The sequence below is a fragment of the Coenobita brevimanus genome, chromosome 73 (genome assembly GCF_032717465.1).
Source record: "Coenobita brevimanus isolate Jiangsu-jjx chromosome 73, ASM3271746v2, whole genome shotgun sequence".
In the NCBI taxonomy this organism is placed as follows: domain Eukaryota; kingdom Metazoa; phylum Arthropoda; class Malacostraca; order Decapoda; family Coenobitidae; genus Coenobita; species Coenobita brevimanus.
Window position 1 is genome coordinate 31,611,667 of NC_137026.1, and position 72,089 is coordinate 31,683,755.

The 72,089-nt window shown below is 42.2% G+C and overlaps 1 protein-coding gene across 1 annotated transcript; it reads right to left on the minus strand.

Annotated features, from left to right (window-relative positions):
* Nucleotides 1–19,907: 19,907 nt before the first annotated feature.
* On the minus strand, nt 19,908–44,710 carry LOC145407435 (alpha-2-macroglobulin receptor-associated protein). The gene is made up of 7 exons (XM_080278361.1): nt 44,523–44,710; nt 42,954–43,095; nt 40,332–40,496; nt 37,236–37,343; nt 26,837–26,930; nt 22,345–22,501; nt 19,908–20,210 (listed from the first exon to the last, which is right to left on the minus strand). The coding sequence occupies exons 1-7, from the start codon at nt 44,691–44,693 to the stop codon at nt 19,992–19,994; spliced, it is 1,056 nt and encodes a 351-aa protein (XP_080134487.1). The 5' UTR covers nt 44,694–44,710; the 3' UTR covers nt 19,908–19,991.
* Between the last annotated feature and the right edge of the window lie 27,379 nt (nt 44,711–72,089).

Below are 72,089 nucleotides of genomic sequence, written 5' to 3' on the forward strand. Positions count from 1 at the left end.
CTGGGTCTTGTAATTAACGAATGTAAGACAAACGTCCAGTGCCGTGCGTTAAGGTAAAAACATTTAGTAATTAATGGCTAAAACATCGAGAGGGTGAGAATTTACAAGTATGAATGTATGTATGTCGGCTACACAGCAGACTGTAAAGATGCCGAGATGACCCACATAATAACGCAATGCAAGGCACGATTGCAGCCCTTGAGATCAATGGCCTATAGTGGTGCAGGGGTGGGTGTACCAGTACTAAAAATGATGTACCTCACTACTGTCAGATCGGTATCAGAGTACGCAAGCCTTGGTGAAGGAAGGCTGGAAAAACTTGAAAAAATCCAGAATGCCGCAATGAGAATCATACTTAGCTGACATGATAGATGTCATGAGACTTGAGCTAAATTTGCAGAGTGTAAAAAATAGAATTCAGGAAGACAATGTGGCGGCTGCAATAAGACACATGCGGTCAGAAAGCGGACTGGGACTCCGTAACAGCATCAAAGATGTTGTTAACGGAACCAGAACCTTCTGGAGGCAAGGAAAGAATGGCTATGTGAAAGAGCTTGCGAGGAACATACTCAAATACGAGGTACAAAACTTCTGTGAGGAGATACCGCAGGCACCTAGGCCTCCACCCTGGGAAGAGGAAGAGGTAAAGGTGAGCATATCTCCACTACAGAAAAAGAAAGAATGTTATGCTGTAGGTGTGTTAAGGACACATGCACAAAACCAAATAAATAAACTCTACAATGAAAACACTGCTCACGTCTACTGCGATGGTTCGGTCAGAGAGGATGGCAGAGCAGGGTGTGGGATCGTAATATTAGATAAAGCAGACAGCGCATGTGTACAGAGCGAAATAAATTTTAGAATAAGCAACAACGTGTCTTCCACTCAGGCAGAGCTATATGCAATATTATACGGCCTCAGGGAGATCACAGGAGGTGAAGGAGACGTGTGCTTCTTCGTAGACAGCCGAGGAGCACTGGAGTCCCTTAAGAGCACAGCACCTGCACTGGCAGACGTAGTCTTCCAGTGTAGAGCTGTCCTGCTTCAGCTCAAGCAATCGGGTAGATTCATATCATTCACATGGATACCATCCCATGTTGGAATACCACGTAACGAAAGAGCTGATGAACTAGCCAAGAGTGCAGCAGAAAAAGAAGACATAGATGTAGTACGCCAACTAACCTTGAAACAGATTAAAACTATAATAAGAACAAAACAAGGTCAAGAGGAAAATCAGAGAATGGAGCAGCAACATTCTAGTAGTGAAACTATGTATCACTATACTAACGTTGCTCTGAGAACCCACTTCACATATGGAAAATATAGAAATAAGTGGAAAGATTCTGTATGCACTAGACTGAGGTTAGGCTATAAATATCTGTGGCAGCTTGGAGTGGATACGCCAGATCATAAAACGTGCTGCAGACTGTGTAATGAACCCAGAGCCCACACCCTGCAACACTATGTACTCCACTGCTCAAAATTAGCGCAGTTTAGAAATCCTGCTGTAGGCTCAGTGACCGAACAAGTCGTTTGGATGTTTAATAACGATAAAATAGGAAGTATACTGAATTGTAAAAACATCAAACACATACTTAAGTAGACATTGCTATATTGTGATGTAAGACTAACTGAACAAAATATCTGAGTAGGGTGAAGAGTACATTATGCTCTTATCTAATATCTCAGAGCAGGGTGAAAATTACATTATGTTCTTATGTTAGTATGTAATATCTCGGAGTAGGGTGAAGAGTAGCTCAGCGTCCTCATCCTTTTGAGGTGATAATGTAATATATAGATATACCTGTATACGTATATGTATGTATAACTGTTTGTCTCAATAAACTGTCTAAATTCTAAATTCCAGCTCCCACCCCCTCCACTTTCCACGCCATTACGAAGTTCTTTTGTGTGTGTGTGTGTGTGTGTGTGTGTGCGTGTGTGTGTGTGTGTGTGTGTGTGTGTGTGTGTGTGTGTGTGTGTGTGTGTGTGTGTGTGTGTGTGTGTGTGTGTGTGAGTATAATTATTTATTTATTTATATGGATGTATGTGCGGTGTTCATGTATGTTTATGTATGTATTTCCATTGCTCATATAGCGTTGAGTAGTAATGATTGCCTGTACCTTCTCCCTTTAGGGATATATGAACCTATACATATTTATGAATAACACGTGTGTGTGCATATGCATGTAAAATATTATTTTAATTTGAATCTCAGTCTAATGGAAGTTGGTAGTTTCCTCCAAACCCCCTCCTTCTCTGTCCCTCACTTTCTTCCCTCCTTTCCATCCCCCACTTCCTTCCCTCTTCCTACTCTCCGCCCCCCACCTTTCCTCCATCCCCCTCCTCCTCCTCCACCCCCACCTCTTTCCTTCCATTCTCCTCCTCCGTCCCTCATTCCCTCCATCCCCCCCCACCGCTTTATTCCACTTCCTCTCCTCCCTCCTACTTCTTTCCCTCCACAAAAAGCCGGCAGAAATTCCTTTACCCCCCTTTCCTCCCTCCTTCCTCCTCCATCCCCCCAACGATCCCCTCCACTTCCATCCACAGGGCTCTACATTTTGAAAACATTTTTTTTTTTTTTTTACCTCCCCCCCCCCCGGCCCACTGCCGATGGACTGTACATTTGGCTGATTCTTGCTAATACTAAACGATCATATTCAAGTCTGGAAGGATTTCTTTATGTGATTTATTAAGGCCATATCCTCCCACGTCCGAAAATTGAATGACTGAACAAAATCATACGGAGTTTGGTAAAATGAAACGGAAATTACGTAATAGGTTTTACTAAAGCTATTACTGTTACTGCTGCTGCTGTGTTTACTGTTGTTGCTGCTGCTGTTTCTACTACTACTACTATTGCTGCTGCTGTTTCTACTACTACTACTGCTGCTGCACTGTTGCTGCTTCTGTTGCTACTGTTGCTGCTACTTTTACTTCTCCTCCTACTACTGCTATTACTACAACTGCTGCCACCATTACTTCTCCTGCTGCTATTATTACTTTTGCTGCACTACTACTACTACTGCTGCTGCTGCTGCTGCTGCTGCTGCTGCTACTTCTATTACTGTTGATGCTGCTCTTACTCCTCATTCTCATGTTTCTACTGCTGCTGCTTCTACTACTCCTGTTGTTGCTTCTGCTACTGCACTACTACTACTGCTGCTGCTTCTACTACTACTACTGTCGCCGCTCCTGCTCCTTCTCTTGCTTCTACTACTATTACTACGACAACCGCTGCTGCAGTTGTACATTATGCATATGATCTAATGCATATCAGATGTTAATTTAAGGTTGTTAGGTAATAATGTAAACAATAATGTCTTGTACGTAACGAGAAAATCACTTCTTTCAACACATGGCTCAAACCATGAAGCGTCATTTATTGAAATATTTATCAATTAATCAAACAACCTCTTTATTGCACGACAGCTACAGAGTGAGTTCGCAACCTCGCTACAATGGCTCTACTGGGCAGACAACGTCTGTGGAAACAAATACCTAACATGGTGCCTGGTTTGAGGCATATTACAAGGAAACGCATTTTCAATGTATTTGAAATATGCAGGCTGCACAAACATTTTCAGTCTCAACACTTTTCAATCCACTAGGGCTATACCTCTCCACTACTGGACAGTGTTCAACATAATGTTGAAGTGTGTGGCAGTGCATCACATCACATAACCTACAATTGGTATTTATCACTCCCAGTTCTGGTCATTATCACACCTCTCAATTCTTCGTCCTACCCTACCTCCCACAACACACCATCCCATTTCCCATATCTCTCTACCCTACCTACACCACACTATCCTGCCTCTCACACCACACCATCCTACCTCCCACATCACATTTACTACCTCCTACTCCACACCGTCAAAATCCCACTCCACCTCCTACACCATCCTCTCTCTCCTCCCAGCATATTCTATGCCACCTTTACTGCGTGTGTGCATGTTTGTTTGTACACGCATGCAAGCACGCTCACTTGGCTCCTAATGACCTAAACCAGACACGTCCTGTACTGTACGTAAGATTATCACTTTTTTGATACACCGCTCCTTACCTCGCCTTCAAACACCCCACCACCATCTCCCATTACCGTATCTCCTACAACAGTCATACCTCCCATACAACACAGTCCTAGTTCCCACAGCACACCACACTATCCTACCTCCCACAGCACACGATACTACCCTACCTCCCACAGACAGTCACCACACTATCCTACCTCCCACGCCACACCACATTATCCTACCTCCCACACCACCACACTATTCTACCTCCCACAGTGCACCACACTATCCTACCTCCCACAGTGCACCACACCATCCTACCTCCCACAGTGCACCACACTATCCTACCTCCCAGTGTACCACACTATCCTACCTCCCACAGTGCACCACTATCCTTCCTCCCACACCATACTATCCTACCTTCAACACCACACCACCCTACCTCCCACACCACACTATCCCACCCTCCACATCACACTATCCTATCTCCCACACTACACCACACATCACACTATCCTACCTCCCACACCAATGACAAGGCCTGGCTGACCTTCGCATTAAGCCAGTCCTACGTTACCGCATACTTGTCCCCCACCCACCGCACCTATGCTTAGGACTGCATCACCAACTGTTTTCTTATCATTGATAGAGCACCAAGCCACCCTGCCTCCATGTGTGACTGAATAGAGTACCTCAAAGTTGCCTTCTGTCCTCCACTATTACTGCCCTACTACAGCCGATGGACCAAGGAGTCATCACTACTGTATATTTAAAGCTCTATACCTGCGGACCTGCGGTGCATCATGCAGAAGATGCTGGATGCGAGCAACTCTCACAAGCCTAACAGCATATAGCAGTTTTGGCCGGGCTACGATATCTGCCATGCCATTAACAACATAACTGCTGCATGGAATGAGGTGTCAACTGCAACGACGAATGGCATGTGGCACAGGTTGTGGCCAGAATGTGTCTACTCCTTCACCGGGTGCCCAGTGAGGTAGGAGGAGGAAAAGCACGTCACTGAGGGGGTGCAGCAGAACATCGTGGACATGTTGCACGAGACTTGACTCCAGAATGTGGATGATAAACCTCATTCAGGAGATTAGTGAATTCAGCTCACAGTGACTTGTCTGCATCCTTCGTGGACAAGGCTGTCACCTGCTACAGGGAGCTCCTGGTAGCGAGGAGGTTGCCAAGCAGCCCAGCATTACCACCTTCTTCAAACCAAGGCCCTCACAACAAGCAGTGAGGACAAACTACGGCCCTCTACCACTCGATCACCTGCGCATTCAGCTCCTATCAGATTTATCTAAATCAACTCCCTCCTCTACTTCTCTATATCACTCTCCCTCACCTGATGTGAATGTTCTCGTGGATAATAAATGAGTGTCCAGCGACACCCCCAGCCAAAAGGTGAAAGGAGAGGCATGATGATGACTCGGCACCACATAAGGTTAGTTACACTTGTTTGGGGGCTTTATCAATTGCCTTACTTCTACTCCACCTCTCACTACTATCATCGCCACAAGCGATGTAGTGAAGGAATGTGGTCAGATAAGGCATCACAGGAGGCTTATGAACCTTTTTTTTTTTCTTTTTTTTTCTTTTTTTTTTGGGGGGGGAGGTGCCCCTTGACCACAAACATAATCACTGCAGCATCAGACAAACCGTTATCCGATCCACTTTCCATAATAGTTACCCTATCTGATACTCAGGTTGAGGTGTACACACTAATGAACAGGCTCAGTCTTACTACACTTAATAAATACAAAAACATGATGTGGAAGCTTCCGGGACATTCAGTTAATACCCTTGCGTGCTTTGTTATGGGAGGGTTGTATAGTGTGTTGTGGCTTAGTCTACAGTATGTTAGCGAAGTACCTTGTGTCTAAAAATCATTAGTAAGAGACAGACAGAGCCACTCGAAGATAAAATCTTGTCTCTAAAATTAGGTGTTTTATCTATCTATCTATCTATTGCCAGACGCCTTAATCCCATACGGGGTGGCCACAAACAAATCGCCTCCACGTCACTCTGTCCCCTCCCATTTCACTGCCCTGCTCCCAGCTCACACCCCCTTCTCTCATATACCTCTCCACTCCATCCCTCCATCTCATCCTTGGCCTTCCCGTCCCTCTCTCCCCCTCCACCTCACTCACATACACTATCCTCGTCCGTCTCTCACTCTCAATCCTCTCCACATGGCCAAACCACCTCAATGTGTTTCTACTAACGCTTCCTATCACATCCACATCCACACCACAACGCTCCTTCACTTCCTCATTTGTCAGTCTGTCTCTCCATGTGACTCATCTCAAATAACTCATTTTCACTGCACTCAGTCTTGACTTGTGTCCCTCCAACAACGTCCAAGCTTCACTTCCATGCTCACTTCCCTGTTTCTTATCACCGCCTTCGAGGAACCCGCAACCTTTCTTCCTTGTTGTACCCTTTTAAGCACTTCACCCTCCAAACTTCCATCCTTACTCATCACACTACCCAAGTACTTAAACGTACTCACATTTCCATTTCCTCATCATCCAACCTCACTGTACATTCACTGACTTCAGCTCTCGAAGACCATAACTTTACTCTTCCCTACATTCACCTTTAGATTCCGCTTCTTATATACTTCCCCAGACTCATCCACCAAGCCTTGAGGTTCCCCTTCGTCTTCACTTAACAACACAGTATCATCTGCAAACAACAACAGTACAGGGAGTTTCCAAACACTGCCCTCTGTCATTAAGGCCACTCCAACATCCACTGCCCTACCTTGTATTTCTTTTATAACCCCATCCATATACAGATTGAACAACCATGGACACATGGTATATCTCTGTTTCAACTCAACCTTCAAATAGAAAAACTCACTCAGTTCACTATCCACACGCACTGCAGCCTTAGCACCCTCATACATACTCTTCACAGCATTCAACTACTTCCCATCTACTCCATCTGTTCTTAATACTTTCCACAATCCTTGTCTATCCACCCTCTCATATGCTTTCCCCAAATCCATGAAGGCCGCATACAATTTCTTTCCCTTCTCTAGAAACTTTTCCACTAAAGATCTAAGAATGAATATCTGATCTATACAACCTTTTCCTTTCCTAAAGCCTCCCTGTTCTTCTCCAACTAATTCCTCTGTTATTTCCCTAACTCTGTCAGTAGGTAACCTACGTATACTTTTCCTGTTACACTAAGAAGACAAATATCCCTTTAATTACCACACACTTCTTTTTCCCCTTTCCCTTTGTACAAGGGAATAATTATACATGACTCTACCTTCCTCCCAGGCCAGTCTACACATATTCCCCAGATATTCTACTACTATCTCTCCCCCATGCTTCAGCATTTCACCACACACTCCATCAATTCCTGGGGCCTTCCCCATTTTGACTTCTTCATTACTTGCACAACTTCCATCCTACTGTTTTCTTCCTGTCTTCTCACCTCCCTTCTTCTCCCAGCCATTCCCCAGCCACTTATACTCGCATTACTTTCATTCTCTACATTCAACAATTCATTAAAGTGTTCTCTCCATCTGCTCACTTTTCTCCCTTCTCAACTAGTAATCTACCATTTTTATCTTTCACTCCCCTACTGACTTCATTGCCACCCTGTCTGACTCTCTTTACCTCTTTCCAGAACATTTTCCTAAATTCCCTCCACTTGACACTGAAATTCCTTCCAAATTCCTCGTCCACTCTCTTCTTTCTCTTACTAATCTTTTCACCTCTCTCTTCCTTTCTACATATAACTCTCTCTTCCGTCTCTCAACATCTTCCATGTCCCTATTTCGCATCATTCATTATATGTTTTTTTCTTTCATGCCACAGCCTGTTTCACCTCTTCATTCCACCATGCTGTTCCTTGCACCCTCTTTCGTCTTCTCTTCACCCCACATACCACCTCACATGCTGCACATATTTATTCTGTGAATATCTTGTACACACCTTCCACATCCCCCATCTGCTCCGATTCATATTTACCCAATCGTTCCTCCACTTCTCTCTTATATTCTGCCTTTTTCTCATCCTCATGTAACCTTTCCACTCTCCTTGCATCTACTCCTTCCTCCCGTTCTTCCCTTCTTCCATTTCTTCATATTACTTGGACCTTGATTCTGACCACCACCAAGTGGTGTTTTATGTTGCTATGAAAATAGCATATACATAAAATGTTTTATTTTCAGAATTTACATATTGGTAGAAAACACTATCAAAATAGGCTAAAATTTTTCATTACATATTACTCAGTTCAATTTAAAGCTATGCATAATAGCACTATCACTGTTTTTCAGAAGCATATTCCTTCATATCTTAGCTTCAGTTCTAGTTAATATATATATATATATATATATATATATATATATATATATATATTTATCGTTTCTATACATATACTGTATAATAACTATGATACTGAGGAAAAAACAGTTCAAGATCACCCAGCAGAGGATGGCTAACTGCCTTCCAGCCTACTTTGTTGTACAGTGGCAGTATTGTAATGAATCCCATGCAAGTTCGGCAGAATATTTTCCACTTTAATGCACATCCCCTAAATTATGTACATCCCCTTTAATGCACATCCCTAAAATTATTATTATTATTAATTTTTTTTCTCTATTATTCTTGCTACCTCCATATAACTGTTTGTTTTAGGAGAGACTTTGAATTGCAGGTTTTTCATTATCATCATGGCTTTTTTTTCCATCTACAATTGGGCTAAGATCTAGGAGGGAAAGACTTCCTGTTTTTGTTTGACAACACCATCTGGAAATAGCTAAAACTTTAAAGCGAAGTTAATATGGAAATTGTACCTGGGCTTGTACTAAACAGCACACATCTAAAGAATACTTTATGATTTTTTTTGTTATTTCAAAATTTGTACAGTAAGTCTGTTATCACATAATTATATGGGCTGTACAGTACAAATCATGGATTAAAAAGCTGTAAAACCCACTACATGTAGTATACTGGGTAAAATATTGATGCAGCAGAGCTGATGATGCAGTCACCTGAAAATGGACTTATGAAAAAATATGAACAGTTTCTCATTCTGTACGGAGGCATTAATTATGAGTTTAGTGAGATAGCATTCTACTGTACAAGTGACTCTATCTTCCTGGATATACTTTGTGCACGTTCACAGGACATACAAGGTATATGAAGTATTGCTCTACTTCAAATGAAGTAAAATACTAAGTGTTATAATTCACGAAAGTGGTGTAGTTCATCCATGGGACGAACCACCACCAACAAACATCTAGCTTCCCCCTCATCCTCCAGCCCTCACTAACCAAAATCCATGCTTAAACTGTTACCAAACAAATGCTTTTGTCTCTGCTGTTTCAAAGAAACACTCTTACTCTGACAGGACTCATAAAAGCCAGGATCAACAACACAGCTTATGTGAATGACTGTCCCTCATTCACCTATATTGATCCACTTCTGTATAGAATTAGGTGCTTGAAAGGGATGCCTTCATGTGAATGCACCAATATTGCTGGGCAGATCTAATGCCCAATTATACAATCATCCTTCTCTATCCACCAAAAGGTGGAGGGTGTATTGCTAGAGAAGGTCAACTTCAACCTTCAGTCCACCAGGTTCAAGTTTCAAATGAACATACTGTACAGAGTTCAAATTGCCACTTTGTCCTTAAACTTTCACCTACATTCACAAAAATTTCATCATCAATCTCATTATTTTTATGAAACCTGGCAACATGACATACAGGTAAAGCCCTCACGAAACCTCGTACAAACTAAAGTTTATTAATCATTATGGACATCACATTACCTTCACTGCTGCAGCAATCAAGTCTCACATCACCTCTTATGACGTGCAGGGACCTGATGCTAGGGTACCACAGATAGAACTTTTAAAGGTAGGAAGATATCATTACCTGTAATACTGTTCGACTATAATTCTGTATAATCAGAAAAATCATGTGACACTGTGACAGGTTGGTGAATAAACTGAGAATGTTAAACAATGTGACTGATGATAATCAGTTCAAAGTAGAAAGGAGACAAAAAATTCTCATTCTTAGATACTGTAATATGGAGAAAAGACAAGGAAGCTAAATACTCTGTGCACCGTACACCAACCAACAAAGATGACTTTATCCACTGCCTTTCTGCACCACCTTTCTCCAAGTCTGGAGAGGTTAGAGGATTTCTCCTAAGGGTATACAGAATTTGCAGTAATGAGTTCACTGGCAATGAGATTAGATACAAAACAGAAGCCTTTTAAGAAGCCATGCTATCCAGCAGGCATGTTATTAAAACTACAGAGAAAAGCAACTGATATCAATAAAACAAAAAGAGATAATGACAATGTTCGACCAAATGATGGAGCGAATGATGAGGTGAAAGAGAGAGAGATTGTCCAGGAGCTTGAGGGTGCGAAAGTGGATGTATGTGGAATAACTGAAACAAAATGGAGAGGAGAAAGTGTGAGAGAATGGGAGTATGGATGGGGTATATGTGCAGGAGTAGGTGAGAATGAGAGGGAAAAGGAAGGAGTATGTATAGTTGTGAGTAAAAGATGGAAGAGGAGCATAAGACAGTATGGATCAGTTGGGTCAAGGACTGTGTGGGTAAAGTTGAAAGTTGGAATACAAATGTGGGCGATTGTGTGTAGGTATGCGCCAACGCAAGATTGTGCTAGAAGAGTGAGAGAAGAGTTCTGGACAAATGTAGAAGTGTGCATGGAAAAGTTTGGAAGGAATGAGAGAGTGTTTTTGATTGGTGATATGAATGGTAAAGTTGGGAATGTGAAGGTGGATGGAATAGTTGGTGAGTGGGGTGTGCCTGCTGAGATAGATGAGAATGGGAGTGCATTAGTGGACATTTGTGCTGGGAGGGGGTTGGTGATAGCCAATACCCTCTTCAGGCATAAAATGATCCACAGGTATACATGGCGAGTGATGAGAAGGGTGCGTGGTGAACTGAATGAAAGGAAGGCAATGACTGATTATGTGTGTGTGGATGAAAGGATGCGAAGATGTGTAATGGATGCAAGAGTTTATAGAGATTGGGGGAGTGGACTTTCTGACTACTACTTGGTGGTGGCCAGAATTAGAATTCATGTAAGATGGAGGAAGAGAAGAAGGGAAAGACGAGAGGAAGGAGTAGTTGCAAGGAGAGTGGAAAGGTTACAAGAGGATGAGAAAAAGGCAGAGTATAAGAGAGAAGTGGAGGAACGATTGGGCAAATATGAATTGGAGCAGATGGGAGACGTGGAAGGTGTGTAGGATATTTACAGAATAAATATGTGCAGCATGTGATGTGGTGTGTGGAAGGAAGAGAAGACGGAGGGGGGTGCAAGGAACAGCGTGGTGGACTGAAGAGGTGAAACAGGCTGTGGCACAAAAGAAGAAAGCATACAATGAATGGATGAGAAATAGGGGCGTGGAAGAAGTTGAGAGGCGGAAGAGAGAGATATGTAGCAAGAAAGAGAGAGGTGAATAGATTAGTAAGAGAGAGTAAGAAGAGAGTGGATGAGGAATTTGGAAGGAATTTGAGTGTAAAGTGGAGGGACTGTAAGAAAATGTTCTGGAAAGAGGTGAAAAGAGTAAGACAGGGTGGAAGTGAAGTTAGCAGGGGAGTGAAAGATAAAAATGGTAGATTACTAGTGGAGAAGGGAGAAAAAGTGAGCAGATGGAGAGAACAATTTAAGGAATTGTTGAACATAGAGGATGGAAGTAATGCGAGTATAAGTGGCTGGGGAATGGCTGGGAGAAGGAGGGAGGTGAGAAGACAGGAAGAAATCAGTAGGATAGAAGTTGTGGAAGCAATGAAGAAAGTTAAATCGGGGAAAGCCCCAGGAATTGATGGAGTGTGTGGTGAAATGCTGAAGCATGGGGGAGAGATAGTAGTAGAATGGATGTGGAAGATGTGCAGATTGGCCTGGGAGGAAGGTAGAGTCCCGGAGGATTGGAAGTCAGGTATAATTATTCCCTTGTACAAAGGAAAAGGGGAAAAAGAAGTGTGTGGTAATCATAGGGGCATTTGTCTTCTTAGTATAATAGGAAAAGTGTATGGTAGGATACATATTGACAGAGTTAAAGAAAGAACAAAGAAATTAGTTGGAGAAGAACAGGGAGGCTTTAGGAAGGGAAGAGGTTGTGTAGATCAGATATTCATTCTTAGATCTTTAGTGGAAAAGTTTCTAGAGAAGGGAAAGAAGTTGTATGCGGCTTTCATGGTTTTGGAGAAAGCATATGACAGGGTGGATAGACAAGGATTGTGGAACGTGTTAAGAATATATGGAGTAGATGGGAAGTTGTTGAATGCTGTGAAGAGTATGTACAATGGTGCGAAGGCTGCAGTGCGTGTGGATGGTGAACTAAGTGAATTTTTCTCCTTGAAAGTTGGGATGAAACAGGGATATGTCATGTCTCCATGGTTGTTCAATCTGTACATAAATGGGGTAATAAAAGAGGTACAAGGTAGGGTAGTGGATGTTGGAGTGGCCCTGGTGAGAAAGGATAGTGTTTGGAAACTCCCTGTACTGTTGTTTGCAGATGATACTGGTTTGTTAAGTGAAGACGAAGGGGAGCTGCAAGGCTTGGTGGATGAGTTTGGGAGAATGTGTAAGAAACGGAATCTAAAGGTGAATGTAGGGAAGAGTAAAGTGATGGTCTTTGAGAGAGGTGAAGTCAGTGAATGTACAGCGAGGTTGGATGGTGAGGAATTGGAAAATGTGAGTACATTTAAGTACTTGGGTAGTGTGATGAGTAAGGATGGAGGTTTGGAGGGTGAAGTGCTTGAAAGGGTACAACAGGGAGGAAAGGTTGCTGGTTCTTTGAAAGCAGTGATAACAAACAGGGAAGTGAGCATGCAAGTGAAAAAGTTACTACATGACAGTATTGTGATACCAACTCTAACGTACGGAAGTGAAGCTTGGACGTTGTTGGGAGGACACAAGTCAAGAGTGAGAGCAGTGGAAATGAGTTATTTAAGAGGAGCCTGTGGAGTCACATGGAGAGACAGGCTGACGAATGAGGATATAATGGAGCGTTGTGGTGTGGATGTGGATGTGATACGAAGCGTTATGAGGAACACACTGAGGTGGTTTGGCCATGTGGAGAGGATGGAGGGTGAAAGACTGAAGAAGAGAGTGTATGTGAGTGAGGTGGAGGGGGGGAGAGGGAGGGGGAGGCCGAGGATGAGATGGAGGGATGGGGTGGAGAGGTATATGAGAGAGGGGAGTGTGAGTTGGGAGCAGGACAGTGAAATGGCGGGGGACAGGGCGTCTTGGAGGCGATTTGTTTGTGGCCACCCCAAACGGGATTGAGGCGTCTGGCAATAGATAGATAGATAGACAAAATATGTACATCCCCAACTCATCAAAAGCTTTGGCTATCAACAAGTACTTATAGAAAGCAGGATCACAGCATCCTCAGGATGCAAAGTAGGAGAAATAGTACAAACAAAAGTGAAAGGAAGTAAAAATGAGAGCAGTGAAGTTATATGAAGAGGATGCTCGAAAATATACAGAGGAGAAACAGGACAAGGAATGGATACAAGAATAGCTGAACACAAAGCAGATGTATGATGTCACAGATTTTCTAATTCCCTTGTGTTGCATACAGATTAGCACAATCATTTACCCTAATGGGATGAAGCTACAGTCATTGAGAAAATCTGAAGAAAAAAATGAGAAAAATGACAGAAGCAGCTCATATCTGTGTAATAAATGTATCTAATTTCATAGGGAGGGATTTTTCAGCCTAAGTAGGTATACAGCAAGGATAGCACTAATGTCACAATCAGGGGTGAAGTAGGAGAGCGGAAGTTTTCTAGGGGTAGCATATCAGGCTCGACAAGAGAAGAGGGAGGGAATTTCTAGGGGTGGTAGTAGTAGTAGTACTAGTTGTTCCCTAGGCAGTCTGACCGAACAGCCCCAAATCCCTAAGGAAGGCCATGGCTGAGACTGGGCTTTCCCACAGAGCTCTCAAGGAGTGTATGTTGTGTTCTTGGCGTAGGTGTTGTGTGCAATGCAGTCTTCCATAATGTGCTTAATAGTACAGGGTGCTGTGTCACATTTTGGACAGGCATCAGCAACTGAGTCATCCAGCCTCTTCTGGTAACTTAAGAGGGCTGGATGATGCCCATATCTCAGCCTGGCCAGGTGGACCCTGTCCTGGACCTGGAGTGGTGGCGGCTTCGTCGTGGGTCTACCCCCCAGAGGCTGTCGAAGCAGAAGAGGAGGACAGCATGGGGGCCAAACCACCACAACCCCCCTCCAGCCCCTCACGGGGCCCGAGAATCTGGGAGTGGCTTCAGTCGCCCGGGCAAGTACCACACTTCCAGGGGTATAAATGTATTGCCTCTGTCACATATTCAGACTCTCTGAAAATGGGTTCTGTGTAGCCCAAAAATTTAGAGAAAATAAAAGAATTCAAACTCTAACCTGTCTCTCTCTCCCAGCCAAGATTTCTGCTTGTCACAATGGATCATCTACAAATTTGCATACACAAACAGGCAGAAAGACTGCATGGGCTATATTTGCACAAGGCTGTGGTTGGCACATGACCAACAATTATGAACTTTCAGCATATTCAGGCAGTCATACAATGCTCGAAAATAGTATGCAATGCTGATAAGCCAATCATAAACTAAACCTCCACGCAAAATTAAAACAAATTAGGAGGTAAGCTGGCACATCAACTGACGCATTTCCTTCCAATATCAGATCACCTTGTAAAAAAAAAAGATGGGGGGAGGGTAACCAAGCCTAAGTTTATTAAAGGAAAATTACAAACCCTCTGTATCCCAGGGAATAACAAGATTCTCTAACAAAGGCACCTGGTTGGAAGAATGATATTCGCTCCTTCTGAATAAGTCTAATATATACTAACTGATTTATAAACCACCCCTTCTGAATGTGTTCAACACTGTATTACCAACTGAAAATTGTGATCTAACTATAAAATTACTGTGTAAACATTGGTGTATTATGTAACACTTGAAATGATGAAATGGAATAAGTATGAATGCAAATCCAGGAGTCTAATGCAACCGATGGATTATGTCACTTATATTCCAAGTTTTCTTCATACTGGTACTTCATATTAATCACAATATGCCTTTGGAAGACAATGCACCACTTGATTTGTGCTCATATTCAAAAGAACCACATCTGTATCGTATTGTCCGTATCGATCAACATGTCTGCATGTGTTGGCCTTAGACACCCAATGGTGGCTCTCCACACTGTCCAAACTCTGACAACCTCCCTATTCAGCTCCTTATCCATGAGGTCACGCTCCATGACTTCGTCCCAGATCTTTTTTGGGGGGGTCCGCTTCTCGCAACCCTACCCCCAACGTTCACACTTCTCACTTTCGCACCCAATTGTCATCCTCCACATTAGTGAAAATAAGTCAATGATATCAGTATCAGGTTAACCTCTTTATCCAGTTAAATCTTAATTTATTCTTACTACCTCCTAAAAATTGTATTCATTAGGACAAGCATTGTACTGAACACAATAGTAGAGGCTACATCTATCTTTCCAATTTAAAAATCTAACCTCTGCAACAAACAATTTGTCTGGCGTTAGCACGACTAATATATAAAGTATATCACTGGCGTCAAGGGGTTAGTAGGATCCTTGGAAAAATACAGTCATCTTTATTAAATGGTAACCTATATCAAATGACTTGTGTAAAATGGGTCTGTATGTGCTTAATTTATATACAGTAGTATAAGTACCAATACTGACGGTTGGCATTTATTTTAACCTGATAAACCTAAAGGTATTTATTTTTCTTGCTATGTCCTGATCTTAATTTACATTAGAAGGACCTTTAACTTAAGGGTTATAGAGTATGTTAACCATTCTAAACCTTTACTGAGAATGCAGTCTCCCTTAACCCTTTAACCGCGGGTGTCATCCCAGAATGACATTGCAAAAACTGGACCAAACCGCAGGTGTCATTCTCGAATGTTTGTGAATATTTTGAATACCGCGCGTTTTTTCCATGCGCCAATTGTTTCAAGGGAGAGTAGCTATTAAGTTCTTTCACTCCAGCCAACCCCCACCTCCCTCCTCCCACCCCCCGGGCCCCCCGACCCCACCCCTAACCAAACACGCATCAGTATCTGTCCAGTCGTGTGAGTGACAACACCGCTGATGTGGCAGTGAAGTGCGGGCAATTACAGTACCTTTTACCTGCCTCAGTGAACACAGAGTGGGTGTTTATCGTATGTGCAGTGTTCATATATGTTTATAGTATTATTATCAGAATGAGGTTGACATTTGGTAATGGTGTGTGAGCGAAAAATAGTGATTACAACACCGCTGATGTGGCAGTGCAGTGAGGGCAATTACAGTGCCTTTTACCTGCCTCAGTGAACACAGAGTGGGTGTTTATCGTATGTGCAGTGTTCATATATGTTTATAGTATTATTATCAGAATGAGGTTGGCATTTGGTAATGGTGTGTGAGCGAAAAATAGTGATTTTAGGTCGCTCACTTCTAATGGCACTGCTCATCCAGTGATAGTCAACGAAATCATGAAACCCATATCATTGCAAAGCCGAAGGTCAGTACTTTCTAATGGTACCTTATTTTTCGCTCTAGATTTATTCTGTGCAGAGTTATAAAGGTTTAAAGTTTGTTTACATTTTGGCTGGAACCCCCGCGGGAGAGGCCAGTTGGGGCAAAACAATGCCCGCGGTTAAAGGGTTAAGCTGATTACAACTTTCTCGAGATAGCTTGACAGCACTAAAATGGATGTCACTATTGAATGGGATTATGTATAAGGTTTTAAATGTCTGGATGTTGCTACTCCTCACCCAGCCCAAGGGTGGGAAAGGAGGTCCGGATGATGATGAAGATTTAAATGTTAAGTTCTACCAACAAACTCCAGGTACAGTTCCAAACCTGTTTGTTAATTTGTCTTATGATGTTCAAGTTCAGCTTTAATTGCATCCAGTATACTGTACATGAGTAAGCAGAAATTACCTCAGGAAAATATTCATTCACATACTACCATAAATGAGATTTACCTAGCCTGATGATTTCCCCCCTCCCCCTTAGCTACAATCAAAATCTTATCGGCACAGAAAAGACTTTTCAAACTGAGTCAGATATACCCTTCATCAACATCTTTTTAATCGACATCCTTCATTTAAATGCAATCATCTGATGATAGCAAGAAAAAAAAAAATTATAACATGATACTGAAGGGGACTGAACAGCTGTTTGTGGACGTCTGTACCATACTTCCAAGTTCTTAAGCAACCTGTGTTTTCACTGGGCATGCTGTTCATAGCTCTTGATCACTTGCATTTTTTCCTCCTTGTTTCTAGATTCAATCTCACCCCATCCTTAACACTTTCAGTCATATGCTTCATATTTTATAATCTGAATATCATTTTATTAAGCTTGAGATCATCTGCATTAGAGAGGTTATATGCTGTCATCACTAGCTCCTTCACTACTAAGGTGCTCCTATAACTGATTTTAATAATTTGCGAGCAGAAACAAAATGCTGCAAACTGCATCCTCTAACTGTAGGGGATTATGGTACGAGAGCATAATAATACATGAAGACACTATTCACACTTCATTTTCATCAGTCACTCGGTGTTTATATATACATATATATATATATATATATACTCGTATCTATGTGCACACACACACACCGACTTCCGACGCATCGATAATCGATTAGATCAAACAAATGAAATAGAGCATTCCCACAAACCAAACAATCCGAATGTCCGTCACCTCGCTAGTCCAACACCCCACCGTTCCCTAAGTTTGAAGCGCGCGCATCCAAACCAGCATGCCACTGCCAGGCATGTCTCCCTCCCAGTCCTTCCATATTCCCCTCCCCCCATCCGCTTAGTGCGCTGCCTGCTTTAGTCTTCCACTCTCACTGTGTCTGTCGCTGAACGCACAAGCTCTCCACACCTCCCGCCACTTTACCTTCCTGCACCGTCACCACCACCGCCTTACCAAAACATCCAGGTTCAGTTTCAACCTCTGACCTGCCTGCTGCCAAGAGGCCCCACAACATAGTGTTTTTTGTACACAGACTTTTCGTTTGTCTCAATAAATTGCCACAACATGTTTGTATGTGATGTTTGATGTCCCATTTTTTGAGCAATAGTATTGTTTATGAGGATTGCCTATGGTGTTTCTGTGTCAGTCTCTATTAACTAAGTAAGGTATATGGGAGTTTGGGTTTGGGCCTGGAACAAGTCTCTGGCTTTTCTTTCGTATCTTATGGGGAAAACTGCTTCGATATCCAACATACTCGCTGACCGAACACTCCTACTGGCAAGCAACACTGCCAGATGGTGGGGTATGGGTGTGTACATACAGTACATAGTCACTGGACCAAAGCAGAAAAAAGCATATTCAACTCACCTGAATATCTTATTTTAGCTAATTCTAGTTAATACTTCAACTTAGAAAAGAAAGGGTGTCAATATGGCTTTATCTAACCCCTACTGTTCAAAATATCTCTGCTACATGAATAAATTATCTAAAGACAGGAGCTATGATTAAAATACACACAGCATCCTTGGGCTGGTTCATTGAAAGCAGTGAAAAGCAGCAGCGAAATGAGCATGGGGGGGGGGGGGATTGCTGCATGATAGTATTGTGATACCGACCCTTATGTATGTAACCAATGCTTAAACATTATTGGAAGGACACAAGTCAAGAATCAGAGCAGTAGAAATGAGTTATCTGAAAGGAGCAGATGGAGTTACATGGAGGAACAGACTGACAAATAAGGAGGTGAAGGAGAGTTGTGGTGTGGATGTGAATGTGATAAAGGGCATTAGAAATACACTGAGATGGTTTGGCCATGTGGAGAGGATGGAGAATGAGAGACTAATGATGAGTGAGGTGGAGGGCAGCAGAGGGAAGGGAAGACTGAGGATGAGATGGAACGATGGCATGGAGAGGTATATGAAAGAGGGTGGTGCGAGTCGGGGGAAGGGCAGTAAAATGGCAAGGAACAGGGTGACATGGAGAATATTTGTTTGTGGCCACCCCTTATGGGATTAAGGCATCTGGCTACAGACAGACAGACAGATCCTTGGGCTGAGCTGGTTAATAGTAGCATGCATTGCACACATTATATATAGAACATTTAAGAATTAACATATTCTGGGTTTTTATAAAATTTACCAGAGTAACAAAACTAAGAAACAATGCAAACATTACCATTACTATTGTCCATCACCAAATTTTGTGACACTAATAAAATGAAACATCAAAATGACTAATACTGGATTTCAAACTAATCATGCACATGAAGTGTGATACATAAACAAAGCAATACAACACTCAACACAAAACCAACTACTCTTCTAACTGTAATGCATTATGTTATCTATCACTAATGCCCAACAAATCAAACATATCAACAACTACAAAACATGCAATACATTACTCTGATCTAGGGCTACCAAACATTACCAGTAGCTAAGCAGTTTAATGCTCAGCTTGAGAACGCAGGGCTACTGAAAGTTGTGCGAGACAGAGTTTTGTTAGCTAATTTAGAGACACACAGAAAAAAAAGGTTGGGTTAGTTTAATTAAAGTTGTGCAATTTAAACCCTTTAGACGAAGGACTTTTTTCTTTTTTTTCTTTACTGGCATTTTCCTTTCCCTGCTTCTAAAAAATTAACTTATTCAGATCTGGAGTTCACCCAAGTACGGAAAGGGCTTAAGATGGTTATATTTAACCTCCTCCAGTTCAGTGTCTCTCTGGAATTAAAATTATCTGGAGACAGTAAGAGTTAAATGAGATCCTTGGGCTGAAGGAGTAAATTTTGGCTTTTAAAAAGAGGGGGGGAGGGGGAGAAAATTTGTTAGATGTGCATTTCAAGTTACATTTTGTAAAGACCAAATTCAGTTGAAGGTTAGTCATCGGAAAATGCAAATTTACCAAACTTAATTTAGTCCTGTGGCTGCAGAAAGTGGGATCATAACTCAAGATGCCTTTGAACAATCCTCTGTTCCAGATCTTCATGAAGCTTATCCACTTTGCGTTGTTGCTTGGCCAGTCTCTCCTGGAGGATACGATGGCCTTCAGAGCTCTGCAGTTTTTCAATGTCGTCTCCAGACCTCTCCTTTAACATCTCCATCTGGCCGGTCATGTGCCGAACTTTGAGGAGCCGGTGTTCGTAATGTTTCAGCTCCGTCTGGAAGTTAAGATATTCTAATGAAATGCAAAACAAAATGAAAGTGTTACATACTGAATCCAAAATATCTTACACTGTATGGTGAGACTACAAGTTTTAAAAATTACCACTCAACTATACGATGCAAACTATGGAAAACGATATACATTAATAAAATAAACAAAAGGTACTATAGTATTTTTAACCATAAAATGCCTCCACATACCCGGTATTCTTAAGGGCTTCATACACATTCAGACTGGTCTGTCCAGCTGCCTGCTCAGACCACCTGAATGCAGCCTCTAAATGCAGCCTCAACAAACAATGAGAGCCTTGGTCTAAACAGCTCACACACACTTAGTTTTGCCTGAGCAGACTGGTTCGCAGGCAATTAACAGGCCAGCCTAAGTGTATCTAGGACCCTTTACGTGTAATATCTAATCCTTCCACTTCAAAAAGCCTGTCCTATGCTGAATAAAATCATCAGGAGTTTGCATGAAAAACGAAAAAATTACATCCTTAAGTACAAGGGATTAAACTTACCAAACCATCAATCAATTAACACTGCTAAACTAAATCTTACAAAATTCAAGCAATTAAAATATATCAAATCCATCAAACAAGTAAATATCATTAAACTTAATTAAAGGTTATTAAAAACTCTCAAGAGATTAAAATTTATCATTCTCAAGCAACTATGCATTAATCAAGTAATAAAAGCTTAACCCTCTATCATCATCATCATCATCATCATCCAGACCTCCTTCCCCACCGTAGGGCAGGGTGAGGAGCAGCAACATCCAGACAGCCAGAGTTTGTCCAATTCAATGGGCCACACTTCCATTCATGCATCAGTCAAGTCCTCGATATCCTGGCTCCATCAGACAGACCAAAAAAAATCTCACCACATTCTGTAGCTTCACACTATCTGATACAGCCAATCCGTTCGCTGTCACATTAAAACGGGGTGCAAAATCTCTGGTTACACATTTCTCTGCACAAAATTCATCTATCAATGCAAATTTATGACACACATGGTAGGTGGAGGCACTCAACATCCACTCATGCAATGTAATGCTGCTTTGGGTGTCTGCCTTTCCTCTCTTCCTTCCTTCCTCTTCTGTCTTTCTTTCCTACACTCTTTCCTCTTCCTTCTGCCTATGGGTGACTTGAAACTCCCTCTTCTGTCTTTCTTTCCTTCATTCTTTCCTATTCCTTCAGCCTATGGGTGACTACACTGAGTGACGAGCCAAATGGTTTCCAGTACACCAGGAAACCATTCACTATGTTGGGTGGTAACCATGTAACCATATTATGGCACCTGGTGGTTTTGTGGGTAATTAAGGTGCTCCAATTGTACTGAGCCTGTACAGGTTTATATCCAAGGGATGGTTGGGGTTTACTGCTCATGTAATGCCACTCAGGGATGAGTGAGGCTGGTCACTCTCATCTTAAATGTCAGGAGCACCTTGCCTAGCCCCAGTTTCCTATGCTCATCAAGGGACAACATAGGATTGGATGGAGGGTTGGAATTATCTTCTTTGCTCTAAGACATCTTCACTAACCTGGTAAATCATCTGGCACTAGCAACAATGTGTTACTAAAAAATAAATAAAAAATAATAATAATAAATAAATAAACCTATCAGAGTCTCGCACAATCAACTTTCAGTACAAGCAACTCTCAGTTAATAAACTCTTTCATTACAAACAATCAGCTCTTTCAAAACAATGATGTCTTTTGTACTTTATTCTTGCTATCTCCACAGTGTATGGATTGGAAAGTAGCCAACACTAACTTCTACAATGTGAAACATTTTAAAAATACAGCCAGGCCCATATTACCCATATCTGGATCCTCTCAAGTTAAATAAGTCTTTGGAGCAGAAAAAATAAGGATCCTCTCAAATTTAAAACTGTATGAATGCACCAAAAATAAACAAGAACAAGGCATCAGAGTGAAAAGGTATAACTTATCAAACTGAAGAAACAAAAAGATAAAACTCATATTATAAAACTGAAGAAATGAAAAGGTAAAACTTATAAAACTGAAGAAACAAAAAGGTAAAGATTATTAAACTGAAGAAACAAAAAGGTAAAAACTTATAAAACTGAAGAAACAAAAAGGTAAAACTTATTAAACTGAAGAAACTAACATGAAGAGACTCAAGCTCCTCCTGAGTGAAATCTCCACGGACAGCCAGCTTCCACAGTCCTGCAACTTTGGGCTCCATGAACTCCTTGCTCTCAGGGCCAGTCGAGGCAACCTTGTGCAGGCGGTCATATCCTTGCTTCAATTCACGGTGTTTCTCTCTGTAATAGGAAGAGCAGATAAGGTACAGAAGGTATGGAACACTTGCAAGCCATAATTTCCACTCACCTCTACTCCTAGTACTGGTTGGGTACTGTAAAACATAGCCAGACTTTAACATCTTCAACCTGATGATATATTTTCTACTTCAATCTTGTTCCTGCCAAATGATTTCAGTCACAGTAGGAGAGTGTTCAAACTGGAGGGGTGAAATAGAGCCCCATTCACACCTTGAGGTCTTCCCTAAACTAAATATACTGTCAGTTGCAAGAATAAAGCGAAAAAAATGTTATTGTAGTGAAGGGGTTAAGACTGAATGAAGCTCTGTTGTTGGTGGTTTGAAGCTTTTATAGAATGTATAAATTACCATGTCATCATTAACTATTCCTTACCAAGTATGTCTTCTAGTAAAGCTTCAAACTATACCTTTTTTTATATCTCAACTTGGCCATGATGTTTGCCCAATTGTAGCATATTTCATATAGTCATGTAGCACAAAAAAACGATGCCACAGCTCTACATCCTTTTCACTGTACTTCCTCATAACCAGCATTCATGATAAGGCAATTATAGACAAAGTTATGGAGAGAAAAAAAAAAAAAGTATACCACCTAAACACCAGTGATGACTTTCCTTCAGCTCAAGGCAAGATTACATGGAAAGCATTATAATTATGACTTGCACTTATAAGTTACCTTTTCAAGAAATTCTGTACTCAACCTGTACTTTCCTCATTACAATACATTTCTTTATATATACTAGTATCTGCAGATATCAACTGACTCTGAAAGTACCATTCATTCTCTTGAACAACATTATTACTGTCCCTCACCCTGCCCTTGGGTGGGAAAGGAGGTCCGGATGATGATGATGATGATGATGATTATTACTGTCAACCTAAGCCTACTTCACACTAAGAAATCTAATGGGTACTATATTATTACAATCATCATTATTATTTATAACATATTTCAGGTAGTCAAGTAGCACAAAAAGACAATGCCACAGCTCTACATCCTTTTCACTGTACTTCCTCATGACTAACACCATATTCTAGTGCTAATCTACTGTTACAACTCAGCATTCATAATAAGGGAACTGTGCCAGTAGAGTGGAAAAAGGCAGTGACTGTACTCCCGTACAAAAATATAAGTGAGCGAAGTGAGTGCAAGAATTATCATGGCATAAGTATATTGAGTGTTGTAGGGAAGGTATATGGAAGAATTATTATAGAAAAAGTAAGAGAGAGATCAGACGTCCTGATGAGTGACGAACAGGGTGGCTTTAGGAGTGGCAAAGGATCTGTGGATCAAATATTTGCAGTAAGACAAATACGGGAGAAGGCGTGTAAGAATAACTATAAGGTGTTCATGGCATTTATGGATCTGGAAAAATCATAAGACAAAGTAGACAGAGAAGAATTGTGGAAGGTTCTGCTCATGTATGGTGTAGATGATAAGCTGCTAGGTGCCGTCAAGAGTTTTTATGATGGTAGTGAGGCATGTGTAGGGGTAATTGGGCATCTAAGTGACTGGTTCACAATCAATGTGGGTGTGCAACAAGGTTGTGTGATGTCCCCATGGTTGTTCGATATATATATATATATATATATATATATATATATATATATATATATATATATATATATATATATATATATATATATATATATGGATGGAGTGATGAGAGAAGTAAAGACATCAGTAATGGGGAGAGGAATGGCACTGGTAATGAATGGTGATGGATGAACTATCTCAAATTTGTTGTATGTTAATGATGCAATGCTACTTGCAAATACCAGACAAGAGATTGGTACTGCAAAGTTTTGTAGATGTCTGTGAGCATCGAGCCTTGAAAGTAAATGTAGAAAAGAGCAAAGTGATGGTTACTGAGAGAAAAAGTGACTCCCTGTGCTACGTTACAGTGAATGGAGAGAGACTGGAATTGGTGAGAGTTCAAATACCTGGGTACAGTGACTGAAATGAGGGAAATGTGCAAAAGAAGTGGAAAGTAGTGACACAAGGAAGAAAAGTAGCCGGTGCAATGAAGGCCTTGATAAGAAACAGAGGCTTGAGTGTTGCAGCTGCAAGAGGCTTGCAAGAAGGAGTGTTAGTGCCAACTTTAACATGCGGATGTAAGACTATGGTGTGGCATGAAAATCAAAGTCAAGAATATGAGCAGTGGTGATGGCAATGCTGAGGAATGTATGTGGAGTACAGACAGTGGACAGGATGAACAATAATGTGATTCATGAAAGATATGGAGTACGGATGTCTGTGGACACCAGAATCGATGAGAGTGTACTGAGATGGTCATCTTGAGAGAATGGATTACAATAACGGTGAAAAAAGTACATCTGGGCGAATTTGAAGGAAACAGGAGGTGAGGTGGGCCAAGAAGAAGGTGGAAGGACATGGTGGTTAAGTGTGTGAGGAAGAAAGGTATGGCAGTTGGTGAGACTAAGGGACTGACAAGAGACTAAGCTGGCTGGATGAATTTTATGCAAAGAAGCTCTTAACTAGTGATTTGGCACCCCTTTTAAACGTGACAGTGTTTGCACTGGCTCTATCAGATAGGTATATGTGAACGTGGTTAAATTTTTTTGGGCCTATCCGATGAAGCCAGGATTCCGTGGGATTGAATGATGAGTGAATGGAAGCATGGCCCAATAAATTAAGCAAATATAGGCTGTCTAGATGTTGCTACTCCTCACCCTGCCCTAGGGTGGGAAAGGAGATCCGGATGATGATAATTATGACAATGATGATTATTACTATCCAGAGACCTTTTCCCACCAATAAATGAGGAGAGACAGGATCAAGAAACATGGAAAAAGAATGCACAAATCTGGGAGAACTCTCAACAGTATACCCAATGAAACAGGCCGCACAATCATATGCACATCAATCTTAAGCCTTTGGAAATTCTGTATCCATTTCTATCATGGGTCTTGATCAATTTCCCGGATAAACCACCCACCATGTAAGTTACCATAACCAGAAATGGTTTTGCTGCGTTAAGTGAGGGCATCCACCGTCCACTCACTCCATGCACAGCTACTCACGTGGCTCTACACTGACAAGCCAAATGGTTTCTTATAGCCTAGGAACTCATTTACTATGTTGGAAGCTACCCACACACCAAAGAGACATCTAACGGTCTAGTGGGCTGAGGCACTCTAATCACATGTAGCCCTTAAGGGTTTATATCTGATGACTGGTTGCAGTATCTTGCCCATATAATGTGACTCTGGGAAGAGCAACTGGTCACCAACAGCTTAAATGTTGAGATTAAGTAGACTACCTCTAAGCCCCTACATTTCTTAAGAGATAATAGGGGACTGGATGATAGACAGATAGGTATCACAGATAGCTTGATCTTATTTATTTATTAAACTTTAGTCAGTTAAGTATGCTTCTCAAATTCATGGAAAATGAGGGTAACAGTATATACATGCACCCTTGAAGACTACTTAAATCTCAAGAGAGTTGTGAATACGGAACCTTACACTACCTCAAAAGCAAAGACTAAAATGAACTAATTAACATATGCTTCCCTCTCCCTCTTCCCATCCCCATCCCCACCTACTCTCCTTCCCTCTTTCTCCTTTCCACAATGAATATATGCAGATGTTCATCTCTATTCATAAATGAGGAGGGTCGAAGTAAGGCTGAATATGTTGCAAATAAATACTGTATAATTCCATCCTTCCTCTTAAGGAATTCTCATACCGTGGTTGGCCACAGTACAGTTAAAGTATTCTGTGGACAGAAAACTAAGACAAGAGCCGAAATGAGCTCTTTACTTCCCAAAAGTTACTGGAAATTGTTGGGAATAAAGAACTCTCAGATGTGTAATAAGGCCTGTAAAACTGTAAGAATCTCAGCTCAGACTTGATTTACTTTTGGCTGAATGTTTCCTACCTACGAGTAATAACTAACGCATGCAGACATGATGGAGCCTTTATAAGGAAAACAAAATTTAGGCACATTTCACTCTCATGGTTTGCTTTCTAGGGCTGGTGGTAGCCAACCACTTAACACCTACACATTTTCTAAATAAATAGTGTTTTCCATATGTGGATAAAGTTCTTCCATTTGAATTAACAGAAATAATCAAGATCCAAAAATCCTCTGTCTGTATTTCCTTCTGCCTATGACCTTTAGTCTTTTAAAGCACAGTGTGTCCAAGCATCTCAAAATGAGTGTACCTTATATTTATTTTTTTTTTCCTGAAACAATTTTGTGGGTTTCTACTTTCTGGTTCCTTCTTCCCTGCATGAAAAGCAAACAAATAAATAAAATAAATAAATACATAAATAAATAAAATTCACTTACCTGATGGTATTGGAAGGATCCGGTGAAGAAGTCTTGTCAGGGACCTCCATGTCCTGCAGGGCATCAAAACGATTGATTTCATTCTCAATATCATCTGAAAAGGTAAAATAACAAGCCTTCAGAACCTAATATGGCACTAACTACAAATATCACCATCACATCCTGACCCTTATTTCCACCAGAAGACAAGGTGAGGAAGGCTCCAAAAACATGGAAAAAAAAAGCAGACAGTACATGTGGGAGAACTATCAACTGCATGTCCAGTGGAATGAGTCATACAATCATTCAAGCCCCTGGAGTCTTTGGCTCCACCACACACACACACCTAATCATCTGCGCATATTTTTATATTATTCTTTATAGAAGCACTAAACATATGTCTGAGAGACAGTCATTTTGTCAAATATCAATGTGAAAAAAAAAAAAAAAAAAAAGTACAGTATGTGTCATGGCTCTAACCACAATACTGCAAATAATCCAGGTCTAATCATTTCAAGACACCTGAATTCAATTCAAGTAAAAGACTGAAAGTTGCAGGCACAGGGGATGAGAAGCCAATATATACAGTAAAACCCCGGAATTTGTACATAATTCGTTCCTGGAGGCTGTACAAGTTGTGAATTGTTCGAAAAGTGAATCTTTTTTTTTTCCATAAGAAACAATGTATTAATACGTTCTTTAGTATGGATGAAACGGTAGACTTCGCCATACCATAGGCGGCAAGATCGGAGACACAGGTTCCACTTTCAGACTTTGCAGTGAGTTCTTTTTTTAACTCAATTGTTGTTCTCACTGCTTTTCTTTTAGCTCCAGCTGACTCATGAACCTTCTTAGGCCCCATGGTTATGTATAATTTTCTAACGAAAATACTGTACGTAATTTATCACAAAGTTTAATGGAGCCTATATGATTGATGCATAGCTGGCGGAAGACAAAGCAGGACTGGTGACTACATGGCACCTACAACGCCACATCTCTTAGTGTGAATAGTGGGTCGCCGTACGAAAACTGGAACGATTTTTGGACGAAAAGCTGTATGAAAACCGAGTTGTACGAGTAGAGAGGCATATAAATTCCGGGGTTCCACTGTACTTTCTTACATAACCAGACATTCACATTAAAGATTATGTATACAACAGCTGATTTGTTTACATTTGATAGAACTGGGCCTCTCTCACACCATAAATATCAAGTGGTTGTGTGCAATGCAGTGAGCCTTATTTAAGAGCTAGGAATGAGTCTCGTTGGTTACAAGTCAAATCAACTCTCCAATCCAACCACAAGTGGCCATCAACCAAGCTGAAAGTTTTCTTCTTCTACTTCTTTTTTTTTCATGTGCCCGACTTTCGGGCATAGACTTCACAGCCTGTTCCCAAGGCCCAGTAGTCCTCCTGCATACCATACACCTCCACATGTCACCAATCTTTAGCAATCTTTGTCAGATGAAAATAAACTGACCAGTTAATTCTTTCATCAGAGAGCTGGATAGAAGAGTGTGAGCCTATACTGATTTCCTCTAACAATAACTATCACCATAATTTTGATTTCCTCTAACAATATCTATCACCATAATTTCAATCCTTTCATTAGTAAATGAGCTGGGCAGTATCCAGATATAGAAACATCTGTAACTTCTGAAGAATCATCTTGCTGACCCAAAATGAATATCTCAATAGTTAGTGGTAGGTGGGGGCACTCACCATCCACTCACTCAATGTAGTGTGGCTCTCAGGTGACTGCCCTTTCCTCTCATCCTTTCTCTTCTGTCTTTACTTCCTTCATTCTTTCTTTTTCCTTCTGCCTATGGGTGACTCTACACAGAGTGACAAGCCAAATGGTTTCCTGTACACCAGGAAACCATTTACTATGCTAGGTGGTAACCATATAACCAAATTACAATGCCTGATGGCTCAGTAGGCAATTAACTCCTAAAGTACTAAGCTCATCGATCAAGCTTTTTGCGCAATTTCTTAAAACGACGGGCAATGCCGATCATGCAACATCCACAGAAAACTGGAAGGCAGCTGGCTCCACCCCAGCTGTGACGTAGATGGCTTCTAACCAATCAGAACTAAGTGTTGGAACCATCGGAAGGGGGGCCCAGGCCCATACCCAAGCAATGGGGGGTGTACCCCCCACCTCCCTCTCGCCACATCCCTCTACCCCACTACCTTGTTACTACCCTACCTCCCACCATTCTTACCACCACCACCACCCCTCCAATACCCTCCTCATGCATCCCCCACCCCACTGATGTGGATCCCCCCATGTACCCCCCCCAGTCATCTGGGGGGAGGGTATTTCCCCCCTACCCTCCCTCCATGTCCCTGTACTCCACTGGGGCCCTTCCTTTGTGTCTGGTGGTGGTGGTCTCCCATCCCTCCATCCCTATACACCCCCTCCTGGCCTTACCACCTCCCACCACCACCCCCCACCCCCACCCCCTAGCACGCAGTATTTTTACCTCCCCAGCCTCGAACATTTTGCGTATTTTTTATCCTTTATGGCGCATGTTTTTGAATCGTTACCTGTAATCTATTCGTGTCTTTGCATGCAGAAATGCGCATCGCAATTATTTTAGCTGTCTTTATTCAAAACCCTCTCAAAAAAGAAATTTTATTTTATGCCGACGGATGCAAGCATGTTGGACCCTTCAAAAACGAAACAAAATGAAAACTAGCTAGATTTGACAGCTCGGAGGGAAGGGGAGGTTAGGCGAGGGGAAGGGAGGGAGGGGACTGGAGGTATAGGGAGGGGAGAGGAGGGGAGGATAAGTTTTACTATTTATCATATTTTTATTGGGAGGGTTCATGATCATTTTCCCTAGCTAGATCTGAAAGCTTGGCAGGGAGGGGAGGGGGAGGGGAGGGAAGGGGAGGGTAGGGGAGGGGAGGGCAGGTGAGGGGAGGGGAGGGGCAGGGAGGGTAGCGGAGGGCAGGGGAGGGGAGGGGAGGGGAGGGGAGGGGAGGAAGGAGGGAGGGGAGGGGAGGGAGGGGAGGGGAGGGAGGGGAGGGGAGGGGAGGGGAGGGGAGGGGAGGGGAGGGGAATATTTACTAGCTCTTTTTCATATTTATTTGGGGGGTTTGTCACCATTTTACTTTTTTCTGAGCACATTACAATGGCTAATAACATCTATACACAGCAAAAAGAAAAAAAAGAAAAATTGATGCTGGTGATTTTTGTACGTATTTTAGTGAAGAAAACAGGTGCGAGCGGCGTATTTTCTTTCTTGCTGAGGCTGTGACGGGTAACTATTATCAACTTTGACGGGCCATAGCTCAGTAACTATTGAGTTTCCGTTTTCAGGTGTGTAAATTCAAGCTCTATAAATCGGGCATAAAACTTTTAATCTTTGACACAGTCGAAAAATAGGCCTGTTTTTGCATCCTGGGGAGATAGTCAAGGCTGGAGAATTGCGTACCCTTAGGGTTAAGGCTCTCCAATCGGACTGGGCCTGTGTACGTTTATATCCAAGGTGTGGTTGGGGTCTACTGCTCACATAATGCCACTACTGAGGCTGGTCATTCTTATCTTAAATGTCAGGACTAACTTGCCTAGCCCTGGGCTCCTATGCTTCTCATGAGGAAGGACAGGATTAGATGATGAATGAATGTTTGTATAAAGAATTCATAGCAATGATAAATCAAATGCAAAGCAAAGAGAATGACAACATTCAGAGCAATGGGAATAGCTGATGTTTAAAAGCAATTAGAATACCGTAACTCACAATCTCGAGGTAGAGAATAATACAGTAATCTCTCGATTACCCGGATGGCCACTACCCAGACAATCCATTACCCGAACGCTGTGATCTAGCTGTTTGAATCCATTATTCATAAATTTTTCCATAATATCTGGACAAAATGCTTCCGTCCGGGTGGAAATTATGGTTGCGCAAACATTTTCGTGCCCAGCCGGGCAGGAATGACACAGAGGAACCGCTGTGTCTGGCTGGGTAGTTCACCCAGCATCCACTAGACCCTATTGCTCAGTCTAAGTTCCCACACGGAGATGTAAACAGTTGTTAATGCGGCACACGTGGTGGGGTTTGTGGTTCTTCTCTACCTGCTTCTGGCCTTACTATTCCCTGTATGCCACTTTCTAGGGTGTGTTACAATGGCCCCTTCACCATGATTAGGAAGAGCGTAGTGCTAACTCTTTAGAAGCAGGAGATCCTGGGTGAGACTGATGCGGGATGGTCAAATCATAGGTGCTGACGCTGATTTTGTTCTAGGTTACTGTATTGTACCATGATTTTATTTTATTTTATCATGATTTTATTCCATTTTACCATTATGTTTTATGTGCCCACTGCATTTTTAGGTCTGCTTGGCCAGATACAGTAGTATTAAACAACAGGAACAAGTGTTGTATGATGTACTGTAGTGGCCTTTTACACTGGCTTTCAAAGTCAGGTTATGTACGAGTGGGGGCCAAGGGAGAAGTCCGCTATCCAGATGGAGTCACTACGTGGACGTGCCTTTGGCTATTACGTTGGATAATTGAATGATTACTTACAAGTAATGACAATCAACCATACAAGTAACTTACAAGTAATGACAATCATCCATATATCATAAGCTACGAAAGGTACTGTTTCCAGCAAAAATAGAGCGACCGGCTCGATGAGTGGGTTGGTATATGTGGCACCACCGCACCCCCAGTTCCACCCCCCCCCCTCATTCCCATTCATTCGTCTACCCTCCATCCTCCCCAGATCCAAATGCAAGACTCACATTGTCTCACCCACTCTTCCATCATCCATTCGTCTTGGGAAAAAATGGTTTTGTTATGATAACGAATAAAAACACATTACACAGTGATTTAATCCATAGTACAGTTATTCATACACCACGATCTGAACATAGGGTGATATACTGTAGTATATTCGTATGATGGTGAGGTCTTTAACCCCTTAACCGCGGGGCATCACTCTCATGACGCTTGGGAGCAAGGGATCATACCGTGGGGCATCACTTTTGTGATTTCGTGTTATTTTCAATTCACCCGGGCTTTCAAGTGGTGGCTTGTATCATCTATCAGTACTGCCAATGTCCAACACAAGTCAGCACTCCTAATCTCATCTGTACTCCCATCCATTGTTGACAATTTAGCCATTTCTCCCCCTACCTCCCCTCCATTACCCTCTCCTCTCGCTTGCCCGCTGTGCTACGTTAAGTAAATCTTCCCTGGAATTTTCCACTGATTTCATCCATTGAAATAAGCCCTATGCCCTATTCTTATACCAAATAATATATAAAAAAAAAATAAGGTAAGTGAGAGTGCCATACACCTGGAATTGGCTAATTATCACCTGATAACACCTCACGTGCACTTGTTCGCTGTTTATTTCCCCTTGAAATATGCCATATAATCTATTCTCGTAATAAAAATATACATAAGAAAGGAAGGGAGAAGCCTAAGTGATATTTACATTCACCTGGAACTACCTAACTACTGCAGCCCACCACACTGTATTCTACGCAAAGTAAATCTTCCCTGGAATTTTCCACTGATTTCATCCATTGAAATAAGCCCTATGCCCTATTCTTATACCAAATAACATATACAAAAAAGAAATAACGTAAGTGATAGTGCCATACACCTGGAATTGGCTAATTATCACCTGACAACACCTCACGTGCACTCGTTCGCTAATTTTCGCTGTTTATTTCCCCTTGAAATATGCCGTATAATCTATTCTCATAATAAAAATATATATAAGGAGGGAAGGGAGAAGCCTAAGTGATATTTACATTCACCTGGAACTACCTAATTTATTATGTATTGTCTTGATTTCCTGCCAATCATTTCATAGCTATATATTAGCAGCTTCACAAGGCTGACGTTGGCAGTATTGCACTCCCCCTAGAGGCAGGCCACCAGTATCAGTTTACTGTCGTCTTTCAAGGTCGGATTCTCGCCTGTCAAATTCCGCTGCTTTTTAGCTCCATGCAAAGGGCCCTGTGACCTCTACCTCCTACTAAACCTCGTGTGGAAAGAGGTAAAGGGCTGACAAATGATAGAGAGTGACTACGATCTTTCTGGTGAGTAAAACAGTGCAAGTGGAAACGTAAATAATGTGTAAATGATGTGTAAACAGCAAGTGAAAGCAATGAATGTAAATATAAGCGAACAGTGGAAAATAGTTTTCAAGTTACTGCAAGTGACAGTGCCTAACACAGTGTAAATAAAATAGAAATGTCTAACTATCTATCTATTGCCAGACACTATAATCCTGTAAGGGGTGGCCATTTGACTCTGAGTTATTGGATTTACGGGGAGGGGCACTAACCCTCCACCAACCCACATGTTGACACGTAGGGAGTACGTATGGGTTGGTTATATGGTTGCCACCCAGCGTTGTAAATGGTTTCTTGGCTTACAGGAAACCATTTGGCTTGTCACTCAATGTAAAGCCACCTGTAAAGGAAAGAAGAGCAATAAGAAGTGACAGGAAAGATGGGAGATATAGGAAGAGAGGAGGGCAGGCACAGAAAAAGAATGATAACGGCTAAGGAAGAAGTAGGTAGCACTACATCAAGTAAGTGGATGATGGCTGCCACGACAAATAATGTAAGTAAAATACAGAATGTAAATAGAAATGTAAATGAGTAGTATTATAAGAATACGAGTATATATACTAGGAGTAATGAAAGTGAAAGTTTCACTCTTGCATGTATGAATACAATGAGCTATGAGAGTGAAGGTGAAAGTGACATTCACTCTCAACGATAGTACAGTATACAGGACAAGAAAGTGAATGCTATGTATTTTACTGAAAGAGAAATTGAATGCCTACAGTGACAATAAACTATTACTGAAGGAAACTTATGGATAATGACTGTAGATATATATAAAAGTTATATAGTAATAGAAATAAAAAGTGTGAGGAGTCTTATGAATAATAAATGACAGAACACCAGCGGTGAACGACCGCAAGTGGGAAGGTCATACGCCCTCGTAATTTTCATTGCTTTCACAGGGTTTTTTTTTTTGGAGTATGGATTCCAAACTATTTGAGAATCATAGAATAGTGTTTCTAGTGATAATATCAGGCTGTGGTAATCATATTACGGGTTGTCGGGAAGTGTAAAGTGGAGACTTCCTTACCCAACTTCAGAGGTCTCCACAAGTCCTATGGTACTCGACGAAGGCTCAACAAACATCCCAGGAGAAAGCTGAAGGTATGTGCCATATGCATATGTAATTTTAATTATCTAGGACTAATAACTGATTTTTGGCAAATATTTTTAGAGTCTGTCGGAGCGAGAATATGCCCGCGGGAGCCGCAAGTCAAAGCAAAAGAAGCCCGCGGTTTAGGAGTTAATTATACAATTTATCATTTTGACGGTTGTATCCAGTCAGTGTGTAACATTAAACAGTCGGAAGCTATAAGTAGATGTTTGTAGTGGTCGGTGGTGTGCCCTTTCCCTTACTCGACGTAATCAGTTACTTTACAAACTCTATTATAGGTCACTACCATAAGTTACTACCAATACCCGATGTGTGATAATAGCAAAGTGTTGCTAAGTAAAACACAGGATCAATATTATCTTGGTTATTGATGTCTTAATACATGATATCGGATAATGTTGGGCGTCAGGAACTTGATGACAGCTTGTCTGGTGGTTAAGCAAAGGCTGTGATGTGGTTGCTGGCATTACCAAAGGTCAGGCAATATTTAGATGCCATTCATTGCTGCTGACAGTATCATAAGTATCAAGGTCAATTTCATACACAGGACAGCCAACAGTAGAGTGAGCCGCGTGGTGTGCCAACCCCGCACACACCATACAACCAGCTATAAGCAAATTGGGTAACTGCCTGCCAGGCCATAGCCTGCTACAGGCCATCCAGGCTTCCAGAGCGGAATAAATATACACTTTGGGAGTCCAAATAAGTGCCATGACCCATCAGACCATCAAAAAAGACCATTATAGATCATGCCTAAATTTCACTGAAAATAACGGAAGAAAAAGATCTGTATGTTGCAGGCCAACCGTCTGCACTGCCTACCAGGCAACAGCATGGTTAATCCGGTGCGGCATACAACCAACCCCCTCCACCCCTTGCTTCAGCCACTTATCGCCACTCACTCCAGCAAGAGACCTGCCACCACCTGATAACAATATCAGGAATATAACCTTGCCTAATATAGTTATAACCGCAACAGGGTGTAATTTGCGATTCACACGTTTATAATGCGACGTATTTCGGAAAAGGTAACCTATAACTAAATTGGCCGAATGGATGATATGCATAGTAATCAAACAAACTTGTCTCGATTGCAGATTACACTAATCAACATTATCGTGCCATACAACAGATAATTCAGTTTATTCGTTTTCTGTGAGAACGTTTCCAACAAAGGTGTGACGGGTTACAGTTCACACTGGTCAGTGTTGCTAATAGCAACGCAATAGACGTAGCAGTCAGGTTAACCTTATGATTATTTGCTCTTCAACTTGTGTTCTATGTCTGTTACTACTTTCCTCTATCTCTGTGTAGCCATGGTTTTTCCCATTAACTATCATCAGCCGAAACGTCAGTTGCCACAGAGAGGAAAGGATGTTGAAATGGAGAAACGGTTTTAGTTACACAAATATTTAATGAGGAAGACTAACAGACTACCAGTATATTTAAGAACATGTTTTAAAACGATATGAAACAATGGCTCAGACATTGGATTTATATAATGGAATGTTGTGGGTAACTGAGGGAGTGACAAGGTAACCCTGTCAACACCGAGTAGCACCATCCACCAACTTTGCTATCGCCCTGTTCCAGCTGCCCTACAAGAACATGTGGTATAGTGACAATAGTGAATATTTTACCAGAGATCTGGTGTTATAGCCTGACTTACCCTGCAGAGTTAAAGGCTATGTTCAAACTAATGTATTATAATCCACTATTGCACTGCATATATGACTGAATAACATTCAGAAAATAAGGTCTTACTGTGTACCAATCATTAAATGCATATTTGCCATATCGTTACACTATATATATCACTATTATATGGCTCAGTAGGCAATATTGTAATGCACACTTCATGGTGATAATAAAGACGTGTTTATGAGCTTTGGTGGAAAACACACACACACACACACACACACACTATCCAAACCGGCAGAGCCGTCGACCCCAGGCCCATCCCCACATGCCCCCGCCACAACGTGTGGCAACAAGCTACCTCCCCACACACCACCGACCACTACAAACGTCTACTTATAGCCTCCGACTGTTTAATGTTACACACTGACTGGATACAACCGTCAACATGATTAATTGTATGATTAAAGACCTCACCATCATACAAATATACTACTATATCACCCTTTGTTCAGATCGTGGTATATAACTGTACTATGGATTAAATCACTGTGTAATGTGTTTTTATTCGTTATCATAACAAAACCATTATTTCCCAAGACAAATGGATGATGGAAGAGTGGTTGAGACAATGCCAGTCTTGCACTTGGATCTGGGGAGGGTGGAGGGTAGATGAATGAATGGGAACAAGGGGGGGGGGTGGAACTGGGGGTGCGGTGGTGCAACATATACCAACCTGCTCATCGAGCCGGTTGCTCTATTTTTGCCGGAGACTGTACATATGAGAAGACATGGTAAAGACATATATGCAAAAAGAATCTGGTTAGCATTCATACTGTGAGAGTAAAGCCATTTTGTATGTGGCATAGGAGGATTAATGGCACCTCTTTCTCAGTTATTTATTTTTCATATTACTGTACACCTTAAGGTTTTCTTTTATTAGCAATGTTTTCCTACCCTTCTGCAACTCACCAACCTCTTCCCATTCTTGCCTAGATGTCAGCTCCCACGTTATGATGCCCATAGTCGTCCACAGAATGGTGCATTTAAAGTTTGATGGTTCCTTCTGCCTACGGGTGACTTTACACTCCTTCTTCTGTCTTTCTTTCCTTCATTCTTTCCACTTCCTTCAGCCTGTGGGTGACTCTACACTGAGTGACAAGCCAAATTGTTTCCTGTGCACCAGGAAACCATTTACTACACTGGGTGGTAACCATATAACCAAATTTTGGCGCCTGGTGGTTTAGTGGGTAATTACTGCGCTCCAATCAGATTGAGCCGGTGAAGGTTTATATCCAAGGGGTGGTTGGGGTTGATTGCTCATGTAATGCCACTCGGGGATGAGTGAGGCCGGTCACTCTCATCTTAAATGTTGGGACCAACTGCCTAGCCCCGGGCTCCTACGCTCCTCATGGGACAATGTAGGATTGGATGATGGATGGATGGACAAAGGAATATGTTAAGTTATAATGTGCAGAATAATTCATTACAGAAAAGGTGTTATGAAATATCCATACCCACTTAGAATATGACTCTTATACCATAATCTAATTCTTGCACTTACTCTGTTGGTCATCCAGTTTTTGTGAGGCAGATTGCACAAGGGCATAGTATTCATCCACCTTGTCTTGGTGGTGCTGGAACTCTTCTTTTAAAGCCTTTAATTCTGTCTCTGTAAAATAATAACCACATCAGAAGCCATCATTATGGTTATCATCATCATCCCAACAGATTTTCAACTTTTTAAATATGACTGATTCAGGACACTGATTTAAAAATTCATTCCTTAAACATCAGCAAACCTTTTATGTAACAAACACCTTCACATGACACTACTCCAGCATTAATAGCCACTGTTCAAAATGAACACACATTAAGACTGTCTCTGGACTTGTATAATGATATTGGAAGCAGTTTTTTATGACATGTTTGGGAGATCAGTAATGACTGTTTCAGTGAAAATCACAGCATTAAATTGTTCCTTGCCCCAGTCAGGAACTGAACTCACAACCTGTCAGGCAACAAAGAACTTCTCTAACCACTTAACCATCACCTTAAGATGGGGCAAGGAAAAGTTTGCCTAGGACATAGAACCTGGACAGTAGCTTTGCCAGGGTTATTATCTAACTCCTAGGAGCAGATGTGGTGATTACAATACCAACTATCATTCAAATACCTGTAACAGCTAACAGCAGTACTGTAATAATCACCGTCATCATTCTAACCCAAAGTGACAGAGAGGTAGGATCCAGAAACAGAGAGAGCCAGAGCACAAAAGGAGAACTACTTTAAGCATGCCAAGTGAAATGCACCACAAAATCATTCACACAACATACATATCTTCAAATTTTCGCTCCACCTCACAAGCAATAACCATTCACACATTTATCAATCAAAATGTCACATCATTAGTATCATCATCATCCCAACCTTAATTCCCATCAACGTGACCAACAAAGGTAGGATCTAAAATTACAGAAAGGGGTTGTAAAGGAGGCGCAAGGTAGGGCAGTGGATGTTGGGGTGGTTCTAAGGAATGAGGGTGAGATGTGGAAGATTCCGGTGATGCTGTTTGCTGATGATACTGTATTGTTGAGTGAAGATGAATGGGAGTTGCAAGGTTTGGTGAATGAATTTGGAACAGTGTGTAGGAACAGGAATCTGAAAATTAATGTAAACAAGAATAAAGTTATGGTGTTTGAGAGGAATGAAGTCACAGAATGCACAGTGAGGTTGGATGGTGAGGATATGGAGAATGTGAGTGCATTCAAGTACTTGGGTTGTGTGATGAGTATGCATGGAACTTTTGAGGAGGAAGTGCTTGAAAGGGTACAGCAGGGATGGAAAGTTGTTGGTTCACTGAAAAGTGATGAGAAATAGGGAGGTGAATATGGAAGTTAAGAAGTCACTGCATGATAGTATTGTGATCCCTACCCTGGCATATGGAAGCAAGGCATGGACCTTGCAAGAGGGGAACAAATCAAGAGTGAGAGCAGCGGAAATGAGTTACTTGAGAGGAGCATGTAGAGTGACATGGGGGGACAGGTTGACGAATGAAGAAGTGAAGGAACGTTGTGGGGTGGATGTGGTTGAGAAGATTAGGAGAAATACACTGAGGTGGTTTGGACATGTGGATAGAATGGAGAATCAAAGACTGACTAAGAGGGTGTATGTAGGTGAGGTGGAGGGAGGAGGAGGGAGAGGAAGACCGAGGATGAGGTGGAGGGATGGAGTTGAGAGGTATATGAGGGAGGGGGGAGTGAGTTGGGGGGAGGGTAGTCAAACGGTGGGTGACAGAGAAACTTGGAGGCATTTTGTCCGTGGCCACCCTTTGTGGGATTATGGCATCAGGCTATAGATAGACAGAGATAGAAAGCATGACTACAGAAGTGCTACACATCATTCCCAGTGAAATGAATGATACAATTGTTCAAACATCATCTATGCCTATTATTGTATATTCTGGTCCCACCTTACACACAAAAACCATCCACAAACCACTCATCATCAAGTTAATCCTTTTCCCCCCTAAGAGAGAAGGTTAGGTAGGATCCAAGACGGAGGTAAAACAACAATATTATTTTAACCCCTTTTCTCACCTACGAGCTGGGGGTAAGGTAGGATCTTGAAACAAAAAAGACAAACACATAAGCAGTACTGTGAAATGGGCCACAAAATCATCTGCATAACATTCAAATCTTCATGAATCCTGACTCTATCTCACAAGCAAACAGCATATCAATGGTATATAAAGAAAAAAAATGTCTCTATACCTGCAGTAAGGAGTAACAGTAACATTCAGTCCAAAATTACCCCTTGCAAAGTGTACAGGCTCAAGGATAGACTAAGTATAGTCCAAAACACATGACGTGCTCAAGAAAGGCCAGTAAGAACTAACAAGCTTTAAGGTGACATCTCAGCATTAATGCAAGGAAACCCTCCAACACATGCTCTAGTAATGTGAGTAAATAAGCCATCTCATTACAAAGATACCATTTTTAAACAGATATTAACTGCACTGTTCTTCTCATGTATTTGTTGCTTATGTCAGCCTGTATCCCCACCTCCGAGAGATTCATAAACAGGCAGGTGACTGGCCTATGTTAACTCTTCTTGATATTACATGATGGAAACACCCCTAGCCACCTCTTGGTGATTAAAACCTGCACATAATGCATGTTCATTATCCAAACTCCCAGCTCTCAACACTAGACCACTAGGGACAGTAATGAACAAAAATTATTACAGGCATGCACATGTATAAAATCACAGTTGCTACACTCAATTTAATTAGATCTATATCTCCCTACCATCATCTATGTAAAGTATTCAGGTAAAGTGAAGATAACAATAAAAAGGGGAAAAATGTGCTTGGCCATGGCAGTGAGGGGAGGGGGGGGAACCTTCTTTGTACTGTAATCAATATCCTACATTTATATATAAGAGCTTTCATTGTAGATGTTGTATAAGTTCATGGAACACTGCAATATTCTTAACATACCTAACAAAATGAAGTCTCACTTTAGTTCAATCTTGCATCTTAATATAATAATTCCTACTGCAGTATATGCATAATATAGGCTGCCAATTATCTTTCCCATATATAACTCCAGCCTCAGGATCCCAATTATTGTATATTGCTCAACAACAACTTACTGACCTGTAAATCCAGACTGTTCTGCCTTGGCCCAGAGCTTATTCAACTTCTTATCCTTGAAGACAGCCTTCAGAATGTTCTGGTCATGCACTTCATTCTTGTAGGATTCCTTGTCGGCAGGCTTTGGATCCCTAATGTCATCACTCAGGTTGTACCTCCTCATGATTGCTGGAACACACAATATGCACCCTGAGATAGCTTGTCCACGTGGTGAGAATGGAGAACGAGAAATTGACTAGGAGAGTGTACGTGTGTTGCAGGTGGAGGCCAAGGATGAAGTGTAGGTACAGGGTGGTGCAGTGCAAGTTGAAAGGAGAGCATCCTAATGGCAGATGACAGGATGACGTGGAAGTGATTTGTTTGTAGCCACTGCTTCCAGGATCAATGCAACTGGCTATATACAGATTTAATACTGATTTAATAAAAGTACCATACTGTATATTCAATCATTTGGTACAAGAATAAACATTAACAGACAGCACATTATACTCCCTTGCTGTAGGCTGATGTAGTTCTGAACAGTTTACCCTTTCAATCCAGTCATACTTATCGTTTATTCTTACAAACTCCAGACAATATTCATATTAGGGGAGACATTTTGAACCAATGGGGTTAGCTATGCCTTTAATCAACCCTTTCATGACTGCAGATCCTTTGAAAGTTGAATAAACTTATTTACAGTTAGGAAGAATAAAATAACATACTTCAGTTGATTAAAAGGATTAACAGAGGTAACTAGCCTACAGCCCTGAAGATATTACAGTATGTGATCACTGACACTTCCTAGAAATTTGAGCCTGCACAAAGCAAATGTCACCCAAATGGCACAACCTAATCATCTTCATTATCATCACCCTGACCATTTTCCCCCCTCACATATACAGTAACTTAATATCCAGAACCAATGAAAACATGAAAGTGAATGAGATAGCACAACATGCCCAGCAAAAATGGATCACACAGTCACTCAAGTTAACAGTCTTGGCTCCACCTCACAGACCCAACCAAGAGCAAATTTTTTTCTTTTTTAATAGATACACTTCACAGGTACTATCATCCTTGAATACCTTCACCTTGGTGGGACAGTTCTCTTACATATGTTGAGAAATCAAATGACATTCTTCACTAGAACTATTGTTCTCTATAAGTTTTCAGATGCTTGGTGGTCTAATGAGTTCAGCTGCTGCACTCATATGTAGCCCAAAAGGGTTTCCTTCCAACAGGTAGTAGGTGTCTCTTGCTTATGTAATGCTGTACAGGGATAAGCTTCTATGAATCTGTCTCACACAAAAAAGTACTGTACAGTACTGTAGTAGGCTACCACTTTGTACGGTAAATCATGAGCACAAAAGACAGCTCAATGCCAAATATTTTATAAACTAAAGACAATAGCATTACATCTACTGCTTCGCTTATCCTTGAATGTTGAGGACAAACAATTTGCAAAGGAATGTGAGAAAATTTGTAACCAATATTATACGATAACAGTGTATACGTATCACCAAGTTTCTTTCTCAGTTCATCTTTCCTAACTCTCTCTTCGTACCCACTCCAACTGAAACTTCTTCAAAATAAAAAGTTTGCACAGAATACCAAGAAAAAATGTTCAAGTCTTCATCTACAGTACATCAACCTCTTCACTTTGTTCTTGCTTCCTCCGAATTATTTTATTCCATTTATGGATGTTTCAAACTAATGAGGTTAGATTTGGACTTATTCCATTCACAGATGTTTCAAACTAATGAGGTTAGATATGGACTATTTCCCCAACTTTCATTATCATAAGGGTGCTAGAGAGGGATGCCTTGCAATGGCACCAACATTACTGGGCAGCAGAGCAGCCTAGTTATATTAACATCCCTCAACCCCCAACTCCAAAGCAGGAGGATGGCATACTGGAGTAAAGGGTTAACCTCAGCCAACAGTCTTTTGAGTACTCAAGCACGTGAGTCTGGGGTTGCAACTACTTCTATATACTGTACGGTACTACTATTACAGGTTTTTCCAAACAAACAAAAATCCTATCTATCTATCTATTGCCAGACGTCATAATCCCATAAGGGGTGGCCATTTGACTTTGAGTTATTTGTTTTATGGGGAGGGGCACTAACCCTCCACCAACCCACTTGCTGACACGTAGGGAGCACGTATGGTTTGGTTATATGGTTACCACACAGAGTTGTAAATGGTTTCTTGGCTTACAGGAAACCATTTGGCTTGTCACTCAATGTAAAGTTACCTGTAAAGGAAAGAAAAGCAATAAGAAGTGACAGGAAAGATGGGAGAAATAGAAAGAGGAGAGGGCAGGCACAGAAAATGAATGATAAAGGCTAAGGAAGCACTAAGGTTAAATTACACAGCTGGTCATGACTTCTTAACCCCTTCACTCCAATAATATCATATGTATTATATTCTGGCAACCTTCAGACAATTTTTGGTACCTTTTGAATGAAAACTAAGTTAAGGGAGCCAGAAAAACCCTCCTTTAATCTTTCTAGTACGAAAGAGTTTCCTCAAGTGCACAAAACCATTTAATGGAAAAAAAAAAAAAAAAAAAGGCATTTTGTAGTGAATTAAATAATGAAAGAAAAAGAAAACTAAGAAACTGAGTGAAAAAATAACTACCTCCAAGTTTCTTCCTCAGCTCAGCCTCCTTGAGTCCCTCCTTGTCCCCACCCTCCAATTTGAGCTTCTTCAATGTGATCTCTTCTTTGTCTTGAACCTTCAGCTCTGAGTATAGGGTCTTCAGTTTGTTTTCAGACATGCGCTGTTGAGAGCAATTTTACTTATCAGACAATGATATGCCACTCAATAGCTAAATAAAGTCACAATAGCAAGATAAAAAATATGGTACAATGCAGCCCCTCACACAAAACACACACATCATAGAAGATACGGTGCCTCGTGTACCTCACTCTGACAACATTGCCAGTCCTTCAACATAAACACAAGATCTCTGGGAACATTTGGTTGGGATAACCGACTATCTACAGTTCACTGGGTTTACATCCACATAAAACTGATGCCATTAAAAAAAAAAAAAAAAAAAAAAAAAAAAAAAAAAAAAAAAAAAGCTTAACAAAATTGTATGACAGGAATAAGATAAAATAATTCAGCCACCTTTGTCTTTTCACTAGTCTTGACCAGTGGAATCGATCGCTGACCATGAGACAGGTAGGTTTTTAATCAGTCTTACCATACTTTACATCAATCAGCAGTGAAATTCTACAAAAGCACCTGCTTGTATTATTCTCCTTTACAACTCAATTAGTGGTAGGTGGTGGCAACCATCATCCACTCACTTGATGTAGTGCTGCCTACTTCTTTCTTAGCCTTTAACATTCTTTTTCTGTGCCTGCCCTCCTCCCTTCCTATTTCTCCCATCTTTCCTGTCACTTCTTATTGCTTTTCTTTCCTTTACAGGTGACTTTACATTGAGTGACAATCCAAATGGTTTCCTGTAAGCCAAGAAACCATTTACAACGCTGGGTGATAACCATATAACCAAACCATATGTGCTCCCTACGTGTCAACAGGTGGGTTGGTGGATGGTTAGTGCCCCTCCCCATACAACAAATAACTCAAAGTCAAATGCCCACCCTTACGGGATTATGGCGTCTGGCAACAGATAGATAGATAGCCAACTCAATTATCAAAACAGGAACTTTCAAAGTCTCAGAAATAAAAAACCCTGAAATCATTAATCATAGAATCTTAACAGTTTTCAAAGCACACAAAGCAGTGTCTAATCTAACCATGCAAGCAACAGTCATCAGTTCCAACCTTCATATCATAATTATTTCCACAAAATTTGGCTGTCATAAATCAACTACACTATGATGATACTTAAACCTGGTCATAAACTTTTCCACAACTGTAAATGGCAGCTTACCTAACTTGGATGGTTGTCATTTGTTTCCTAGCTCCCTCAAAAACTCATCTGACCCTGAGTTTCAAATAATTACGTTTTCCATCACTTGCAGATTTTTTTTTCTTACATTTCGTTACTTACCCCTTAAACACAAACTGACTTTTTTTATTTTTTCCCTTGCAGGAGAGTGATGGTTGAACCTTTCTCTTCATCTTCAAAGTCTATCCTAAGCTACACTGATCCGTCTGAATATAACGAAAATAAAATAAAACTGACGACCTCTTACTGAATGTACCGGTACAACAGTAATTTGGAAAACTTGCCTTCTGAGCTTTATCCCATAACAGGTTCAGCTTCCCCATTCGGAAAGGAGTCTTCTCGAAGTTTCCAACCATATTTTCGCCTTCATTTGTATTCGCTTCCTTAGTGTATCGGTTTTCATAGGCAGCAGCTCCAGCCACCAAAACGATAAAGGTAAAATAATACTCGCGCATTTTGAGGAGTAACTGTGAAACAACCACCCTCCCCTCCGACGGCCAGCTGACACTAAGTTTACTCAGAGTTGCCAATCCACTGTACACTCTTTAAAAATTGCTAGAAAAGCTAACGTCAACAAACTTTTTCAATTCCTTAGAAAATGCTAAAAAAAAAAAAATAAATAAATAATAACTAACTAATGGCATTACCGTGTCAGTTGCCACATCCACAAATAATGTTATACTTGCTGAAAAACCGTTAACGCCGCTAAATACCGAGAAGAAAAATCGCCATTCTACTAAAATCTCTAATGCACCACCAAATTTTAGTACAGATTTCTAGAATATCGTCAAAACTATATAAAACTATACCTAGCTCTTTTTTTTTTTTTTTGTCATAAGATGTTAAAACATATTCGTCAAACAGAAGTGAACACTTAACTAGCGGGAAAGACGCTAATCTTGACAACTCTGACCACACGAGCCAGTTAACTCAAGGACATACCGCATTTCTATTTATTGCACCAAATATTGCTTTATTTAAGCGTTATTTTAATAATCCTTGGTTTTCTAACTGACAGACACTAGCAAGCTTTATACAGTACCGGTGAGCCTAATGTGCAGTGTTTCAGCTCGAGGGAAATCCACTCTGATAAACATTATCGAGAATTGTTTACTGACGTGGGGATAAATGACTGGATAAACAGGAGGCTGACTGTTAAATGTGATATGGGTATTAAGTTTCGATGGAGGTTTCAGCCCGGTAATGAACAGATTTAGTACCTGAAAGCTGAGACATAAGGCTAGAAAATTTTTGGAATTATCTTACAGTCAAATACAAAAGTTCGCCTCGCCTGCCCAGCCTCTAAATTCAGAGGATTCATAACGTTTCACTGAGACACACTGGACTGAAGCGAAAAATCATCCATGTGTGGGTGATATTGTGGGGAAGAATTGATAGGTGAAGTTGGGTACCTGAGTATCACGGGTTTGGATGGAGTGGCAAAGTATACTGACGACATTTGGGTGGTACTGGGTAAATATAAAAGGTGAGGTAGGACAAAGTATTACAAAGCTGCTTTCGGTAAATTCGGGTCATGGCACCGGTGATGGAGATATTGGGTAAAACTGACAGGTAAGGTAAGGTTATTTAACTACGATGGAGCTGGATGGGGTGGAGTGGGATTATGGCGGGATTGACTGGGATGGTATGGGGAAAAAGTGAGACAAGAGTACCATACCTGAGAATGACGGGGATGGATGAGGTGGACAGGGTAACGATAGGGTGTGGTACAGTCGTATGAGGTAAAACTGAGTGGTGAGGTTAGGTACAGTTTGACATGGATGGGCTGGAGAAGGTTAATTGTTGGACTGGGTAGGGTGGTAAGTGCAGTATACTATCATAGGATATGATAATGTCTGTCTCTGAGAGTTGTGGCTTCGGGACAAGTGACATTCTCAATCATAATCTCATTTGGGGGTTCAACACTGCTGGCTTGTCTGACCTTTCTCAAGCGATGTGAAGTGCTGAGAGAGTTGAACGACCGACCTCAGTTGCTGTTCTGACCCTGAATATATTATGTTGCCGCCTATAAGTGCTGGATTTACGTTTGGATTATACTTTCATCTACCGCAGTTTCAGTCGTGAGTTGCTTCTATTGCGCGTATTTAGTTTATTCTATTATTTAGTGACATCCTACACAAGTATACACTTACTAGAAAGGATTAGGATGTTGAAGAATAAAGTTACTTCAGAGTATTAATTGCACTATGTTTTTTCGGGTGCTATTTTATCACTCCGTTGGGGCATTCTGGTATCCTGTGTTACTCGAGTGTTAATGCATCTTATATTATTGAAGAAATTGTTTACCGAGAGAGTATTCAGATATTGTACCATACTGAGTTAATACGTTTTATTGTCCTAATGTTGGGTTTGGGTTGTTTTACAGCTCGAGATGGGTTGGAAGGAACTATACGGTATATACACCAGCAGCATGTGATGTCTAAGTCAGCAGAGCCTGACCGCAAACAAGAACTGAAGCAAGCAGGCAGTTTGCAAACTTGAACTGAAGAAAGGCGGGAGTTATCAGGAGTCTGGCATACCAGCCAAGTTCATGACTGCTAGGAACCGGAAGTCATCGCTAATTATCGCCAGGATGGAGCTTCACTGTCTAGACATATTCTGATGCCCTGCAGTTATACCACATACTGATAGCTTTTTTGATAGCTTTATGGGTGTTCAGTACGGTGTGGTACTTCTAATTTTTACTACATGTATTTTCTGTTTACTGTCTTATGATTCAATATAAAACAATCTAGGACTACTCGTTTTTGTCTTAATTACTCTGACCTGGGATAGTTGTGGTTCAGTGGGTGGAGGTCAAGACCGGCTTAAACACTGCCCATTGCTCAAACCGTTAACCAATCACATACGGAATAAAAGTGGTGAGTATGGTACCTGATGCGAGGTTGGACGAGATGAAGTGGGGTAAAGACGGCGATTCGAGGAAGTATGGGGTAAAATGAAGTAAGGTAGCGTAGGGTGAAATTTGGTAATGCTGAGGTGGTATGGGGTGAAATTGACAGGTGAGGGGTACCTGAGAAAGAAGGGGTTGGATTTGAAGGTAATGGTGGGGTTGGATGGGTTAATATAAGTGATAGTTGAGGTAGGGCAGAGTACAACCAGCTTTAATGGGAGTAATTGGGACTGTCTGAGGGATTGAGTGATGCGGAGTAATGGTGGGGTTGGCCGTGGTAGTAAAAAAAAAAAAATCACCGCCTACTGGTTCACCACTGTCACTTCGAACCTCATAAAGATTGGTGACTGTTTCGCTTAGCATTCGTTTCGCCACCCCCTGGTTTCACTATACTAGCTTGTTACCAATTACCAAACAGCCGGCTTGCTATAAAAAAAAAAGACTGTGGATGCCTACTATACACTTCGTGACAAACATATTAGTATTCACCTATGGTTCCAACTGTACATCCAAGCTGCAGTTTGGGCAAAGTTGGACTACGGGTGGAATAATGACAAACTTGATCAATTCAATACCAATCGCTTTGTTACTGGAGACTGAGTCCTCCCCGCAAAACACGATACCGCAGTGCTGGTATATAACTGTTATGCTGAGTGTTTTTAGGTAGACTCCTCGCCCTAAAAACACTAGCGACTGAGCGGGGTCCTCTTTCCGGACCGGAAGTAAAGCACCAACAAAGGAACAGGACATAAAAACTAGGCAGTATACCTTAATACATCTATTACCTTAATTCTAAAACCGTTACAATATGATAGTGATATTTAGGATATAGGATACAGAGAGACAGAGTTAGGTAGGGATGACACGGGATACCATTGTACTCAACACACAATATGATCACATATAACAATGGCTTGTGGTTCTATAAGTGGGGGTGATTGTCTTTATCATTAAAGCCCAAAATATCTATACTCACAGTAGCAAAAGGAATACACAAGGTTAAGGGTCTAGGGGAGGAGTATTATTATAAGAAAGGCAGGGTGCGGATCATGACACTCGACTCGGTTAACTAGACGCGGCGACACTTCGCAAGGGGTTTTAGGTTTCCCGCGCACTTGACTGACGCTTACACTGACTGGGAAACTCCTCTATTCTGGGAGGGGGATAACACTTTACTTACTATTGTTGAATTACTCTCCTTTAAGGGGCATGTGAGTTTATTGGGATTAATAACACTTAACTGTTGATTTCCTACGGATCGCACTATGTCACTCTGTCACTGTTCTGTTCCTCTTTCTCGGGTATACTAAGGTCGAAGGGGGCGTCACTGATCTACCCGTTTTTCCTGGGTTAATTCACTCTGTCACTCTGGTCGAGGGGGAGGACCTCGGGGGACTACCCGTGGTGGGCGACACATTACCCGCAGGGGAGTCACTACCTGGGTCGTCAGTCGGTGAGTTGCAGGGAGGCCCTCCTATCTGGGGGCCTCGACCTGTAGGTAGACCCTTAGCTCAGGGTCTCGTCGGTGTGGTGCCGGGAGGCCCGCCTGTCTGGGGGCCTCGACCTGGGAGGTGGCCCTCGGGGCTGGGGCCGAACAGTTGGAGGAGGCGGGTCTGGCGTCGGAGGCTCCGTTATCTGAGGGGGTCAGCATTACTCACACTTGTAGGCTGCTGGTCTCGCCTGGGGGTCCTGGGGCTGCGGAGGTCTGCCAGGGGACGCGCCGTCAGGGTTGGGCTGCGGCCTCCTCTCCTGCTGGTGCATGGAGAAGACAAGAATTTCCCAGGAGTAGGAGGCAGGTCCGGACTGGGACTTTGCCTCCGCTCCGGTGACACCTTCGGGGCAACTCTCCCGAGTGGTGTCCAGCTATTCCCACTGGGGAACGCTGAAGGCAGAGTGCCCACGGAGACCGTGTTCTCTCTTATATACAGGGAGAGCAGCACGGAGGCGACTCTCTCCTGTCTCTGTCACAGCCGTGGCTCCAGGTTGCTTTACCCTGGGACCCACTATTCGCTTTCTACTAGGGACTCTTACCCTTGGGGTGGCAGAGGGTACTGGCCCCTCGTAGCTCACTATTGGGCCTCCTGCCCTGTATGTGGCAGAGGGTATTTCTCCCTCGTGGCTCACTGTGGCAAAGGTACTGGCCCCTCGTGGCTCATTATTGGGTGTGTGGCAGAGGGTGGTGTTCCCTCGTGGCTCACTGTGGCAGAGGGTACTGGCCCCTCGTGGCTCACTATTGGGTGTGTGGCAGAGGGTGGTGTTCCCTCGTGGCTCATTATTGGGCCTCCTGCCCTGTATGTGGCAGAGGGTATTTCTCCCTCGTGGCTCACTGTGGCAAAGGTACTGGCCCCTCGTGGCTCATTATTGGGTGTGTGGCAGAGGGTGGTGTTCCCTCGTGGCTCACTGTGGCAGAGGGTACTGGCCCCTCGTGGCTCACTATTGGGTGTGTGGCAGAGGGTGGTGTTCCCTCGTGGCTCACTATTGGGCCTCCTGCCCTGTTTGTGGCAGAGGGTGTTGTTCCCTCGTGGCTCACTGTGGCAGAGGGAACTGGCCCCTCGTGGCTCACTATTGGGCCTCCTGCCCTGTTTGTGGCAGAGGGTGTTGTTCCCTCGTGGCTCACTGTGGCAGAGGGTACTGGCCCCTCGTGACTCACTAGGTATATGGCAGAGGGTGTTGTTCCCTCGTGGCTCACTATATATGTGGCAGAGGGTATTGCTCTCTCGTGGCTCACTATATATGTGGCAGAGGGTATTGCTCTCTCGTGGCTCACTGTGGCAGAGGTGGGGACACCTCGTGGCTCACTATTGGGCCTCCTGCCCTGTTTGTGGCAGAGGGTGTTGTTCCCTCGTGGCTCACTGTGGCAGAGGGTACTGGCCCCTCGTGGCTCACTATATATGTGGCAGAGGGTATTGCTCTCTCGTGGCTCACTGTGGCAGAGGTGGGGACACCTCGTGGCTCACTAAAGGGCCTCCTGCCCTTGAGGGGTGTAACTATGGCCGTCGCCAAAAAGCTACTAGGGACTGACTTTTTATCAGTCCCACCCCACTGCTGTCGATGGTTAGCCCGCCTGTGAGGTTGTCTCCGATCCTGGTTCACCTGGTGTCGGGGCAGTTGCGGGGAAAAGGGGCACAGGTCAGTGGTGGTTGGGTGACCCTCTTGCCCTGGGTCATTAGCCCCCCCCCCATTGTCCCTTCCTGGGGTAGTGGTGGGGTGGCGGGGTGGATGGTCCGGCGGCGGGCATTTTACTAACAGTGATATATAAAATGCCCGCCGAGACCGCCACAGGACCTCCCACCTCACCACCCCCCACACCACCGCCGAGCCGCCACCCCACCACCACCCCAGGAGGACACACCGGTGAGGTTAGTGACCTCGGGCAAGAGGGTCATCGGGGCATCCCGACCCTGAGCCCTTATTCCCCGCAAGTGCCCCAACCCCAGGCGTTCAGACAACCTGAACTACTGTGCGGGCGGGGTAGTGACCGTCGGGAACACACGGAGGAACACAGCAGGTCCCAGCACAGAGGACAGAGAGCACTCACGCGCACACACAGACCTGCTCTGCGCTCTGCGAGTAGTCTCCTCTCGGCGCTCACCCACAACCTTCGCCATTACGCATTGTGTTGTGCCGCTGCCTCCATTGCAGTCCACGCTGGTACCATCTCAGCCACTGCCAATCGCCCCACGACTGTGTACCGGGGTGCACATACTTGTGTGCACCCGCCCTCTCGTGGGTTGCACCCCCCTTCTTCTATTCTTCCTTTCGACCCTAGTGTCCCCCAGTGGTGGTACGACGCCGAATCCTGAGGTTTTCTGGCACAGGCCAGATACACGAGGGAGCCCCTTAGGCAGGGGTGGTTATAGGAAGCCACTGGGGTGGGTCAAAAACTTGTTAGGGCGTTAGGCAAGACCCTTTCAGGGGCAGAGGGAGGGCTATCACGACCTCCGCTAGCGGGGGGATAGTAACCACCACTGTAGGTAGGCTCCTTCTTGTGTCTGTGTGAAAGGTAGTGTGATTGCGTGTGTGACTGTGAGCGTGACGGCCGCCAAGATGGCGGACCGTAACTCCACCCCCTCTACCAAAAACCCGCCAGCTTCTCAGAACCCTAAAGACACCTCCTCTACCAAGAATCTGCCGATGCCTCAAAACTCCCGAGATCCTAGGCTTGCCACCAAAAACCGAGCAACCAGCCTGGGACACTCAGACGCCAGAAAGCGAGCCCTGGAAACAGAAGAATCTCCTACCACCTCCGTCAACAAAGCCAGACTCATCGGCCCAGACTACACCAAAGACCTCCACCACTCATCCAACAACAGCATGGAGACTGACGACAACATATTCCCCTCAGCCATCAACCAACCCAACGACTACGACCCCCCCACCTACCATGACAACCAGCAAGAAAACGACACAGCCACTTCCTCACACGACCCTGATGACGGATTCACCCTCGTGCAAAATAAGAGAAAAAAAAAAGAACCCTCCCCCCCAACAACCTAACAACCAATCGCCAACCTCTCCTCCCCCCCAACCCAAACTCCCAGCATTTCTCATCCCCAAACAAGACAATTTCCCGAACACATACGATGTAGTCACAGCCATCGAAAACGCCTTCCCTTCACTCCAGTTCAAAATGGTAGCCACTAAAGCTCTTAATTCCATCATTGTCCCTCTAAACAACGAGTCCCTTGATATACTAGAAAACATCAACACCATTGAGGGCAAGACTGTTCAGCTTCAGAAATTGGACCCCAACCTTTCCACCAAGAAGTTAGTTGTACGACACTATCCCCTTAACTTCCCCTTAGAGGCAATTCTGCGTCACCATCAAGTAGAAGAAGCAAAGAGGTGTGATGTTAAAGGTGAGCCTACAAGACAGGTTCTAATCACCCTCCTCGGCCCTGTCCCAGACTCTCTGAACCTCAAAACATGGGGCAATTATGACCTCCGCCCCTACACCCCCGAGCCATTACGCTGCTTCACCTGTCAGCGATATGGACACCACCAGTCCACATGTCACCGCCCACCGACATGCGCTCTTTGCAGCGGCCGCCACCCGACTCAGAATTGCCTTGACAAATTTAAGGCCAAACAATCGGTACAAGCAAAATGCCCAAATTGCCATGGACAACATCATGCATGGAACAAATCTTGTCCAGTAAGGAAAGCCATAATTCAAAAGAGCTTTCACAAAAACCAACCCAGTCCTCAGGTCAAACAAAACTTCACACCCGCCCCTCTAGGTACATTCCAGTGGGGGCAGCAAAACAGAGTCTCCAACCCACAACCACTCACACCAGATAACTTCCCACATCTGCCAACCCCACACAGAAATTCCTCCAACGCCTCCGGCAATCACCGAGCCCCCCCCACACAACCCCCCACCACTACCTCCAACCCACCACCATCACCACTTCCACCCTCACTCAAACATGCCTGCACCCAAACCTCCACCTTAGCCCAAACCCAAACACACCCGACAACCTCCACCCAGCCCCCGCAACCAACCACCTTCAGTAGTGACGACCTGCTCAAAATCACGTTCAACATCACTCAAGGTCTAGCTTCACTCTTCTCCAACCTCATGGGAATACCTGTGCCAGCCCCAGAACTAAACAAAATCTTCAACAACGCCATTGCAACCTTCCACAATCACTCCACAACCCCCGACACCCACACCGAGTCCCTGCAACACACCCCCGCACCCACACCAACACTGCCAGAAAACCCACTAACCACTAACACAAACTCCACAGAACGACACACTGCACATGACACGCCACTTACACAACAGCAATACAATACACCACTGCACCATGACACACACTCAGACGCGCGGCACCGCTCAAGATCAAAAAGCCGTCGCGTACCCGACTCTCGCAAGAACTCCAACACTACACGCACATCACACACATCCCCCTCTCCATCCCCAGCCAGATCACACCATAAACAACGCACACATACACCTACACGTGACACTACAAACACAGACAACAGAAACAACAGCTCACACTCACGCTCCCCACTAACAAGACGCACCCTACCCTCACAAACAACATCAGACCCAGAAATGCTAACACTAACATGGACAGACTCAGACACATAAACACTCCAACACCCACCCACCCAACCCCCCGTCACCCCCCCAACCCCCCTCACATCAAAATATTGCAATGGAACATACAGGGAGCATCCAACAAACTCTCTCTGCTAGAGGAGGCTGCGCACACAGGCCAAATAGACATCTTCCTTCTTCAGGAGACCCTCACTTCTGCCCGTAAACCACTAAAACTCAGAGGCTTCACCTCATTCAACCTCCCTTACTCCCCAAGAGGTCCTCGCGGTTCCACCATCTTAGTTAAAAACCACATACCCGCCAAACCTATACTCCTTTGCCTGATTGTGGGGAAGACGTGGAATTTCAGGGCTGCGCCATTACCCTTGCAAACACTCAACTGCACATCTACAATGCTTACCGCCCCCACAATGCAACACTAAATCTCGACGAAGTGCTCGCCACCGCCGCAACAGACCACATATTTCTAGGAGGCGATCTTAATGCCCACCACCCTCGCCTCGGGTCCAGAACAACAAACCAAACAGGCCGCCACATTGCGGCGGTACTAGACAACACACCAGAGATCACGTTACTCAACAACCCCCAAACACCCACCCATTTAAGAGGGGGCAGACTCGATTTATCATTCATCACTGAAAATATAGCAAATCTCACCAAATGGGAAATTCACCCTACCCTCACCTCAGACCACCACGCCATCATATGTTCTATTAATCTAGCCAAACTACCCAAACCCCCAGACTCCGCCCCAAAATGGAACACAAAGAAGGCAGACTGGCCCCGGTTCACCACTATCTTAGAAGATCTATGCTCCTTTGACCCCCCTACCAACCTAGAAGATCACACTTCTATGCTTACAAATGCCTTCCACGCCGCAGCTGAGCAAGCCATTCCAACCACCACCCCCCTTATAAAACATCACAAGGACCATTGGTATTACAATGACAGGGTCAAGGAGCTAAATAAGAGACTAAATAGAACTAAAAAAATTCATAGAGCAAACCCAACTCCTGAAAGCAGAAGCTACCTACAGTCTGTTATAAGACATACCACCGCTGAAAAGAACTCTATAAAAGAACAAAGCTGGCTAGAGTGGTGCAAAACACTAGACGCCCATTCATCTACCAGCAACATATGGAAAAAACTAAGATCAGTTTACAACCCCCGTCCTCCCCGCCCTCCAACCCACCCAGACCCTCAAGGGGAAGCCGAAAGACTTGCAGCAACTCTCGCATCAAGAACATCCCCAGCCCAACTCCCAACACTAACAAGAAACCAGCAAGACATCCTACACCAATCAAGAACCCAACAAATTACAGAGAGCAAAAACTCCCCATCCCCCTCCGACCACTATTTCACCCTTGAAAAACTAAACCACGCCCTAAAAACACGTTCAGATACAGCCCCTGGACCCGACGGCATCACATATTCAATGATTAATCACACAGGCATCATTGCAAGAAACGCCCTACTTGACCTCCTAAATCATTCATGGAGACTAGGAAGGCTTCCCACACAATGGAAAGAGGCAATAATACACCCCATCCCCAAACCCCTTGATCCTCAGACTTTCAGGCCAATTTCCCTCCTCAGTTGTTTGAGTAAAACCGCCGAAAGACTTGTCAAACGCCGCCTAGACTGGGTCTCTCCCCCCCCCCACACAGTCACCTCTTTGCATTCACAAAAGGAAAAGGCACGGCGGAGTGCCTTAGCTCTTTTATCTCTGAGCTGAGAGGAGGCAAAGGCCTAGCAATTTTCATAGACCTAGAAAAAGCCTTTGAGCTGGCATGCCCTGAGGCTATCCTCGCCACCCTTACAAACAAGGGTGTTAAGGGTCGTCTCATGCGCTGGCTGGAGGACTTTTTCTCAGGTCGAAAAGCAAAAGTGCGCTTTCAAGGACACCTGTCGGAAGCGCACCAGCATACCAATGGAACTCCCCAGGGTAGCATCAACAGCCCGACTTTGTTCAACACCCTTGTAGAATGCCTCCTACACCTTAACCTGGGGCAGGGGACCCGTCTCCTATGTTACGCTGATGATCTTACCCTGGTAGTTTATGGGGGACACTATGCACAAAGAGCGCAAAAAGCACTTGACACCCTACACAATAAATGCAGAGACCTGGGATTAAAAATCAACCCACGGAAAACCAAGGCTCTCCCTATTAGAATCCCTACACCACCAAGCCAGCTTCTCCTAGGTACATTCCCCATTGACTATGTTAACACTCACAAATACCTGGGAGTTTATTTTGACAAAAGCCTAACCTTTAATAAAGAAATTCAACACCTCAGGGATATCACTAAACTCAGACTCAATGCTCTCTGGTCCATAGCAAGAAAGGGGGAAGGAGCATCTTATAAAGTACTGCGTCTATTCTATATACAAGCCATACGCTCAATAGTGGACTACGCAGCCCCAGCACTACCTTCCATCTCTCCAAACCTAGTAAATAAATTAGAAGTCATTCAAAATGAGGCTCTTAGGACAATGACGGGTTCCCCTATGTGGACCCGCCTCTGTAACTTACGAATGGAATGTAACATGGAGTCCTTACACCTAAGAATTCAGGCAAGGGTAGCTAATTTAACAGTCAAATTAGCTCACAAAGGCTCTACCCTCCCCATTCTTACAAGACTGACGGCAGCAGCTAACCTGCACCCCGACCTACTCACAAACAGTTGGAGTCATTGCGCTGCCAAAGCCATCCATAAATACAACATTACTCCCCTCCTAAACCTCCCCCAGACAGGCCTAGCGAGGCATATCACCCTCTCCCACCCTGGAGCCCCCCTATTTAGACTCATTATCGCCAGTTCTCCACCCAAAGCCTCAACTCCCACTCAACAATTAAGACAAGAGAGCCTTAGGCGAATCGCCTCCTTACAACCCCAACCTCTGTCACCTACTACACAGATGGCTCAGTTAACGAGGGAAAAGCAGGAGCGGCAGTTATAAACCGCGAACACTGCATGGTTTAAGGATCACAGACGGAGCCTCCACCCTTCAATCAGAACTTGTAGCAATTCTAACAGCAATGGATGATGCCCTCGAAATCAATCCCAACTCTAACATCATCATCCACACTGACTCGGTTAGCGCCATACAAACATTAAAAAAACAGACGCACACAGACAACATCCACTTAATCACTGATATACTAGCTACAGCCCAAGAAATCCGCAATGCAGGAGGCACAATAACAATACATTGGGTACCGAGTCATGTTGGTATTGCGGGCAACGAACAGGCAGACCAACTCGCTAAAATCGCTACAGAATATCCCTTCGTACAAGTTGACATACCCATGAGCTTCAGCCAAACTAAAAACTCCATCAAGACCCAGGCAGCCGCACTCAATAAAAGGGAACATGAAGAACAAGTTTCAGCGGCATCCCCCTCTGCTGTCTGGTATGCCAACACCACCAACTATAAGCCCCTTCCCGCTGCTCATGACAAACAGTAAAACCCTTAAACAACTGAGGCGACTCAGACTGGGCTACAAAAACTTTGCACAAATACAAGGAGACGACACCCCAATTGAATGCGATCACTGCAGTACTAACACCTCCTTCCCGCTCCTCCACTACATCCTCAGCTGTCCTGCCACTAACAAGCTTCATAGACCCGTCATCCCCCACAACCCAGATATGCCACGCGTAAATATAACTCCCCAACTAGAAGCAAATCTCAGACTGACAGCCTCTACTGTCCTTTCCACCACGCCCCACTCCACCCTGATAGATACAGTTCATCGCTTCCCTCCCCCTCCCTAACGTCACTCACACCGTTAATCCCCTCCCCCCCCCTTCCTCCTCCCCTACTGTCACCTGCGCGTTTGTGCCTGCATGCGGGGAGGTTTTCACACATCGTCGTGTGCAGGCGCAGGACATGCCGGTGACCTATATTCACTATAAAAAAAAAAAAAAAAAAAAAAAAAAAAAAAGCACAGAATCACTCCGTGATATCTGCCCCCTCATTAAGTCAATCAAGCCCACCTACATCTTCAGACACAAGCTCCGACTGGGCTATTACAAGGCCCGGCCCTCTCTATAGGAGAGGAAAAAGCAACGAACGAACGAACGAGTGACCGTCAGACCAGGGGTGGGACTGAAAAGAGGTCAGTCCCAAGTAACACCGTCTTGACGGTCTTGCTACACCCTCTAGGGCAGGAAGAGGCCCAAGGGCAGGAAGAGGCCCAAGGCTACGGCCTTAAAAGAGAAATAGACACAGGCTACGGCCTGACAAAGTGTGTAAAGGGGAAGGTGACCCCAGGCTCCGGCCTTAACACGCTGAGGAGAGAGAGTTGCCTGTGTGCATCCCTCTCCAGTTGTACTTTGGCTACGGCCAGAATACGGTCCAGGGTAGAGAGACCCTGCTACCGTACGTGTAGCGCTACCCAATTACGGAAGCGGCGACTCAGGGCCGGCCTCTCGCCGGAGCAGACGGGTGATCCCGTTTCTCCGTTAGTTGTTTCCCGTACGGGCAGACACTCAGCTACGGCTGGGGCACGTACCAGGGTGGAGAATTCCCTGACGGTAGGATCTGTCCGTATTGGGGAGAGTGCGGCCCTTGGGCCCCTCGCCCCGGCTTGTTCCCTACTGCAGGAGGAACACCACGTTGACGGCCTCTTGCCTCGGCGAAAGGGCGACCCCGATCACCCTACTGGTGTCCCTCGCACGCCGGACAAGTTCACGGCACCAGCCAAAGTCCATACTAGGGGAAGTGGAGCCCCACCTCAGCCCAATGAACACACTCAGGGAACCACGAAGAGCGTGAGTCATCCTCAAGCCTCTTTCCCTCCGGGGAGCCCTTCGTCGTCATCCAGGCTTCTTGGCCAAGCGGAGGCGTTAGAGTGGTGGCAAGGCCCGATTGCGGAGTTACCGCCCACACCCGGACGCTCCTTAGCATTGTTGGAACCCTACAGGAGACGCTGCCGCAGCTCAGCCCTGACGGCGCCTCTCCCCCCGGAGCACCTCCAGCCCCCGGACGCCCAGGCCTTCCACCACGGTCCCCGACAACGGCGACCTAGGCTCTCTCACGCCCCGGCAGCAGAGGAAGCAGGCCCGAATCCTCCGCCTGTTCGGTCCTAGTCCCGAGGGCCCCCGATCAGGTCGAGGCCCCCAGACTACAGGGCCTCCCTGCACCCCACCAGCGTGGCCCTAGGAAGGAGCCGCTCCTCAGGTCGAGGCCCTAAACAAGGGAGCCTCCCTGACAGAAAGTACCAGTGACCCAACTACCCAAGAAACACGGGTAGAACAGTGACAGTGACAGTGACCCCTAATACAGTGACTGATCCAATGCACAGTGGCAGTGTCTAATAAAAGTTATATTAAACAGTGATATCGTAGTAAGTCGTGCTTAAACATTAAACAGTTCCGTTCCCCCTCTCAGGAAGGAAGCGGGGAGTTTTCTGTGGAATTGAAGGTAGGTGCGTGAGTGAGCCGAAAGGCTAGTGAAGTGCTCCCCTGCGACTAGGTGACAGTGTCGGATGTCGCCATACGCACCCTACCTCTATTATAGTAACATCTCCCCCACAGACTCCCGATCACAGTGAATATAAGTGAAACTCCCCCGTTTATTATTATCCACCAGTGACACGACAAATGTTCTCGATTGACCATCGCAGTGAAGTGATATCTCTTCTCAATAACAGTAACCCATATCCCTGACTGCCCTGTGCCCTGTGTAAAAGTATATTGGATCCAGTTATAAGTGTATTATTGTATCTCTGTGTTATTGTGTATCAAATATTGTGTATGTAGCGCTGTAAGGGATAGAATTTAAGCAATAGATGTGATTCGGTGTACTGTCTCTTTTTATGCCCTGTTCCTTTGTTAGTGCATTACATCCGGTCTAGCCAAAGGACCCCGTTCCAGTGCTCGTGTTTTTACGACGAGAAGTCGCCTTAAAAACACAGCATTACAATATGGACCACACTCTATTACGCTTTCTTCCCCTTGTCCTTCCCGGAAATACAAATGTAATGGAACTGAAAGTTTCTGAATCGAGACTATTATAGTACTCGCAATTTTATAGCATTGCTTAACTTTGCTGCCTGATTTAACAAGGACACAATAAACTGCTTGGAGGTTTATCTTAACAAGAATAACATAAGTACAAAATTACCCATGTCTTCTTCCTTCTCAAATAAAACTTGCAAAAGATGCATTGTTTACCCGCAGGGTCGATGGATGTACCGGTACTGTGTGACAATCGAAGGTTTGCTACTTCGATCAATTATCATAGCAAAAAAATCGTCAAAAGTATTCTCGGTAAAATCATGGCACAATATTTACCTTAACTGTATGATCAACAGCCTCCTTGCCTAAGTTGATATACCACAATCAAGCCGAACTGTCCTCTCCAGGAAACAGAGACAACGGCATTTGAAATTAACCGTGAAGTCCGTAATTAATAATTATAAAGACTTATATTGCAGTCTGTCTTGTCATTGCTTTATTCATTCATTAAAAAAGAAAGCTTACTTTTCTTACCTATTACCAGTCCAAACACAAACACATGCTTAAACTACAATTTTTTCGAAGTATATTCATAACCATTAACCGATATTAGACTTTTTATAATATTAGAATATCTGTTGGAAGAATGGCTAATTCCATCATAATCTAACCAATGTGTAAAAGAAAATGAGCTAGTAATAAGATACTTGTAAGCAATGTTCATTAATCCCAATGGTCAGAAGACTGGATTTCTATTACATTTACAAATTATACGGCAATAGCCAGACGATTCTGTACTGTTTCGTTGAGTTTTCGATTTCGCGGAGTTTGATACAACCTATATGTCTAATAAAATTGTCAGCGAACAGCAAGAATTATATAAATTATGCAGTCTGGTTGGTGAGGTTAATGCTATACAGCCAAGATAAGAATTTTGCTGATTCTTATTGTGGCTTCACCTCATTATATATACTGTATATATATATATATATATATATAATTTTTTTTTTTTTTTTTTTTTTTTTGAGAAGGGGTATTGCTATCTTCAATTTCACTCAGGTAGGGGGATTTCTTGACCTAAGGCTTTACATATAGCCTTTTTTGTCACTCAGTAATTGGGGGTTTCTCTATTAAAAAAAAAAAAAAAAAAAAAAAAAAAAAAAAAAATCTGGTTGCAGCAAATATTAAAATGACATCCTTGGACTGATGGTGTTTTGAGTTTTGGCAATTTCTGGTCAGTTGTCACTCAGGTTTGATTAAAATTAATGATTAGCCATTGAGGTGTTACAGAAGCTGGAAGTCTTACTGGGGAGTTTCATACTTTATCTTTGCTTGTTTTCTGGATCTTAATCTCGGTATTAACAGGATATACCAAGAATAAAATTAATATTAATTGGAACCACCTCGCAGGCTTAGTTACCATCCTTACCTTAAAAGCTGTTGGCCTGATGGTACCAGTGTTCGAATCCTGGTGCGGGGAGCTGGTTCCACTTAAGTCAGGTGTCCATCAACCCTTTGTGGATTGGTTGGTGATGTCAATACTACTGTAACATCTATTGATGAAGTAACTGTGATAATCTGGATGATGTACTGGCCCAGTGTTTGCCAGTCTCATTGATGAACATGATACCTTTACCCCATTCCATCATCTGGTGGGCAAAAAAAGTCCATGCTGATGATGTGGTGGGCAGGTCCAATAAGAAACACTGGAGCCCTGGTGCTAAGAAATGCCACGGGCTCTTAAAACCCAGCTGCACTTAATAGTATCCTGGCCTCCTCCTCCCTCCTGAGGAGAGAGAGAGAAAAAAAAAGTTAATTTACTAATGACAGTGGTTGTATATTCCATTACTGTACTTGGCATGTGAAAAGATTGTCAACTTTGTTTATACAGTTCATGTACACATAGTACTGCATGTGAAGAATATTTCCTACTTATTGTAATCTCTTGGCATGCTCTCAGAGCTCCATTTGTGCCCAAAGCCTGATGATTTGGTACCATCAGTTACCACCTCTCCCAGGTCTTGGCGATTGGATACTTCTTGTGGTAGTCACAATACTAGGTCACTGGGACTGGACAATAAGGGCACTGAAAAGCCAGCAGATACAGTATACAGAGCAGAAATGTTCCACAGTGAAGGACGAGAGAGGGTGATGATGATGATGAAAGTACAGGTAGTCTGCATGCTTCTCTCCTAAATCAACAAAACCAGCTATGCATGTAAAGCCATGAGCAAAGCTGGCCGACAGTTTTCTGCCAGCATTGTGTCCTGTCTTCCATATTTCTCATTCCTCCCAAAGTAACAAAGACTATCTCTTCCTCTCATTGTGTACTCCATATTATCACATAAAATCAGCTCAAGCAGTGCCTTTCACTCCCAAGGCCAGCAAAGAAGGGCCAGCATACTTTTGTTAATGGCTGTACATTTTTTATCTATTACCAGACGCCATAATCCCATCAGGGGTGGCCGATTGTCTTTGAATTACAGTAGTTGTTTTACGGGGAGGGTCACTAACCCTCAGCCAACCTACTTGTTGACACATAGGGAACACGTATGGGTTGGTTATATGGTTACCACCCAGCGCTGTTAATGGTTTCCTGCCTTACAGGAAGCCATTAGACTTGTCACTTAATGTAAAGCCACCTGAAAAGGAGAGAAGAGAAATAAAAAGTGACAGGAAAGATGGGAGAAATAGGAAGAAGGGAGGCCGACACAGAAAAAGGATGCTAGAAATGAAGGAAGAAGTAGGCAGCACTACATCAAGTGAGTGGATGATGGTCGCCACCACCTACCACATTTTTCATACCCTTGCTATTTCCAGTCTGTGGTGCAATAATCCAATAAGTGTGTCAGACTAGGATACATAATTAATCAACAGGTATCCAACATATTTAAAAATACCACCACCTACCAAATTTTTCATACCCTTGCTATTTCCAGTCTGTGGTGCAATAAATGTGTCAGACTAGGATACATAATTAATAATCAACAGGTATCCAACATATTTAAAAATACATTTATTTTATAACAAATTAATTATACATTCATTCGAATAGGTTATAATTCAAATGATATGAGCATTAGACATAAGACATGATGATGTAAACGCTAGATAATAGAGCAACGTGCCGCTATCCAACGGCGCAGTCAAATTTTTTATTTTTCATGAGTAGGACATGATAGCCCGCTCCATATGATGATGGCTTTTATTTCATTCTTGATACCAATAGGTCGTTTTATTCAGCGTAACCTCCTGAATACGAGTGACATTCTTTCCAGCTTATTTGTGCTGCTACCAGGTGATTACATTCAGCTTAGGAATGGCCTCTGGTACTGAAGGGGTTAATTAAGGCAATATCATACCCCTCCAGGTCAGAGTCTATCCTAAGCTAAAAAAAAATCATCAGGATGCAAAAATTTTTTGAAAAAGACATCCTCAGACTCAGAGGGTTAAGGAAGATATCTCATGGTGAAGATAATTTGAACCAATTTCCACTAACATTTTCACTCATGGATGCACAGTTTTATTCAAGCTATATTCAGGCAATTTTATTAAGTCAAGGAAATTTCAAACTGCCCTAGGTTTAATCAAGATAGTTATTCACCCCTAAGACTTACTAAATTCCCTGGTGCAGAAAAAACTGTCTAGCAGTAGTGTCAGAGAGGGTAACGCATGTGCTCACATAAGGTGAAAAGGTTTAGAAAGAATTATCAATACTTAAAACTGTTCTTAAGTCCTTAATGGTGTTTATCTGTGCTTAATTATTTTCATGCATCACAGTACTGTGTGTGTGTGTGTATTATCTATTGTTTTATACTTGTTGATTCATCTGTTTGTGTTAGCTGTGTTTATTTATGTGAAATCAAGACAGTTCTATTAATTCTTCACCATTTGATGTCTCCACTAGGCTGAATAAAGTCACCTGGTGGTAGATGGAACAAAGCATAAAGGCCTTCAATGTAGTGAGAGGGTTATGATGAGGGGGATCTAAGGTATATATAGGATATGTGCTGACTTTTTTTACTTTTTTTTTCATAATAAATTTTAGAAGACTACAGCACATGTGATATTGGTTAGATCCACCACCATAAAGACACCTGTTCCAGCGTTACCAAGGTCAAGAGTTAAACAGGAATAGAGTTATTAATTCCTGTGTTAAGATCAAGAGTTAACCAAGTGAAGTGTTATTTAAATCCCTTGGTTACCTGGCTCTCCATATTTTATACAACAGAATGCTAACCTGATGTACAGACTTTCTCTAGCTGATATTATTTCTCATCTTTACAAGAACATTTACACTACACGACTAAAATACAAATACAAGATAGGAATGAAATTAATATAGTGTATCAACAGAGTTCCAGGACCAAAGTCCCGGGAAAATTTAAAAACATCTCCAACGTAAACAGAAGTTGGTATGTGAATATACAGTAGTAAACTAAAAATCTTTACCTCCATCAGACTGAACTGGCTTGAGGTGCATTTCCGTGTTAATTTAGTTGAAAAAAGATACACAAGCTCGCTAATGGATGGATTCCTTTAAAATAACATACACAAGGTCAGTTTTCATTATGTCAAGGAAATGTACTGAAAGTATCACATTTTCCATATAACTTACCATGGAGGAAACAAGCAAATAAGCTTTTTAGGTAGTCATAGAACTTTAATGGGGCATTTTTCTAAAATACTCTGTGGAAAGTAAAAAAGCACATCAACACAGGCAGCTTATGGCAAATACTAATTTAGTTGGCAGAAGTGATACTGGAACGAAATCACTGATGGATGGATTGATTCTCTTCTCCACTGATGTAAGTATGTGGCAACAGCATGAATGAAATACTGTAAAAAGGGACATCAGTATAGTGTAGTGTTTTTAAAGGTAATACACCTTTATCACCACATCATAAGCACAAGGTCCAAGGCTACACTACCTCAGTTCAGACATTTAAGAAAAAAATATTCAGTCATTCGCTCGTCTGGTATTACATGTGCAAGTAACCTCACGTACACATTGGATTTAAACCCATCATGGGCCACGTCCAGTTGCAGCACCTAAATCCACTAAACACGGAAATGCACCTCAGAATATTTACCAAAACTTGCATCAGCCTCTCCTGTTTGTGCCATCAATAAGTAAATGAACAAGATGCAAATGCAAAACTTGAAAATAAAAGCAGTGGTGGATCCAGAGGGAGGAGGGACAAGGGAAGGGGGCAGGGAGTTCTGATTTCCTACACCAAGTAAGGTACAGTGTACAAAATAACTGAATGAAAAAAAAAGCATCAAATATATGAAAATTCCCTACAGTACTCCTTCTTTATCTGTCATTTTTGTCCTCTAACAGGTATAAAGAACTACTGAATGAACAACAACAATACATGTTTAAAAAACCCTTATTCCATTGTAACTTTATCTGTGGCAATTATTATTATTATTATATTTTTTGCAACAAGTATATGGAGTAACTTAATGAAAAACAGCAGTATATCTACAAATTACCTATTCCATTTTTACATCTGTGGCAGTTTTTTTCTTGCAACATATATACAGAATTATAGAATGTAATACAGTCTTACAGTAAGTCAGTTATTATTTCAGGGATGTGTCCAAAAATATCACAGTGCTTTCTATGCAAATGGTCCTGTAAAATGGGGGAAGCTAGCAAATTAACTTTATAAAGTGCAATGGTATTTCAACACCAAAATTTTCTGCAGCTTACTGTTAATCTAATAGAATAACGGAATGCCAAAAATGTGGCATATTATGACAACTTACTGTACACAAAATTACTGAATGAAAAGAAAACAAAAATTCCTTACTGTACGAACTTAATGATGAGCTTTATCAATTATGGTTGTAAAATAAACTGTCGTCCTGAAACATAAAAAGACATCACCTATGGAAGGAGTTAAATATATGACCGAGTTAATTATATGATTGTCATCAGTGAGTAAATACAAGAAAAGTTCTGGAATCCCCTTTTTACCTTCTATGTTATGGAGATTTCGTGTTTCATTCCTGCTATCTCCAGATGATTTAGTTTAAGGGAAGCATATCAAGTAGGAGTGGTAATATACAACCTTCATTAACCCCTGCACTACTAAGAGATCCATCCTAGCTGAAGTAAAATCATCTGGTGGTAGCCTGAACAATATTAATGGAAGCCATCAACTGAAAGAATAAATTCAAGAAAAAAAAAAAAAAAATGCTGGATCCACCCCTGAAAAAAGAAAAAAAAAAAAAAAAAAATCCTAGGTAGCATCATCACATCAATTTACTCAGGAGATAAGCTACAAGGCTGGAAGCAAAATGGAAATTAAAAAAAAAAGTTGTGCTCCTAATATGGACTGAAAAGTTCACAAGCAGCAAAATACAGGCAGTTCATATAATAAGTAAAGCATGAGGTTTTACAATATCACAAATTTTTACATACAAGTAATACTGTAAATTGGATAAAACTGGCAAATCAATCTAATAGGCAGCAATGGAAACAGGGAATTTTGTTACCCTTTCAATATGATAACATATTTTATATTTTATTTTTGCTGTCTCCAGATATTATTCAGCTTTGGCGAGACTTTTATAAATGGAGGGGTTAGATATAGCTATCATTAACTCCTCTATGATTACACACCTTTCCTAACTTCAATAAATTCATCTGGAAGAAACAAGAATAAACTACTGTCCAAAAATAAATAATCGTTTGGAAGAGGTTAAATCCTTCGACACGATATATTTCTGCATCAGAAACAAAACCATATTCTTGCTACCACCAGACAATATTACTCAACTTAGGAAAGCCCTCTCATATTAAAGGAAAGGAATTAGCCATGATATTGTTATAGGGGGGCCTGAATTTTTGGTTGCCATTATTGTTGAGATATGGTTGCTTGGAAAGTATATACAGTACTATAAAAGCATCTAGATTAAGTTAAAAAAAAAAAAAAAAAAATACATATCTAGTGTTAAACAGTAAAGAAAAGAACCATTAATAGTTAATGACTAAATAAAAATATGAATAAAGGACAACATAACTGTCTTCCCGTCCATCTATCTCATATAAAGAGGAGAGTTTGAGCCCCTTGGGTCATCCCCCTGACTGTGCCCATGCTGAAGGGATTATGGAAGGCTACTAGTAATGTCTCCAAAGTGAAATGCCTCTTCTAAGCTAAAATAAACTGATGGCAGCAAGAACAAAATCATAAATATGTCATCAGAGAAGAATTAACAGCCAAAAAGAACATTAGTAAAAAGTTACTTATAACAAGTACTGCCTGTAACATAACACTTGCAAGGAAACTTTGGCATACATCACTTCTCCAAAATATATTCTGTTGGCATGGGCATTATTATTATTATTATTATATCATGATGAAAAATACTTCACTGTAAAATGCATCTTAGAATCTTGGCTCAGGGGCTTCAACCCCCTCAGCCCGAGGACATCATCTTAACCCTTTCAAACTGGTGACATCATTTAACTCATTCTTGCTGCTTCTGATTATTTTATCAACTTCGACAGGCCCCTAAAGTTCTTTCACACCATCTTGGCTCACATTTTCAACTTCTTACAGGTTATCTCACATGATTAATGGCAAAAAAGGGTAATGCTAAAGCTCCACATCTTTTCCAGAACACTTCTTCGTGACCATGATAATATTCTAGTGTTACTCTTTTGTTGCAATACAGCATTCAAGATGGACAGACTGCAAGTCTAGGCCAAGTTAGAGCAAAAAGGGTATAGTAGTGAAGGTGGTTTATCATTTGTATCCTCCAATTTTTTTTTTTTTTTTTTTTTTTTTTTTTTTTTTTCCCCTACCATTATTTTATTTAATCTGAGGAAAGAGCTCTACTTATGATGGGGTTAAATAAGGCTGTGTCTAACCCCTCCAGTTCCAAAAGTCTCGCCTCAGTCAAATAAAATGAAACAGATAGCAAGAATAAAAAAGAAAGTACGTCATTCGGATCAAAGGCTATATCTAATTCATCCAGCTCAAAAAGTCTCTCTGAAGCTGAATAAAATAATCAAGCAGCAGCGAGAATAAATAAAAATGAAGTTCTTGCATGGAAGGGGTTGTTATTCTTGCTACCACCAGACAATTTCACTTTGCTCAGAAGAGACTTATTTGAATTAGAGGGCTTAGATGTAGCTTCACTAGCCCAAGCACTACAAGGGGGTTCTCCTAAACTGGGGAAAAAAAAATAAGAACGAGAGTTTATTCTTCCTAAAATCTGATGACTTTGCTTAGGACAGAGTTTTTGACTTAAAGGGTTACATGTAGCATTCACTAACCCATCACAACAAGGGGGCTCTCCATACTTATAATTGTCTGGAAGGAGCAAGAATAAAATTAATCAACACATCATTGTAGCCAAGGGGTTGAGGATACGTAATACAGTAGGTGTAGTTGCAGAATACTGCTATTATCACTATCAAAGCTTGTGCAAATAAAGAGAACAACTTTTGATGAATGACATAAATGTACAAGGCAATTAAGCCCTTGAATCCAGTGATGTTTTTTTTCTAGTTTAGTCTTGTTATGTAGAGACAATTTTATTCAGGTTAGAGAAGACTTTTCAACCAGTAAGGAACAAATATACTCTTAATTAGATCTTATGGTGAATGTAAATGGGGGCAGAAAGAGCCCTAGTACAGTAACTCCTTCCCCACTACAGATCTTTCTTAAAATCATAACATCATCTGGATAAAGCAAAAATAAAATACAACGAGCATCCTTAGATTGAAATTGTTATCTCATTAAGCCAAGGGATGCTTTCTAAATTCAATTCTTGCCATTTCCTGATGATTTCACATAGCTTAGAATAGACTCTGAAGTGGGGATTTAATATATAGCACTGATAAACCCCTTGAATACATCAGGCCTTTCCCAGGTTGTGGAGGGGTTAGATGTAACACTAATATACCTATTCCACATATCAGGCATTTTCTTACTCATGCAGGGGTTAGAAGTAGGATTAATAAACCCCTTCAATACATGTGACCTTTTCTAAGCTGTGGAGAGGTTAGATATACTTTAATAAACCCCTTCAATACAGTGGAATTAGAAAGACCCTTCCTAAGTTGTGGAAGGGTTAGGCTAGATGAAGTCTTAATTAACCCTTTCCATGCAAGAGGCCTTATTCATGATGTGAATGGGTTAGATGTAGCATTAAACCCCTTCAATACAAGTTATGATGGGGCTGGATGGGGCTTTAATAAATCCTTTCAATGTTAGTTGCCTCTCTTAAGTTGAATAAAACTGTCTGGTTGCAGCAAGAAAAAACTACTGTAAATAGAATGTCACCCAGATTTAAGGAGTTAAGCATGAAACAAATCTTACCCTCTATTCCTGTTCCAGAAAGCAAAATGATACAGAAATGTTCCAAAACCTGCAGCAACTTAACCCGTTCAACTCCATGACACATTAGTTTAGTTATTGCTACCTTTTGATAATATCATCCAACTTAAAGAAAGACAACAAATAGTAAAGAAGTCATGAAAGTCATATATAACTCCTCCAGTTTGAAAAGTCTCTCCCAAGTTGAATAAAATCATCCCAAGACTGCAAGAATACTATATAATTTTCAGATGATATTATTCACCTTTGGAGAAACTTTTCAGAGTGATGGGGTTAGAGTTGGCTTTCACAAACTCCCTTAATATGTGTTCTGTCTCTAGCTGAATAAAATCATCTAGAGGTATAGGTCATTCCAATTTAGAGTTAATCTTGGCTGCAACTCACACCCTTCCACACTTATCCACACTCCGTATCTCCATTACTTGTAAATACAATTCTAATATGCAATGGATTATAGCTACAGGTAATAAAGTCAGAGTGCAGGAGCATGGGAAGGTGTGGAAGGATGTGATTTTTGGCGAATTCTATTTCTAATTTGGAAATTACTGCAGCAAGAACAAACTGAATTATATACTGTACATCAGTGGACTGAAAAGGTTAAATCTGAACAGGCCATCATAGTCTGGTGGGTTTGAAACAGTGATACCTATAATCCATATGTGATGGACAATATATTTACACTGATTACAGTATTACAACAAACTTAAGAAGAAAAAAGACTATTGCATCCAAACTTAAGCCATGTTACTAGCACATAATAATATTTACAGAGCATGAAGGAAGCGCATAATCACATGACTGGTGAACGCCTTGTATATCTGCCTCTATTTAACCCTCTAACTGCAACCATCCTACTCTGCATTTTATTTCTGCTAAGGTCAGATGATTTTACAATGCTTGGCAAGAAACCTAGAACACTACGGATGTCAAACCTTACTATAATTAACCCAGCGAGCCTGCGGATGTCTTTTCATTTTATTCTTGCCATCTCCTGATTTCATTTGGGTTAAGATAGACTCTTTACTCTTTGAAAGGGAGGAGTCAGATGTTGTTTTACTGGGTCCCTTCAATATAGGAGATTTTTCCCAAGCCAAATAAAATACTCTAGTAACAACAAGAATAAAACAGGAAGTGCCAAAAATGAAAGAACTCCAGGTTTTCTTCCTGCATTTAACGATGTATTTTATTCAGCTCCCAGAAACTCACTCAGATGACAAGAGGCTCTTCCTTTGCTGAAGAAAACTGTCTGTCAGTGACAGGAATAAAGTACTTCACCCTGGAAGGGTAACTAGAGATATTTTTTTAACCCTTTGATAACAAGAGGGTACTCCTCAGAATAAAATCGTCTGACAGTAGCAGGAATAAAACCATTAAGATTTTCCACATCCTGAAAGGGTTACAACTCTCAAAAGTACCATATGGGCTACTGAACACCAAGCTTGAAGGGCCCTCAAGCCTTTTAGGTCTGGCAAAAACCCTCAACCAATATAAACTGAATCATTGGTAAGTACTAAGTCCAGTTGTGAAGTCTTATTCATGGATTTTACACAAACAAAAAGTAAGAGGATCTCCCCTGGCAGTGAAAGCTACCAGTACTTACTTTTTTATTTTTTATTTTTCCATTTGTGCCAAGGTTAGGGTCAAATGATGCCAAGTTTAGGGTCAAAGTATGCGGCTTTCTCAGTTTTGGTTATAGCTGAAGGTTTTACTATAATCTGTTGTATCAGACCGGCTTAGGCCTGATGGATGCCAAGGTCTGGACCGAAGTACAATACTGTTCACAGCATGTGGGTTCAATACAGTTTACACAGAATTTATGTTTAGCTTAGGTTAGGGCTGAAGAATGCCAGGGTTGGAATCAATGTACTTTACATGGCTTGCACATCTACATTTCGTTATGTCTGTTTAGGTTAGGTTTAGGGTGAAGATACGAAAGTTTGGACCAAAGTACTTGGCTTTTATAATTACTGTATGTTGAGGTCAGACTGAAGGTCTTGATAGGTTTAGTTAAACGGATGCTAAAGTTAGCTCCAAGAGTATGTGACTTTCACAATTCAGTTGGTTTTCATTAGGGTAGGTGTGTGTGATATCCATAAACAACACTGCAAAACTACACTTAATAATTACCATATCATCAACTGCAGCACACCAAGTACTCAACTGAATCTTGATCACAATGGGCCCTATTTTCGATGGCAATTAAGGCTTTGTAGCAACTTTTCCTTAGTGACTTATCATGCATACAGTTTCATTTCTACTTTCTGTGTGTTATTTAGTACCGACATGGTTTTCCTCCATAACATAGGCTACATGGAAGTGTTATATGCAAAACAATCACAAAAGAAAAGGTGTTAAAAAGTGTCCAATGCCAACGAGGATGGGGCTTAGTATTGCACCATAACTTACAAAATTGAATGAAAGTCACTTAACTTCAATAATCCATATCTAAGCTGTGTTTCCTCACATCCAACTAAAAAAGTACTTTTCCAACACCCACCACATCACTGAACCATAAACCAGATGTTATATTGCTAAACTATACATCTTTGGGTCACACTCTAGGTGGTATAGAAAACACCATAGCACATCATCCTTACTGATTTATTTTCCATATCACACCTTAACATTCTCTTGCATGTTATTTATAGTTTTAACATTTAAGAAGTTTGGAACAGTAACATACATGAGGATAGTGAGGTGTTTTGTGCTGAATACATTGCTCTTGTATATTACTGATGCACTAACTACAGGGTGATCCACATATAACACTCCCCTTACACTCAACCAGGCAATTTCTTAAGTGTTGCTGAGAGGGCTCAGTCAGTATTATCAACATTCATCCTGCATCCTGCTCCCACTGCCACATCAACAGACTGAGCCATCCCCACAGGACATTAGATACTGCCAGGTGAGTTTCTAGCTGCGTACTATTTATGGACCACCCTGTATATTAATAGAATTCCCTACACGAAAAAGTTAAGGTGTAATATGCAAAATAAAAAACTACGAAAGAAATGCTATGAAACCTCCCATGCCACTCAAAATATAATCCTTTATCTGCAAACTGCAACAACTGGATATCACAAAAGCTTCGGCTGATATAAGCAGGATATTGCTGACAACACATGTAGTGTTTATTATACGATAAAATACTGCACTGTTCTTATGAGTAACAGTAAAGGGTATTCAGTTCTAGCCAGGTGTGACACTAAATACATGTAAGATATATGTGTCGTTAGGATGGACAAAAATCATGGACGTCAGCAACCAGGTCAACTTGAAATGGTGACCGGTGAGACAGCTGATCTTAGCATATGTACGGTGATTCCAGGGTGGTGGGTCTTCAGTGCTGCTCACATGAGGAGGCTAAGGACGTTGATTTACCCGAACTTACGATCAATTCCTTCTCGTAACTTAACAACTTTTTATGCAAGGATGGAGACTGCAGAATCTTCTCAATGCCTTCAGTTCTCATATAAACACTTCAGAGTTACAATGTTTGTGCGAGGAAAGGGAACTTCAGATTCTTCTCATGGCTT

Coding starts and splice junctions, on each gene's coding strand:
- LOC145407435 (XM_080278361.1), bottom strand. CDS start 44,693: ATGCGCGAGTATTATTTTACCTTTATCGTTTTGGTGGCTGGAGCTGCT. Junction 40,497..42,953: donor GCTGAGGAAGAAACTTGGAG/GTAGTTATTTTT, acceptor TGTGTGTTCCAG/CAATCATGAGGAGGTACAAC. Junction 26,931..37,235: donor AAAACTGGATGACCAACAGA/GTAAGTGCAAGA, acceptor TTACCTTTTCAG/ATGATATTGAGAATGAAATC.